This window comes from Colossoma macropomum, unplaced genomic scaffold (assembly GCF_904425465.1).
Source record: "Colossoma macropomum unplaced genomic scaffold, Colossoma_macropomum, whole genome shotgun sequence".
Taxonomy (NCBI): Eukaryota; Metazoa; Chordata; class Actinopteri; order Characiformes; family Serrasalmidae; genus Colossoma; species Colossoma macropomum.
In genome coordinates, this window is record NW_023494796.1 from 7,236,687 (window position 1) to 7,303,737 (window position 67,051).

At 40.4% G+C, this 67,051-nt stretch overlaps 1 protein-coding gene across 3 annotated transcripts; it reads left to right on the top strand.

Moving 5' to 3' along the window:
* Positions 1-2,701: 2,701 nt before the first annotated feature.
* On the top strand, positions 2,702-59,403 carry acsl1a (acyl-CoA synthetase long chain family member 1a). 3 transcript variants are annotated; one of them, XM_036583722.1, is made up of 21 exons: positions 2,702-2,742; positions 29,761-30,001; positions 38,208-38,322; positions 38,410-38,474; positions 39,224-39,325; positions 40,359-40,458; positions 40,857-41,032; positions 43,592-43,624; positions 43,770-43,821; positions 45,131-45,204; positions 48,571-48,648; positions 49,709-49,843; positions 49,945-50,079; positions 51,465-51,560; positions 52,828-52,900; positions 52,987-53,075; positions 55,156-55,272; positions 56,009-56,152; positions 57,288-57,389; positions 57,528-57,599; positions 58,765-59,403. In XM_036583722.1, the coding sequence occupies exons 2-21, from the start codon at positions 29,807-29,809 to the stop codon at positions 58,903-58,905; spliced, it is 2,094 nt and encodes a 697-aa protein (XP_036439615.1). In that variant the 5' UTR covers positions 2,702-2,742; positions 29,761-29,806; the 3' UTR covers positions 58,906-59,403. The 3 variants fall into 3 exon arrangements, with proteins under 3 accessions (XP_036439615.1, XP_036439614.1, XP_036439613.1); XM_036583721.1 differs by lacking the exons at positions 2,702-2,742; positions 48,571-48,648 and adding exons at positions 23,649-23,811; positions 48,457-48,534; XM_036583720.1 differs by lacking the exon at positions 2,702-2,742 and adding an exon at positions 23,649-23,811.
* The last annotated feature ends 7,648 nt before the right edge of the window (positions 59,404-67,051 follow it).

Below are 67,051 nucleotides of genomic sequence, written 5' to 3' on the forward strand. Positions count from 1 at the left end.
CCACTATGTATAAACATATTAATATCTAAGTAACTCAGTGTAAAGCGTGGTTGTGTGTTGTACTGTGTGCTGTTTTGTGTGCTTTAGTAAGTTTTCCGCTGATGTTCAGCAGCATGTCTGTCTCCGGGCGGTCCGTTGTCCTGTGAGATGCAGTGACCCGTGGTGACCCCGAGAGCCGAACAAACGGACACAGTCGCACCAGCACAAGTCTCGTGCAGAAGTAAAGCCGCATCTGAACACTTTTAAAACAAGGCACCACAATGAAACAGGCCACATATTGTAGTAATGAAATAGAAATGCCTGAAATAGACATGTAGATGGATGAATGTAAGTTACTAAAGGGCTGGTATCTGGACAAATATGCTTCTTCTCTATTATCTTTTCATTTAAGTTTTGAAGTCTTTTTTTGTGATGTCACAAAAACACAGCCCATTTCCATACGTCCGCCTATTCAGCCCAGTTTAGCCCCTCCCATTTAGACTAACAAGGATTCCTTTTGTATGAGGCGCAATACAAGGCGGCCAATCAGAGCAGAGCTCATTTACATACATCACTCTTAAAGGCACAGTAACCAAAACAGCCTGTTTAATTTTAATGCTGCGTTAAAAACTCAGAAGTTTTTCTTCTAGCAGAAATTCAGTAAACATCTTACATCACACTTTGAAAAGATGGTTCTTCAAGGGTTCTTTAGTAAAGGGGTTGGTTCTATCTGGAACCAAGAGTTCTGTATAGAACCATGCATGCTTCTCATGATGAAATGGTTCTTCAAACTGATGGAGAATGTGTTGAATGTGGTACTAAATGGTTTTGTATAGCACCAAAAAAGATTCTTCAATTTTGACAAGCTTGACATTGTGACCATAGCAGAACCCTTTAAAAAAAAGGTTCTTTGTAGAACCATATACAATACATTCTCCATCATTTATACACATGACTTATATATATATATATATATATATATATATACACATACATATGTGTGTGTGTGTGTGTGTGGGAAATGAGCTCTTTAAATGAAGGATATATATTTAAAGGATATGGACCCTTTAAATAAAGGATATAAATTGATATGAGCTCTCTAAATAGTCGATTGTACTTTTCCCGTTCAAACCTGCTACTAACCGAAGTTCACGTTTTAACGCAGTGAGTTCACAGATTTATTATTTATATTCTGTTTACTGAAGTCAGCGCTTTACTCTGTTACACTACCCTGTTAGTCTATAGCGGAGCTGTAGTGGTGCTGTTTATCCGCTAGAGCGCGGCAGAGCGCTGTGGAGCCCAGTCTGGTGCTGTTTATCCGCTAGAGGGCTGCAGAGCTCTGTGGAGCTCAGTGTGGTGCTGTTTATCCGCTAGAGGGCGGCAGACCTCTGTGGAGCTCAGTGTGGTGCTGTTTATCCGCTAGAGGGCGGCAGAGCTCTGTGGAGCTCAGTGTGGTGCTGTTTATCCGCTAGAGGGCGGCAGAGCGCTGTGGAGCTCAGAGAAGAGAGAGCGCTTCAATGTAAAAGCAGCTGGTCACTGTGATCTGTGTAATTAATTTACCCAATCACAGACCCCGAACAGAGAGCAGACTCTTCACCATACTCAGATAATAACTCTCAGAAACAGCCCACCGTCCCTTTACTTTCACTGTGGAAAAACTGGGACACAAAAAGGCTTTTTTCAGGGAAAGGAACCGCCTGACCGGTACAGCTCCCTCTTCTGCCTTATATACTTAATATTTGATTTTTACACTTAATTTATATTCATACAAACACTGGCGTTATAGCTGTTTATTGAGTGTGTCGCATATTTACTGTCTATTACACAAATAAATACAATCCGACAGTAATCAGATCGCGCAGCTCGAGCTTGTTAAATTGTCGCTAGGCGGTTGCTATGGTATTCAAGGCGGTTGCTAGGGTGTTGCTAGGAGGCTGCTATGGTTCTCCCGGTGGTTGCTACAGTGTTGCAAGGCAGTTGCTATGTGTGCTAGGTTGCTGCTATGGTATCCCAGAGGGTTGCTAGGGTGTTGCTAGGAGGCTGCTATGGTTCTCCCGGTGGTTGCTACAGTGTTGCAAGGCAGTTGCTATGTGTGCTAGGTTGTTGCTATGGACCCCCAAGTGGCTGCTAGGGTTTTGCTAGACAGTTACTATGGTATCTCATGTGGTTGCTAGGGTACTGCTAGACGGTCGCTATGGTATCTCATGTGGTTGCTTTAGTACTGCTAGGCGGTTGCTATGGTATCACATGGGGTGCCTAGGGTGTTCCAGGTGGTTGCCTGGGGGTTGTTAGGTTGTTGCTATGGTAAATGTGTATGTTTTATTTTCTTCTTTGTACTTTATTTGATATTTTTAAATATTTGATCTTTATACGTGATTTGTATTCATATATACTTTTATGTTATGACTGTTCAGTGAATGCATCACATATTTACTCTGAAATATACTCATTAAAATAATAATAAATAAATAAATCCAGCGTTGATATGAAAACAAGTTCCCTCCTGGTTTGTACGCATGAAAACATCAGGCGCCGGTCATTTACAGAGTTATTACCACCCGTATATAGACTATAAACCCCGCCCCTTAGAGCAACCCCGCCCCTTTGAACCGGAGGCGGGGCTGTTTGAGCCAATCCAGTGGAGCGGGTGGGCGGGGTTTGGCGGAAGACGGGTGGAGAAAGCAGCGCTCTCTCTGTGCGTCTCTCTCTCTCTCTCATTAGTCCGCAGCTGCGCTCGCTGCTCCGTCTCTCCACGCGCCGCAGGTTTGTGCTCTTCATTGTTCATCTTGACGTTGTCTTGGGTTCTGAGGGGGTCTGAGGGGTCTTTGGTCTCAGAGCTCGTTTAGACGAGCTTCAAAGATAAACTGTCTCACTGATGAGCAGCTGTTAGCGCTGCTGCGTGAATCGGTCCAGCTGTGAAACCGCGTTGGTGTGAAATAGACGCCGTTTGATGCGCTCGTGCTCAGGATGTGCAGCTGTGACTGACCGCTGTGTCCTGTTAGTATCACTGACCCCTGATATGGCCAAAGGAGTCTGCTTCACTGATAATACAGAGTTATTAGATGAAAATGAGGCGAATGGGCGGGGCCTAACGACGTGGGGCGGAGGGGCGTGGCTATATGTGATTTGTATTTGGTTTATAATAAAGGGTCGCAGTTCAATGCGGCGAAAGGGTCGGAGACAAACACGATTTGTGTAAAGGGGAGGGGTGTTACATTGAAAGAGGCGGAGACTAGACAGGCTTATAATAAAGGGGGCGTGGTCGGATGCAGCGTGGCAGTGAAAGGGAGGATACAAACACAATTTAGGGGTGGGGCGTGACAGGGGAATCGGAGTGCTTCTAATTAAAGAGGCGGGGTTTGATGAGATCGTGCGCCAAAAGAGGTAGAGGCAAACATGGTTTATGTAAATGGGAGGGAATGAAAAGAGGCGGGGCCCATCCTGGCTCATATGAAAAGGGGCGTGGTCTAATGCTCTGCGGCAGTGAAAGGGACAGACACAAACAAGATTTGTATAAAGGGGCGGGGTGTAACAGGGACAGAGACAGACCCTCGGCTTATAATGAAGGGGGCGTGGCCTGATGCAACCTGGCAATGAAAAGGGTGTGTACAAACTTGATGTGTGCAAAGGGGAGGGGTGTACAAGGGAAAGAGGCGGAGCCCAGCTTGGCTCATAACAAAGGGGCGTGGTCTGATGGCATGTAGCAGTGAAAGGGTCTCAGGCTTAGGCGATTTGTGTAAAGGGGCGGAGTGTGACGGGGAAAGAGGTGGAGTCCGGCAAGGCTTATAAAGAAGACCTGTGATCTGATGCTGTGTGGCACTGAAAGGGGCGGAAACATATGTGTTTTGCATGAAGGGGCGGGGTCAAATGCAGTGAGGCAGAGAAGGAGGCAGAGGCAAATAGCTAGCAGTGTTTGGAAACATGCTGTAAAGGCTGAATGGCTCTATTGTTCATTAATTAGCTAACGTGGAAGCGAATTAGACAGAGGGACAGCGCGGCCTTTGTGACCAGCGTGTCGTAGCATCAGGCCTTCTATTTAACCTCTGATCTGCTGAGGGCCACCGCTAATAAACTGCCTGCTTAATAGGGCACTTTATGTAGCCTGCAAAGCCAGCGGCCTTCCTGCTTTCAGGGGGTGTTGAGAGAAGGCAGGACAACAGCTGCACGCCTCCATTCAAACCAGGCTGACATGGAAAATTCATGTTACGTAAGCAAAGCGAATGTGAAATGCATGACCTCGATAACTGGGAGAGTGGAGGAAACGTGTGGTCAGTCCATTCAGATTCTCTGAGGCTTAGAATGAGCTTCACCACGTGCAACAGGTGCTGCAGATCCCAGGGAAGTAAGACCTTGAAACGGCAGCAGATACAGAGCGTCGCATATTTACTTATAGTGAGCGGTCAGTGGTCAGTCAGCTCAGGAGAGGTATTTTTGTACACCAGCTGAGTCGGCACTGGGGACTACTTCCTATTTCGATTCCTATAAGAAGCAGTGCGACCAGTGTGACAGAAGCGAGTGACCAAAATGTGACTGGTGTCCCATTTTAACTGAGTAACTGATGGCAAAAGGTGCTTATTTTAGATGTAAACATGGTCATTTAGAGCTGCTGCATGTTTCTACACTCTTAAAAATAAAGGTGCTAACAGGGTTTCTCAGGGTCAGTGCTGTAGAAGAACCACATGCTGTAAAGGTTCTACGCCATTTAAAGTGGTATTCTGCCCTAAAAATAGTTAATCATATTGTTAGCTGTGTTATGCAGGATTATAAAGCAAAGCATTGAATCCAGTATATCCAGTAGAGTCCAAGCATGCATTACTCAGATACATTATACTTGTGAATGCCTGTGCTATCAACCAATCGTGAATGCTAGCCTAGCGACTGAAGTATATCGCTGCTGTCCGAACAAAACCTTGTATCTCCATTTTGGCATTTTCCAGTTTGGGACTTAATTTGAAAGTATCCGTGGTCCTTTACATTGTGTGTAAATTTCATGATGACTGGACCAACAGAAATGACCCAAAGTGACTCGGAAAGACGTCTGGTTCCATTGACTTACATTAAAAGTGAAGTATGTTTTTTCCTTCTTCTGTAAAGTTACCATTTTGGAGATACGAGGTTCTGATCCGACAACAGCGATATGCCAATAAATACAACCAAGCTAGCATTAGTGTAACTCTTACCTCGGTCGTCCAACAAAATCTTAAAAAAACAGAAACTCTGTCTTTATTAGAGACACCAGAGTGAGGTTTTTATACTTTCAGCCAAAGAAAAAGATGCTAATCTTAGCTACAATATCTAGCTTCCATGCTAACTACCTTGTTTGTTGGTTTTACCTCATTATCTTCCGCATCTTACTTATGATTTCTGTTCAGTGTTAATTTATTTTCTCTGTTGTAATTAAGATTTGAAGAAACGGCTGCGCAATATTCCTAGCAGTAATGCTAGCTATCAGCCTTCCTTCTGCATTCACCAGCTACCTAAAAAAACAAAAAAAAACAAAGCCTGCCCCCAAAAATCCAGCCCATATTTTAAAAAGTTACTCCCACCTTCAAGATACATCACCAGAAGGCAGTTTTTCTAATCTTCAAACCCGACGGCACCACTTTAGGATGAAAATAAGCATGCTAACGCCAAATGCAAGGCTAAAAGTCCCAGCTAAGAGCTGTTTATGAACTATTTTTTAAGTATATGTGAAAATATCAACGTTCTCACCCACCTAAATTCATTAAGGCTATACTTTACCTAAAATGACTACGTTGCAGACAATGTTTCAACACTAAAATAAATAATGCTACTCATTTCCCATTACCTTTGATTCATTATTAGCCGCATTAGCATTGTTGGACTTTGACTATGATGAGTTAAATGGCAATGCTGTTGCCAGATCATTTCAAAAAGGTTGACGTTTAACCAACATGCACTGATGTGGCCAGACGGATGGATAGCTGTACTGATGGACCGACCACTTCTACTCACATTTTAGTTCTGACTACAGCTTGAAACGTTAGCGTATTTTTGTGGCAGGACTGAAAAACATTCAGTGCTTGACTGGCAGCACTGTTAATCAGATTAGACGCCTCCTGTCTTCAGCTTTCACACAGTATTAATGAGCATTCACACCATGTCCATGGAGATGAAAAGCCATAAAGTCTTAGCTTTAGACAAACAGCCTGGCTCTGTATTCAGATACCACTAAGCTCTTTTTTAACAATCTGCATTGCTGCAAAATACAATATTGTGCAAAATTAAGAGACGACCCACCATTTTCTTTTATTTCCAGTCAAAAAGTTACTCATTTTTAGGAGATATTTCTGAGGAGGTTAGATATGAGATGATCCACTTGCATAATGAAGGAGAGAGTCAAAGAAAAATTTCCAGGAGTTTCCAAAACTGGAGTTCAAAAAATGATTAAAAGCTACAGAGAAAATTTGGCTCCTAACAACCACCTGGAAGACCTGATAAACACCAAAACTGCCCCCATCAGGTAAACAGCACTTAAAGCTTTCATCTCTGAGAGAGAGGAGAAAATCAAGCTGCTTCAGATCTGAAAACATCCACAGGTGTTTCTGTCCATCCTTCCACTGTGAGAAGACGACTCAGCGCTGTGTGTCTGAAAGGATGTGTAGCTGTCAAGAAGAACCTCACTGAGAAAAGGAGACGGACACATCAAACAAAGAAGCTGAATGATGGACTGACCACCCCAGAGTCCAGACCTCAACACCACTGAATGTGTTTGATTACTTCAGAAAATGATCAACCAGCTTCTAAGACTGAACTTTGGAGGTGTGTCTGCAGATTCTTTGAGGAACTTAAAGTGAGTCTCCTGAAAAGAACAGAAGCTGGAATTAAGCCACAGTTTAAGCAGTATAGGAACAGTAAGCAGAGGCTGTGCGTATGTATGTATGTATGTATGTATGTATGTGTGAATCACATGTGGAATGTGTCTAGTGTTAAAACCAGATGCACTCCGGAGTCTGGAATGTCTGGAATTTTGGCTGGTTTGGGATTAGGCTGCCTTTTCATTCTGTTTAACCTATTTTGTTATTTTTTTACATAAGATTGTTTGGGTGCAGAAGAACTAGGTTGCATTATTCTTTTATTCATCTATACGTATTAGGCTTATACTGTGTCTCATTCAACTCATGGTAACATCTGTAATGTGTTCATTAAGCGTTTATTGTTCCGTATGTCTGTATGTTTTCATGCGAAGTTTACAGACATGGCATCAAGATTGTTGGGTGAGCACATAAGGTAACACACTGTAGCCGGAAATTAGGTGCTGCTTGACGCAGGACGCTCAGTTTTTGACCATGTGGTGGGAAATGATGCTGGAATGGAAATCGGTTTTAACAAGCCTTTGGTTTAGAAACTTCATATCATGCCTAGAAGCACATCAACCAGCCTTTTTTAACGTCAAGAAAAAAATACACACAAGCCTCAACCTCTCAACCTCTCCATTCTTTTCTTCTATTACAGCTTCCGTTCTTTTCAGTTTTTCAAAGAAATCTGCAGGGATGTTTTTTCCACTCCTCCAAAGTTCAGTCTTAGAAGTTGGCTGATGATTTTCTGAAGTAATCAAACACAATCGGTGATGTTGAGGTCTGGACTCTGGGGTGGTCAGTCCATTATTCAGAGAACACCAGTAGTTTTGTTTGATTTATCTGTTTTCTTTCATTTCCTTTCTCTACAAATCCTTCCATCAGTCAACTTTCACAGCATTGGATTCTCCAAGATTATGGCTTTGAGATGGTGTACTGAGTACTTGAATTGTGTGTGTGGTAGTATTTATGGCTAATGGATGTCCAATTATGTTTTCTCCATTTGGACTGACACTTTTCTCTTAGGAGTGGTCATCTTTTCCGCATACTGAGCCCTGGTGTTGGTCTAGCTATGGGTGCTTTCTGTACACCAGTGTACTCCCCACAAGGCACATGTGTCAGGCTCCAGTCCTCACGGGCCAAAACACTGCAGACTTCAGCACACAACCTCATTAAACACATCTGATTCAGCTCATCAGCTAATTAGCAAGGCCTTAATTAACTGAATTCAGAGCGCTAGATGAGGGTAAACGCTGATCTCCACATCACTTTGGCCCAGAAGGTCACCAGTTTGACATGCCTGCCATAAGCTGTGTTCATCCTTCTATCATACTGAATCCTGTTCTCATCATTACGTGTTCTTTCTTCAGACTAATGCCTGGGTGGGTTCATCCGGTCTGCCCAGAGATATTTTCTATGCTCTTTTGTCCCTGTTCTCTCCCTGTCTGTCATCCTTTGTTCGTGCGATGCTGCTGTAGATCATGTTGGCTTTCACTGCCAGTCTTTGCCTGTGTTTGTTTGTGCTGTTCGTTGCCTCAGTTACAGAGGTGGACGGAAAAAAGCAGAGCTGACACCTGTTGGCATTTTAAAAAAGCATCATTTTAAATTGGTGATGATCAAAAGAAAAGCTTTGGTTGTTACTTTTATTTCTTTAAGGCGGTAAAAAGGCATGAAAATGCCAGAACTGAGCGCCTTTGGGTTAACTGTTTATTATAAGGGCGCAAAGCGAATTATATTTTGTAACATTTTCATTGGCATCTGAGGAAGAGCAGTCAGAAATCTAAGGGGGTCTATCTTCAAAATTGAGGCGGACTAGGCCCCGAAGCCCCCCCTGTGGCTACGTGCCTGATTGAGATACTTGTTAGGTCAATGAAAAGGAAAATTATGTCACCAAATTCTGATTACTAGCTGTTTGTGTTCGATTGATACTTAGCAATTGTGGCAGGGATGGACCACTGACATTGTTCACTGAAAAAAAATGTGTTGGTTGCTAACCGATAGGGCCTTCTCATTCACTACAGGTGGGCTCAGTGTTATATTTACGAGTTCGGACCACTCCTTCAACATGTGGTGGTAGCAGAGCTTGTTTATGAGGAGTCTGGCCACTTCCTATTTCCCCCGTTATATCAAAAACAGGACTGCAAAACAGCAGAGGGCGCCCACGAGTGAGTCCTCAATGAATGGGAGTAAATGGAGCTAAATGGCTAAAAACAAAAGGTTAAAATAGTTTTTAATCAGTTATACAGAACTTTCTTTTAGTTTTAGAAAGTAGAAGGATTAGTTTCTGTGTTCAGGATATGAATGAATTCTTTTACATTAAAAATGTTTAAGCGTTTATAAACTATGATTTTGCTCGAATGTTCCATATCAACCCATTCATTTGCCCTACAACAGCGCCCTCTAGTGTTTGAGAAACCCAGAAGACATTACAGAGCGGCAGTTCTCCTCTCTACACGTTCTCTGGTGGTAGTATGAGTGGGGACTGACTGAGGGAGGGGAGAGAACTTGGGCTGGAGTTTGCGGCTTCTGCTTGGAGCTGAAGGCTGGAGCTCCATTTTGATCTGTGGTACACACTTAAAAAAGCGTTCTTTAGTGAACAAAATGGTTCTATATAGAACCATGAACACTCAAAGAACCCTTTACATGATTAAAAAAAAGGTTCTTTACATGATGAAATAGTTCTTCAGATTGATGGAGAATATGCTGTAGATGGTTCTACGTAGCAGCATCTACAGCAAAGGGCTCTATGTGGCACCAAAAAAGCTTCTTCTATTATGACAAGCTTGACATCGCAACAATAGAAGAAGCCCCACTTTGGACTGTGGTAGGACTGACATAGGACTGAGGAACCTGGGAGGAGATGGGGTGGTGGAGATTGCAAAAACAAGATGATTACGTAACTTTATGTTCCCTTTTAACAAGCATGAGTGGCATGAAGTGGTTTTCACACTGCGGTTCAGCCAAAAGCACTGCAAAAAGTCACCAACAGTCCTTGTGAGAGTCAGCGGAGTGATCTTAATGTTTACACAGGCAAATTTATCTTGAATATTCTGGCCTGACCTGCATTTTTATAATTGAGGGGACGGTATCAGCCCCATTCCTATTCAACCTGTACACCTCTGACTTGGTGTAAGCTGAACCATCAGTAAGACTAAGGAGATGGTCCTGGACTTTATGTCCAAATCTGCCTCGTCACCAGTCACTATTGATGGAGTTGATGTGGAGGTGTTTGGGACCTACAAGTATCTGGGTGTGCACTTGGACAACAAGCTGGACTGGAGCTGTAACACTCTCGCGGTGTACAAGAGAGGCTGAGCTCTTTTGGTGTGGCACTAAGCTCCTATGGGCTCTACCAGTCTGTTGTAGGGAGTGCTCTATTCAATGCTGTTGTGTTCTGGAGCAGCAGCATCAACAAAAGTGCTCTGAACAAAATAAACAAACTTATTAGGAAGGCTGGCTCTGTTGTAGGAGTCAAGCTGGACTCCCTGGAGGTTGTGGCAGAACAAAGGACGCTCAACAGGCTGTTAGCCATCCTGGACAACACCTCACACCCCCTGCATGCTACACTGGATAAACAGAGAAGCACATTCAGTCAGACTGTCACAGCTGCGCTGTGTTAAAGAGGCTGTGTGAGATCTTTCTTACTCACTGCTATAAGGCTCTACAGCCAGTCTCCTTGCTGCGGAGACGGTACTGATCTCCTGCTGTCTGAACTGTGCTGGACCTCATCACTGTATCACCTCTCCTGTTAATACACATTATTACATATATCACAACTGCTACTGTAATGACTCTCACTGCGCACTTTACACTGTAATATTGCTGCAACTCCTAGTTATGTCTATGCTCATTGTGCTTTTAGATGACCTCATACCACTCAGGGCCTGCTATCATGTAAATAGAATATAAAAATATAAAATATAAAAGTCAACTAAGAATATTTAGATTAGTGCTATTAGTTGGACTAATATCATGTCATTGGGTTGCACGTCACACAGTTATTGATATATTTACCATTAACTTGCTGGACCACATTCTGTTGAAATCACATCACATCTTAGAGTATTCTGGCTGACGATACATCACAGCTGGTGAACCTGAGTGATGTGGGACTTTAAACTTCAAATTAAAATTGAGCCTCAATTTTGGCTTATAAATCAATTATCTAGAATTCCAAGCACCACAGAAGAGCTCGTCCCCTCAGTCATGTGTGAAGGCTGAGGCCATATTTTGAGGTAAAAAACGTTTTTCTGCGATTTTAACTGCAATAATCTATACATGACTATGGAATATATAAATTAAATGACATAAAGAAAACAAATGCCAAATAAATATTATAAAATATATGATGAAAGTTGTTACGTGTCACTGGTGTTACTGCGTAACCCAGAAGACATTACAGAGCGGCAGTTCTCCTCTCTACACGTTCTCTTGTGGTAGTATGAGTGGGGACTGACTGAGGGAGGGGAGAGAACTTGGGCTGGAGTTTGCGGCTTCTGCTTGGAGCTGAAGGCTGGAGCTCCATTTTGATCTGTGGTACACACTTAAAAAAGCGTTCTTTAGTAAACAAAATGGTTCTATATAGAACCATGAACACTCAAAGAACCCTTTACATGATTAAAAAAAAGGTTCTTTACGTGATGAAATAGTTCTTCAGATTGATGGAGAATATGCTGTAGATGGTTCTACGTAGCAGCATCTACAGCAAAGGGCTCTATGTGGCACCAAAAAAGCTTCTTCTATTATGACAAGCTTGACATCGCAACAATAGAAGAAGCCCCACTTTGGACTGTGGTAGGACTGACATAGGACTGAGGAACCTGGGAGGAGATGGGGTGGTGGAGATTGCAAAAACAAGATGATTACGTAACTTTATGTTCCCTTTTAACAAGCATGAGTGGCATGAAGTGGTTTTCACACTGCGGTTCAGCCAAAAGCACTGCAAAAAGTCACCAACAGTCCTTGTGAGAGTCAGCGGAGTGATCTTAATGTTTACACAGGCAAATTCATCTTGAATATTCTGGCCTGACCTGCATTTTTATAATTGAGGGGACGGTATCAGCCCCATTCCTATTCAACCTGTACACCTCTGACTTGGTGTAAGCTGAACCATCAGTAAGACTAAGGAGATGGTCCTGGACTTTATGTCCAAATCTGCCTCGTCACCAGTCACTATTGATGGAGTTGATGTGGAGGTGTTTGGGATCTACAAGTATCTGGGTGTGCGCTTGGACAACAAGCTGGACTGGAGCTGTAACACTCTCGCGGTGTACAAGAGAGGCTGAGCTCTTTTGGTGTGGCACTAAGCTCCTATGGGCTCTACCAGTCTTGTAGGGAGTGCTCTATTCAATGCTGTTGTGTTCTGGAGCAGCAGCATCAACAAAAGTGCTCTGAACAAAATAAACAAACTTATTAGGAAGGCTGGCTCTGTTGTAGGAGTCAAGCTGGACTCTCTGGAGGTTGTGGCAGAACAAAGGACGCTCAACAGGCTGTTAGCCATCTTGGACAACACCTCACACCCCCTGCATGCTACACTGGATAAACAGAGAAGCACATTCAGTCAGACTGTCACAGCTGTGCTGTGTTAAAGAGGCTGTGTGAGATCTTTCTTACTCACTGCTATAAGGCTCTACAGCCAGTCTCCTTACTGCAGAGACGGTACTGATCTCCTGCTGTCTGAACTGTGCTGAACCTCATCACTGTATCATATCTCCTGTTAATACACATTGTGCAATATATCACAACTGCTACTGTAATGACTCTCACTGCGCACTTTACACTGTAATATTGCTGCATCTCCTAGTTATGTCTATACTCATTGGTGAACTTGAGTGATGTGGGACTTTAAACTTCAAATTAGCACTTGTATTTAGCAGCCGTTTCAGTGCAACTTCCTTGCAGTAAATTTGGATTTTTTTTTTTCGCATTTGAAAAGTACGGTGGCCCGCTGAGTCATATCACAACAACATTTACGAAGCAAACAAAAGGTGAGAACACGAATACAAATCAAATACTTATTTGTATTTGCGTTCTCACTTTGTGTTTGTATGTGGGTCATTCTACGGAAACGTCCATTTTAGTGTCCCTAGCGTTTACAGATATATTACACTTGAAAAACATGTTAGGATTACAATTTATTTATATTCTAAAATAAAACAATAAGTTATTTTACCAATTACACCTTCTTGAGCCTCAATTTAGCAATATTGGCTTATAAATCAATTATCTAGAATTCCAAGCACCACAGAAGAGCTCTATGACTATGAAATATATAAATTAAATAACATAAAGAAAACAAATGGCAAATAAATATCATAAAATATATCATGAAAGTTGTTACGTGTCACTGGAGTTACCGTGTAACAAAACATCTCTTATTTTGAAATAAAAGTCACACTGATGACATCACTTGACTTCCTTTTACCTGTTTTCTGAGGATCTATGAAGAAAAGCACATGGTGAGTCCACTGTGTCTTTCAGTTATCAGAGATTTTCTCATTTAGCTCATGATTTCATATGAAGCTTTTAGCCGAAGTCACTGGTGTGACCGACTTTATTCTGAGGTCATTGTGAAAAAATAGAATACAAATGGATTAAATTTCATATTTTAGTGGATATTCCATGATTGACAACATGTGGTTTGATGCTCTGTAGCAGTTATTCTGTAAAATGCATTGTTCATTAAAAATGTCTCTGGTGTTCCATTTATTATGTGTAACACCGATGAGGACCAGTAACACCAGTGACTCCTATGGAGAGATAGGAAAGTGGACGTTTCTGTAGAATGACCCATGCCCACAGTAACGAGCGGTAGTTTCTGGTGGTGTGACAGTTTTCTGACTGTCTGAAGGCACCATTAGTAACGGTGTCAGATTTCCTCCCCATACAAGCTGTTCAACAAACCTGACATGCTATCCTGGAGTGTAGAAGAGACTCAGGAAAGCAGTGTGTTAATTGAATGCAGAAAGTTTTGGGTGCGGTTCAGCTTTTCGAGTGTTAGTTCATGCTCCGGCGTCCGTGTTTCTGGGGTTGGACCAAAAAGAAACCTGAGTAAAAATGTGGAAGTGGTCTTAGGCACTGGAGAGTGTTATCAGATAGAGTGATGGAGGAGGGGAGGACGGAGAGAAATAAAGCAGCAGTTGAATGAATGTAGTTCTTAAAGTGGAAGCACTCATGAATCCACATGTGAGGTAACACATAAACACACACCCATTCATTTTCATGCTCTTTTGACTGCGCTATCAGTTGCAGCGACCCCTGAGGCTGATCACGCTTCTCAAATGCATGTGTTTTCATGGAGGTCATAGTTTATGCAGCTGGTTCACAACCACATGCTCTGAAATCTACAGCTGTAGGGCTGAGTGCTTTAAGCACTACTTCTGATGCCTATATGTCTTATGTGTTACAAATATTGCTCAAAGCGAAGACTTGAGCACAGTAAAGGAACATTTTGAGCCAAATTCACATTCAGTCTTTAACCACAAGTGGAGTAACAAGCCTGCTATTGCAGTCAGCAGGTGAAGAAGGATTGTTTGACTTCATATTTGGAGATTTTATCCATGCATTTACAGCTGGCTTACAATAGATGATTCTCGTTCCATTCTAGCCTGGTTATATATTCTTTTTGAGTTCATGTTGTTGCCTGGATTGCCTTAGGATCACTGTAGCACTTTAATGGTTTGTTTTCTATTTATCAGCAGTTTGATGATGAATGGGGTCAGTTTGTTTACATGGCTGTTCAGAATTGGGGTTCAGTGTTATTTTACCTTAACAGCCTAATATATGAATATCTGATGTGTCCCTGTGCAGTTATAAGTGAGTATATCGTTGTTGTCGGAAGAAAACCTCATATCTCCATTTTTGACGTTTTTCAGTTTTGACATAATTTGAAAAATACCTGTTACCCTTTACATTGTATGTAAATTTCATGATAAATGGACTGAAAGAAACGACCCAAAATGACTGGTTCCATTGACTTACATTAAAAGTAAAGTAGGTTTTTTCCTTTTCCTGTAAAGTTAGCATTTTGGAGGTACAAGGTTTTGTTCCAACAACAGCGATTTGCTTCTATTCTATGAGAACAAGCAAAACAAGCTAGCTAGCGAAATGCTATTGTTAGCTAACAGAACTGCTTTTTTCTTGCAAGAGGTCATTTTTATTTCCGCCACATGTAATGTGCTCTCCGCACACTCGACACACATCGAAATGCTTCTTTAGTTTTTAGTTTTGGGGGGACTTTTCAGCCATGCTTAGTTACGTTAAATCCACAGGTTAATGACAAGCTTGTCGTCCAGTAGACAATAGCAGGACTTCCATTCAAACATTTTGCAAATTTGAAGTAAATTTTCAAAAAGTTGGGAAGAGAAGATGTGAATTGATCAATGAGTGCGTTTACATGCACACCAGTAAGACGATCGTTATCGGATTTCGGCATAGATATGGTCATGTATACAGTTTCCTAGATTGGATTAAGGCTGTTATCGGATTTCTAGAAATGCGATTAACAGTAATCAGTTAATCAGTTTTAGCTCAGTAATTGGGTTTTTAGCACACGTGTAACCTTACTCTGATTTCTTTCATTTTCTCAGTCTGCGCATGTATAGTCTGATAATTTGGCTAGTTTAACTGGATTTTAGTGCAGTTTGTAAAACACTGAATAAAAAGTATTTGAAGTTGAAGTAATTTTATTATATGTGGCACAACAGGTTCTATTTTGGCCAAATCCTATTTCTGCGTTTTTTCCCCTACCCCTTGTTTTCGAGTGTCACCCTAACCTCTTGGAACTGAGTTACAGGGTAGTGGTTGAAATCTTCCCTCTGAAATGGGACCCTCAAATAAAAAGAGCATCACTTCATTAACAGCTACCAGCGCTGCTCTGTAGGCGACCCTGCCAGTCTGCAGTGACAGCAGAGGAGGGTAAAGTTCAGCTCCTCACTGCTGGGCTTTAGTTACATTTAGGGCATCATATGATCTTCAAAGAGGGGGGCAATTATTTATTATCACCCACCCCTAATTCTTCAGTGATATGGAGCTGAAGTCAGATATTCACCAGCTTCTTGTTTGAATTTTCCAGTTCCACCTTAAATGGAGCAGCAGTTACATTCTATTGACACTTCAGGTGTCAGAACTGCTGGACTAACTGAAAGTTAGTTAGCCAGCTACCAAGACATGAACATGCTATTAACGATTTTTATGCTTTTTTATGACATTAAACTAAGATAATACGATGGTTATTGTAATTTTTAATGGACAAAATTCTCACATTTGTGGGTTTCTTTGGTCTCTTGTTCAGCCATTTTGCTGGTTTTTCCTTTTTTCTCATAACTCTCTGTTTGGAGTCTCTGAAAAACCTCCATATGGAAGGTCATGTAGCCCCAACACTTCGCCCTACCCCTCTATCTCTTGAAGTGAAAGGCTGTACAAATGGCTGTAGCCCAAACAGTTCAGAGACGTCGGACAGAGCAGGCAGTGGCCGACTGAATGAGGTCCAACGTCGCTGTCCCACTTCGCCATTGCCCGCTGAACCTCAGTCAGTCCAGACACAGCATTGATGATTGCATTTGCTAGTATGTTATTCGAAAAATCCATTAATGTTTTTGCAATATTTAGGAGATTTTTGGTGCGTTTTCAAACGTTATGTTGATGAGTGCATCGCCCCCTACTTTGCTCCACCTACAGGAGGCTTTGGATTGATTTGGAAATTTCATACTCAGTTTCTTCCCACCTGCATTTAGCCCAACATTTCTCATGGTTGTGCCAAAACATTTGCAATATGAGAGCACATCTGTCCCTGTGAGACTGGGTTAAGAGGAGGCTAACATCTGCCTGGTGTATTCAATCACAAAGACCTCTTGTAACCCTGATATCAGACCTGTGCGAGCGGGGGAGGGGCAGGGAGACAGAGGTTGAAAGATGAATTAAAACGCTGAAAGGAATGGAATGGAATGGCAGACGTTTGCCGAGTGGAGACGTGGCTGAATGAACGTATCAGGCTCACACACTCAAACACACACACACACACACACACACCGCAGCTGTCAGCCGACGTCACGTTCTAGATTCTTCCATTGCTGCTGGTCACTTGCTTCTCTGGACAGTCTTTCCACTTGTTACCTGTCTGTTGTGAGTGGTATGTGGTGTTTAATCTGACTGTGTGTCATACTTTGGCAGCACAGCAACCAACTATAGCAAATATCAGTGCGCTAGCAACACTGTTTCCCCTGCCCATTAAAAAACAAGAAACAGGAACCAATAGAACTTACGGTTCTAGCTCTAGTTCACTTTATAGCTGCTTGAGAGACAGCTAGAACCGTCGCCATAACTGCAATTCATGATTTATCTGTCGTTTCGCTCATTTTGTGTCCGCATCCACTTTGGCTAATCAGCTCCTTTGCTTGCTAGTTAGCTTAACTTATTGTCTGACAGGAAATGATATTCAGCACACATTCTCACGAAAATGTCTACAGCTATGCAGAATCACGCATAGAGTCAAGCCAAGCTGTTTTCTCTGCAAAAACAAGAGCAAAAACACTTGTTCTGTGGAGTTTAGCTCAAAGGCTAATGGCGTTAGCTGGCTAGCTAGCTTGTGTCACCTTAGTGAGCTCTTTACAAAGTGTTAATTCCAAAAATAGCAGTCAACACTTCAAAATACAGTTCCAGTTTATTTTCTCTCGCTCTTATTGGTGATGTAACAGTGCTCGGTGGCTTTATCTCAACCCAGAAAAGTGAAAATATCGCTAATTTGTTGGTAGCTTCTGGTGTAGGTGTTACCAAAACAGAGGAGAACACATTAAAGTATCATGAGGTCCTGCTGGTATCTTGATCAGGTACCATAAAACCATAAAACTGGACCCTTCAGTACAGGCCAGTGGAAAAAGCCAGGTCCATGTTTTTGGTGCTAAAGGTTATGCGGTGGAAAAATGCCCTTTGTTTCCCTTTAGACACACCAGATAGCAGACGGTTCTGGACTGATCCTGACTTTCTCCCCGAGTTGACTTGGCAGATACTTGGCATGTGAGTCAGAATAGGGCCAGCTGCCGTACAGCTGCATAAGGTTTTACCTTGTGTCTATAACTGTGGGCCAACTAGCATGAACCTTGTGGGCCTGTAATGAAGTTGGGCCAGCTCTGGGCCGTGGAACCAGCCGTATACTGGGCCAGAACAAAACATGTGGCCCACAAGTGGGCCAGACAAATTTAGCTAACTGGGTACACATCTAACCCCTTTTACCATGTTTCCTGTTTCCAGATCTTTATATAAGATATTCATATAAACTGGAGTGGAAATTAGAGCTCAAGCATATCAGACAATAATTTTTCTCTTATAAATAATAACAGGAATATAATTGTCGTTGGTGTAATATTGGAATTATACGTTATAATTACAATTAATATCTCACTTCTTAGCTTGTGCTCATGCTGATGCTCTAATACTCATGTTCTTTTTGACTCACTCAAATGGAGCACAGGGGAAAACACCACTAACTGTCACAGGAAGGACTGACGATAGAATTCCACCGATTTTTCACATTTTTACAAAATTTAATGAATTGCATAATTCATAATGTAAACAAAGTAATTCAGAGTGATCTGATGTGAAATGATTCAATGTTGAGAAACTTATTGACACACAGTTTTGATGATAAAAATATATTTATTTTATTTACTGTCCAGAACCACCAGTGAATTTACACATGCCATGAGTTTTATATCGCTGCTGTTGGAACAAAATCTCATACCTCCATTTTTGACGTTTTTCAGTTTTTGACATAATTTGAAAATACCTGTTACCCTTGTGCAAATTTCATGAAGAATGGACCGAAAGAAACGGCTCAAAATTACTTCGAAAAAACTCTGGTTCCATTGACTTACATTTAAAGTAAAGTAGGTTTTTTCCTTCTCCTGTAAAGTTACCATTTTGGAGATACAAGGTTTTGTTTTGACAACAGTGACATGTTGATGATGGTAAAATAGTGGTAGTTTTGGGGACTGTTTTGCCTCACAACACCATGTATGTATCCCTCCACCATGAATGATAACAGGTTTTTAAGCCAAAAGCTATTAAAACTACTGAAAAAACAGTGTCTCAGACATGATGGCAGCGTATCCACGATCATTTCATGTAATAACATTCTCTGAGAAACAGCTTTGGGCCGATATTATTGAGATGATATTCTGCAAATATAGTCTTGTAATAATGTAGATGTTTACAGTGTCATGGCTATGTATAATAAATCAATAGTAAACTCTTTAGCATTACAGTCACTGCACATCCAGTGTCTATTATATAAGAGTGGCCGCAACAACATGTTCTTTATTGGTTCTCATATCAGCCCAGAATTTCAGTGCAACCCTAATGTACAGGATGAAGCCGTCTAGCCAAGCGTGCTAAGCTAAATGCTAACTGCTTAACTGGTGTAATGTGCCACTAAGAGGATCTGAGTGTTGGATTAGAAGGTTTTAAGGAACCAAGATGATAATCTTGCTAAGTCTCTCCTGCTTGAGAGTGAACTTCACCTAGTAACAGAATGTGTGTGTGTGTGTGTGTGAGTGTGTGTGTGTGTGTGTGTGTGTGTGTGTGTGTGAGCTACAGGCTAATGTAAGGCCTTAAGGGCAACAGATTTGTATGAGGTTCATGTTGGAGGGATTTACACTGAGAATGAAGTACTTGAACTTATTGGCCATTTTGACTAATTAACTTGAACTGTACTTAAAGAATCAAATTGAATTGAACTACACTAAAAGAATCAAATTGAACTGCACTAAAAGAATCAAATTGAACTGCACAAAAGGAATCAATTTGACCCGAACTGTTCTAAAAGAATCAATTTGGACCGAACTGTACTAAAAGAATCATGTTACATTAACCTGTACTAAAAGAATCAAATTGAACTGTACATTAAATAAACGGATGATCTTTTAATATCTCAGTATGTAATAATTTTGTGTAAAAATAATATGTCCCATATTTATTAGGTACCAATATGTAAAAAAAAAATAAATAATTGGTTTTGCTTTTTAGTCTCTTCTTCCTTCTCTCTCCCCCCGCCCCTCTCTCTCTCTCTCTCTCTCTCTCTCTCTCTCTCTCTCTCTGTTGATTGTAAGTGCAGCTCTATCATTGGCTAATATTTCTTACAAGCCAAGTATGGAGGCAGGTTGGCTTTCACTGAGAACTCTCTCTCTCTCTCTCTCTCTCTCTCTCTCTCTCTCTCTCTCTCTCTCTCTCTCTCAGTGCCACACAACCATGTGACCAGCGTGGCATTTCACATTTGTGAACCACACACACACACACACACACACACACACACACACACTGTACACAGCAGCGGCGTAGCCAGAATTTCATATTAGCCGACGTAGTGTAACATTGCAGTTCATGGCTGACGCAGCTGTGTAAACATCACCATGGTAACAGCGGCTGATGAAAATTGGTGATGATGAAAGGAGAGCTTCGGCGGACACTTCTGTTCGTTGTTAGTTTAAGATGACGTATGGGGAAGATATATGGACGTGTATCTTTATATATTCTGAAATACATTCCAAACATTAAAACGTATTTCAGAATATGTTACCAAATTAACCGAATATATTTAAAAATACATTTATTAAATAAATATTACACATAGAAATGTACCGTACAAAAATAAATGTGTGTAAATGTTTATCAAATCCATTTAAAAATGTATGAAAACAGCCAAAATACTGTCTGATCCACTGTTTACTGTCTGATACCTTTAGAAATGAGTTTGTGTTCCAGTATCTTCATTTTAAATATGATCAAATGATCCTTTAACAGGACAGAAGCGAGTGTTGTAGGTATTGATACTCTACTATTATTGATGATATTGAAATGCAGTTATGATCTGATATCTTGTTTATGTGAAGTATTGTGTGTGAGAGTCTGACTGCAGACGTACATGGTTAAAGTACAGTGCAGATCACAGAAGTCAGTACCGTTCATTCAGCTCATGGATATTCAGTTCTATCTGTAAACATTATTAAAACTGCATACAACTGAAAAAATATAACAACAAATATAAATAAGGGCATTTTACAAATATATTTAATTTAAATTTTTTTGGCTATTTTTATACATTCCAAAAAGTATATTTGATAAATACATTTGGAGTATTTTTTTCCACATGGAACAAACTAACCACCTCCTGAAATACAAGAGCATTTCAATAGGCAGGTCTTTTGAGCTGTCATGTTTGCGTCAGTCAGAAAAACCAGAATATCTAGAAAACAGTGCAGTTTTTGGACATGGCTTGTGGTTGCATTGTTGTCAAACTCAATGAACTAAATAACTCCACAGTAATTACTTGTGTGGTTTAATCTTACCAGAATTAATTTTCTTGTGAAAATCTCTAAAATTTTCTCCTAGGAACGATGCCACTGGAACCCTAACCTGCTACAGAGGGCTGGTTTCCATGCAGGGGTGGGCGATACGCCAAAAATATTATATCACGATACTTCAGGACATTTTCATGATACACAATCATTCCAGTATCATGATCATTTTTCTAAGATTTAATAAGCTGGAACAGACTTATAGAGCCTGTAGTGCCACCTACAAAAATACAATAATAATAATAATAATAGTAATAATAATAAACCTACAACTACAAGCTTTTTATTCAGAGTTTTACAAACTGCACTGCTCTAAATCCAGTTAAACAGGCCGAATTGGCGTGCATTCCGTTGTAAGTGCGCTGGTGCAATATGGCTGCTGCTCGTTTTTTCATTTGTTTTGTTTTGTATTGTTTGAGTGTGTGTTTTGATGTTTCCCTGCTGGCTGAGGAGTTTGCCATCATATCCACCGAGATAACGGCTGAGAGTTTTTCCAACCGTGGGGTAGCGCTGCACCGCAGCTGTGATGCGGTCCGGACCGGCTGCTTGAGTGACGCTGTATTGTGGTTATGAGGCTGCCTGGACTGGCTGCTTGGGTGACGCTATACTGCAGCTATGGGACTGTCTGGATCGGTAGTGTTCGGCTGTGTGAGCTGCGCTACACCGCGGCTAGGAGGCCTCTTGGGCCAGCTGCCTAAGTGATGCTACATGGCAGCTACGTGGCTGCCTGGGCTGCCGCTTGGGTGATGCTGCACTGCAGCTATGAGGCTGCCTGGACTGGTAGTGTTTGGCCGCGTGAGCAGCACTACGCTGCGGCTATGAGGCCTCACGGGCCGGCTGCCTAAGTGACGGTACATCACAGCTGTGGTGGGCCGACTGAGGCTGCTTGGGCTGACTGCTTGGGTGATGCTGCCTTGCAGCTATGAGCCTGTCTGGACTAGACTGTTGGTGTTTGGCAGGAAAACGCTTGGTGGCTAAGGACATTTTCGGCCTTCGAGGCTTCCTGGGCTGACCGCCTGTGTGACGTATCATAGTTGTGGAGTGAGACTTTCCCTGCAGCTAAGGACTCTTTCCAGGCTCGCTAAGTGTCTCTATACTGTGGTCATTGTAACCCCCCCTTGCTAGCTGCTGGAAATGTAGAGTTGTGTGTGTGTGTGTGTGTGTGTGTGCGTGTGTGTGTGTGTGTGTTTTTGTGTAGTTGTGTTTGTTGTTGTTCATGTATTTTGTAACTTTCTGATCTCTTTGTAAAGCGTCTTTCGGTTTGAGAAAGGCTCTTTATAAATTGAATTTATTATTATTATTATTATTGTTGTTAATTGTGCTCACTTTGTAAAGAAACATGCAGTTGGTCAGTTGTTCTTTAAGTACTGATGATATCCACGATATGTTCAGAAAAGCATATTGTGACACAGTTTGCGTCAGTGAAGGCCTGGATGTGCTGCTGACTAACTTTCCTACAAACGGAGAATTCATTCCTTATATTGTGTGTGTGTTTGTGTGTGTGTGTGTGTGTGTGTGTGTGTGTTTGTGTGTGTGTGTGTGTGTGTGTGTGTGTTTGTGTGTGTGTGTGAGAGATCAGCACTATGTCAATATCTCCCACTTGGCTCTTCCCTCATTAGAGCTTCATCTGCTCACACTACTATCAGCTACACCTCACTCTGCTGGTATTCACACACACACACACACACACACACACAGCGGTGCTTTGACGGGCGGGGTCTGTGTGTGTGTGAGGGGGGGGGGTTAGATAAGAAAAGGAACTCTGTTTGAGGAACACCAGGATCACTCAGATCTTTAAAAACATATCAGACACACACACACACACACACACACTTACACAGATTGATACTCATATGGGATCATATTGATTCAGCCTCAGCTGAACACACACTCAGCTGAGTGGGGGAGGGGGGGTAAACAGATATAGAGAGGGAGAGAGTGAAGAAGAAGCAAAAGAGAGAGAGAAGAAAAAGGAGAGAGAGAGAAGAAAAGAGGGAGAGAGAGAGGAAGAAGAAGCAGAAGAGAGGGAGAGAGAGCGAGAGAGGGAGAAGAAAAAAGAGAGAGAGGAAGAAGCAAAAGAGGGAGAGAGAGAGAGAGGAAGAAGCAAAAGAGGAAGAGAGGTAGATAAAGAGAAAAAAGAGAGAAGAAGAAGCAGAAAAGGGAGAGAGAGAGAAGAAGAAGCAAAAGAGAGAGAGAGAAAGGGAGAGAGAGAGAGAAGAAGCAAAATATAGAGGGAGAGACAGAAGAGGAAAAACAAGGAGAGAACGTGGGGAGAGAGAGAAGAAAAAGAAAAGGAGAGAGAGAAAGTGGGGGAGAGAGAGAAGAAAAAGAAAAGGAGAAAGAGAGGGGAGAGAGAGAGGAAAAAGAAAAGGAGAAAGAGCGAGAGGGGGGAGAGAGAGAGAGAAGAAAAAGAAAGGGAGAGATAGAGAGAGGGGAGAGCGAGAGAGAAGAAAAAGAAAAGGAGAGATAGAGAGAGAGAAGTGTGTTGTTTGAGTGGGTGTTGCTCTGCTATTCTTAGGAACTCTGCTCTAAGTCCTACCACTGCTGTTCAGGTCTCACAGCCCCACAGACCCTCAGACAGGCGCCCTCCTCCTCCTGAACGGCCTCGCGCCGGACAGCCTGTCCTTCCTCTCTTCTCTCGCTCTGCGCTGTTTCTGACACGGCCTGTAAGTACTGAGACCAGCCCAGTGTGACTGCGGCTTCATTCCATCCTCTAATACAGCTGAACTCTATCTTTAGCTGAGTCACGAGTGTGTGTGTGTGGGGGGGGTGTGTAGGGGTGTGTGTGTGCGTGTGTGCTGGGTCAGGTGAAGGGCAGGGTCACCACAGAGCGTGTGTGTGTGTGTGTGTGTGTGTACAGGTGCAGTAAAGTACTCTGATAAAGATCAGCACTTTTTGAGGCAGTGTTTGCAACACACATCGCTGCTGTCTGAACAACACCTAGTTTTTTTGTCGTTTTTCAGATTTTGACATAATCTCAAAACTTGCTCTTTATGCTGTGTGTAAATTTCATGATGAATGGACCAAAAGAAACGGCCCAAAAGGACTTGAAAAAAAGTCTGGTTCCATTGACTTACATTAAAAGTAGAGTATGTTTTTTTCTTCTCCTGTAAAGTTACCATTTTGGAGATACAAGGTTTTGTTCCGAGAGCAGCGATATACTACTCGCTGGAGAGATTGTTTATGGAGAACAAGTATGGTTAAATTTGTTGGAGAAAAAAACTCGTATCTCCAAAATGGTAACTTTACAGGAGAAGGAAAAAACATAGTCTACTTTTAATGTAAGTCAATGGAACCAGACTTTTTTAGTAATTTCTTTTGATCCATTCATCATGAAATTCAAACACAACGTAAAGGAAAACAAGCACTTTCACATTATGTCAAAAACTGAAAAAGAGCAAAAATGGAGGTATGAGGTTTTGTTCAGACAGCAGCGATACGCTATTTTCTCTTGCAGCTTTTTTTTTATCTTTTCTTTTTTCCATAAAAGGCCTTTTATGATGTTTGTGTGTTTTTTATGTAGTATCTGGTGTGTTTTGTCACTTAACGTGGCCAAGAACTGCCTACTTTGACAGGAAGGGGCTGTTTGAGTGTCATGCAAATAACCAATCCTGGAGGCTGTTCTTGTAGCATAACTTGTAGGCAATTTCCAAAAAGGGGCAAATAAGAAAAATAAACCTGTGGGAAACACATTGGCATGCGTCGGCAAACACATGAGGGTATCTCACTTAAAAGTGCTTCAAAGAAAGCTTTTAATAATGTACTGTTACAAGATACGTTCATATGAAAGATTGTTCATGTGTATCACTGTCGGAAGAAAACCTTGTATCTCCATTTTTGACGTTTTTCAGTTTTTGAGAAAATTAGAAAAAACCTGTTGCTCTTTACATTGTATCAAAATTTCATGATGAATGGACCAAAAGAAATGACCCAAGATTACTTGGAAAAACGTCTGGTTCCATTGACTTACATTAAAAGTAAAGTATGTTTTTTCCTTCACCTGTAAAGTTACCATTTTGGAGATTTGGAGGTTTTCTTACGACAACAGCGATATCAACATTCAAAGTGAGCGGTTAAATGGAGTATATGCTATTTTTTCTTTTTTACCTGAAGTCCTTTTATGATGTTTGTGTATTTTTTTATGTAGTATCTGATGTGTTTTGTCACTTAACATGGGCAAGAACAGCCTACTTTGACAGCAAGGGGCCGTTTGATTGACATGCATGTAGGCAATTTGAGAACGGGGCTACAAGAAGAAACAAACTCATGGGAAAAACATGCAATGGCTAACATGCAAGGCATCCTCGCTTTGAAGCAGCTAAATGCTTCAAACAAAACTATTAAAGACACATTTAGGTAAAAGTTTCCCATTGAACTGATAAAACCCTCTGCATGGAAGTGCGTTCACACAGACGGGTGAGTAGCCAATTAGAATGGAACTGACAAAATTCCTGCAGTCGTGGTTAGCTTAGCTTGCAAACGATGTACACGGGTTGGCGCGTCTGAGGCTGAGACTCGTTTTTTGTAAGCAAAACAGTTTTAGTTTAATTCTATGACTATTTTCCAACATCTTAGAGCTAAACTGGCTAATCGATGCTGTCGGGACAAAACCTTGTATCTCAGTTTTTCGGTTTTTGAAATAATTTGAAAAAGCCTGTTGTTCTTTACATTGTATGTAAATTTCATGATGAATGGACCAAAAGAAACGGCCCAAAAGGACTTGAAAAAAAGTCTGGTTCCATTGACTTACATTAAAAGTAAAGTAGATTTTTTCCTTTTCCTGTAAAGTTACCATTTTGGAGATACGAGGTTTTGTTCCGACAGCAGCGATATGTAAACGAAATGGTCCCTTTAAATACAAATCACGAAAGAGCTACTGTAGGTACTCATGTGCACACAGCATTCTCATTTCTGGAGTTGACTTGTTTATTCGGACGGTTACCAAGAGTATGAGTGAGGTCATGCAGGTCATCTAGACCGGTGGTGGGTTATTTACAGAAGCCTCTGAAACTGCAGAGGGAAAAGCCCAACATTAGTCAGCACCTCTAGGCTCTTTTTATATCCCATCTTTCAGCATTAGTGCTAATACTGAATTTCACAAAGCAGTTTTTCTTAGCTGGACAATCTAAACAATAAATGATGGCTAATGGCGTTTGGCCTAAGGTTGTGTTCAGACTGCATTTTTTGCATAGAAAAAGTGTTTCTGTGAGAGCTTTTAGTGCTGATATGGAAAAGCAGTACATTACAGTGTTGTTAGCATGGCGTTCTGCCTTGCATTCAATTGGAATGGCTAATTAGCTAGTTTAGCTACCCATTCAGTATGATTTCTTACTCTGCTTTGGCCTCGGAGGCAAAAAATGAAGAGCAGAAGATCTGACATATCAGGGCCTGTATTCACAAAGCGTTCAGGGGCCGTATTACGGAAAGTCTGAAATCTTATCTGTTTAGTTACCATGATAACTTTAGTTAGGACTGAATTTGGGACAGTAGCTATTCCAGAATAACAGTTCCTAAGTTCATAATCTCATCATCAACTCCAGATAAGAAAACAGCATCACACAAACATCCTAACTAGACTGAACCTCCTAAATCCTGTCCTAACTTTAGGATGAACCCCAACAGGGTCCTCACTTCTGTTTAAGGTCCGCTTCTATGGTTTTTAGGCAGCTGAGTCAGCAGCATAGTTCACTACCAGCATAATGAGCTCCATTTATTTCTACTGTAAAACGCTGCTTTCACTGTGAGATGATTTTCTTTTCTAACTCTGCGTTTTAAAGATCTCAGACGCTGCAGACTCGATCTCCACCGCCCCTCTGATCACCTTCGTGTGTTAATGTTGATGATGAAATATTACAGTGATGGTGGTGAATAATGAGGAGACAGAGCTGAACGTGTGTCTGTTTATTAGGAGGAGTAACGTTAGCGCGCCCGGCTAAAGCGTTTGGAAATGGAGACTGAAACTGGGGAGCTGTTCTAGTTTGACCTTTTTTACCTCAGTTACAGCAGCTAAAGTTATCTCTCTGGCTAACTAGCTTGATTATGTGTTTACGTTTCGGCTGCGCTCGTCTGCTCGGTTGCTAGGTAACAGACGACAGTTGATTGTCGACTGACTGAGTTAAGACTTCTTAACTTGAGATAAGATGCTGTAAGATAAGATTTCTAAATTAAGGTCAGATTTGCTTCTGTAATACGAATTTGTGAAAAATCGTATCTTGACGTGTCGGATCTTAAGTTAAGACAAAAAAAGAGGAAGTTTCTGTAATACGGCCTCTAAAAAAACACTGTTGTAATGGCCACATGCCCACTTTCCACTGAACTACATGTAAAATATGCACCAGCAGTTGAGAAAAACACACTCAGTATGAGCGGCTCTTTCCCTGACCAAGACATTTCTGTCTAAGATCTCCAATAAGCCATAAAGGAAACTCCTCCTGGATCAGCATCGATCTCTGTCTTCTATAAGTGCAGGTGCTGGTCTTGCTGTGCTGCTCTTTGTCATTGACAAGAGAGAAACCACTGCATATGTGTTTCCCCTCAAGGCCTGCGAGCTCCCACACTCCCTCATGTTTCTCCTGCTTTAACACACCAGATTGAACTCATTAGTTAGTGCAGGGAACACACAATAACAGGGTTAGCCGTGAGCGAGGGCTGGAGATCAGCGTGGTCCACAGTGGAGTAAACCGTGGTATCACTTACAACTCATCTCCAGAGCACCACTGTCCACTACTCCCACGTACTTTTCTTAGTCACGTCCCATGTGACATTAAACACGACACCACCTGGCAGGCCAGCTGGATACTTCACACAGCAGTCGGATTACTCAACCAGGGGATCACTTTTTAAACCAGGTCTTTAAACCAGTAGGAATGGCTCTTTTGTTGCTGTAGGTTGTGCCTTAAAGGGGAATTCCATAGACTTCTTAACATAAATGAGTGGTTGAGATATAAACAAAGTGATTCAGAGTGGTTTGATGTGAAATGGTAGAAAATGAATGAAATGTAGAAAAATGTACTAACTCTATACAGTGGTGGTGATAGGAACCGGAGGTCGTCATGACTACAACACAAATATAGCCATTTTATTTACTATCCAAGACCACCAGTGAACCTACACGAGTCTTCTGAGTTTATATGGGGTGTTGATGATGGAAAATAGTCATAAATCTGAAAAACTAAGTTTTCTTTGGGGACTATTTTGCCTCACAACACCCTGCATGTATCCCTCCACCATGAATGGATTCTGAAAATACATTTTAGGCCAAAATCATCTCAAAACTATCATAAAACAGTGTCTCAGTCATCAGGCAGAATTCATAACCGTTTCATGTAGTAACTTTCTGTGAGGGAGCTTTTAGAGGTGGACGTCTGGTTCCTATCACCACCACTATGACTCGGTAAGTCTAGAACGGGGTGTTTCACACCAAACCACTCTGAATGACTCTGTTTACATCTCAGCCATTAAATTATGCAAACTTTTTTAAAAATCAGTGGAGTTCCCTTTTAAGTCATATGATAAACTGCCTCTTCCTGCTGCAAAATCTGAAAAAAAGCCTCTCAACAAGAGTAGCTCTGCAAGGCCGCAAAGACCCTTTCTAGTAGGCACAATAGGCAGGTGTACCATTCTGTCTCTTGTAGTAAGCAGATTAATGTGAGCTAGTAAAAGACCAAGTGCTGCCTCAGAAATATATGGTGTATAGACTTAATTAGATGACAGAAGCTTGGGGGTGAAACGTGGTCCAGCTTGCCTCAGAGTTGTTATCTTTAAATGTACGAAACGAATCCTAAAGATTATGATCCATGACTTCAAATCACTTCCTTTTTGACCAGGGCTTAATATTGTGTTAAAGGGCCCGTATCGTGATGGCTGAGTTTTCCTTGCTTTTTTGGAATGAAAAAGTTTGATATAGTATCTTTTACAATGTACCACTCTCTCCCCAGTCCATGCGGTCCATTAATGGAAGCTAAGCTGCAAAAAAAGCTGATTTTAATGAATTCAATTCATACATTAACATGCATATTCAACCTACAGACGCTTAGCTGTATAAGGAGCGTTTCAGCTCGGACTGCTTTTTGAATTAGGCACAGTGTAAGAGCAGCCAATCAGAACAGGGCTCATTTACATTTACCTCGTATCTCCATTTTTGTCGTTTTTCAGTTTTTGACATAGTTTTAAATCGTCGCCCTTTACACTGTGTGTAAATTTCATGATGAATGGACCAAAAGAAATGGCCCAAAATGACTTGGAAAAAAGTCTGGTTCCATTGACTTACATTAGAAGTAGAGTATGTTTTTTCCTTCCTTTTACCATTTTGGAGATATATGGTTTCTTCTGACAACAGTGATATATTAGTCTTAAATGCACAGCTTAGTTCATTCTAAGGGATAAAGAGAGGTAATGTACCAGTGAATTATGACTGTTTTTAGTACAGAAGTCGAATTCAGGGAGAAAAATAAAATTCAAGAGAAAATGTAAGATACAGGCTGTTTAATCGGTGAGACCGGTCAACATAAAAGGGCCTTTGATGACCCTTGTGTCTTGTGACTCGTCACTGTATGTCCCTCTTTTTGCAGTTGTCTGAAAAACATCCCCCACTCTTTGCTCTCTCCGTTCTCCAGACTCCTGTGTCTTTTCCCGTGAAGAGCTCCCCCTGGCAGCTGAGCGATGCAGGCGCAGGATCTGATCCGGCAGTTCCGGGTGCCCGACCTGGGCGACATGAGGCAGTACGTGCGAAGTTTGCCCACCAACATACTCATGGGCATGGGGGGGTTCGCTGCCATCACCACCTACTGGTACGCAACCAGGCCCAAAGCACTCAAGCCGCCCTGTGACCTCGCCATGCAGTCCGTGGAGATTGAGGTAAGCACACATGCAGTTATTTGCGTGAAAGTTTCAGCATTTTCCCATCACAGAGTTACAGTCGGATGCAAAAGTTTGTATACCCCTGGTTCACTGACATGTTTTGTTCATTTTCTAAGTGAAAATAAGTTAACATGTTTTTTTCTGTAGATTTTGTATTTATTTGCTGAGTAAAAATGTGCTTTAACTTGTGCACCGGCCACATTTTCTGTTTTGTTCATTGTTTCCAATATTTTAAATTCAGCAAATGAACAGAAATTGTGCATTTAAGAGTGCAGAAGTATGTTCTGTGTTAACTTACGTTCTCCTAGAAAATTAACAAAGCATGTAATGTGACCTTGTATGCCCAAACTTTTACTATGACTGTTTGTGTGAAGACATTGTAAAATTCCCAGTAGACTGAAGTGGGATTTTCCTATCTGAGGGTTTCAGTCTCGTGATTTTTCTTTCGTGGCCGCCATATTTGGGACCGAATTTCTGGCTTCACTGCTCCCTATGAACGTAACTTGAGGTGAAAGGTGGCTAAAATTACTCGCCTTACTTTGAAAGAGTAAAAACGTTCCTCTACACAGTCGATAAAACAGGCTGAGATCCTTATAGTTTCCCCCTGAACTCCTGGTGCCACTTAAACTGGTAGAAAAGCTACCAGATTTGTGTTTTCCTGATGTTTATATTGATCTCATACTCAGCCCCTCTCCCTATTCTGGAGGGTCTCTCAGAGCATTTAAAAGCACAGAAGCCCACCGGCTCTTCACGTCAGGGTGGGTAAAGGATCCCATGGTGTTCATAAAGAGGAGAAAGAACTCTGTGATCATAGGAGGGTAACGACATCAGCTAATTAACACAGATGAGATCAGTGCTGGCCTTTAGATAACTTTAGCTGATGTAAAGTAAAGTTAATCCAGCAATGTTCCAGATTTCCTCTAAAAAGCCTGAAAGCTCCATTCCAAGGGGAACCTGGGAATTTTGCTTGTGTGCACAAGCTTTGGATGGATGGTTAAAGAGACACTTCGGCCAAAATGAGAAAGAAACCCTTCCAACATCTGCTGTAAACATTATAACTTGTCTCCTACAGCAGTCTGGCAGTAGCCACTACACTCTCAGAAATAAAGGTACTGAACTGTCACTGGGTCAGTGCCCCTCTTGTCACTGGGGTGGTTCCCTCAATGGTCCATCTCAGTACCTTTAGTCAGGGAACATAACTGAACCATAATCCACTGAAATGATATGTTCTAAGCTGTACTGACTCCACACACCCCGTCTCGTCTCCAGGCTTTTATTTTACTGTTCTGTTTAAAACATTCGGTTATGAAAAGGTACAAATACAAACTTTTCACCTGGAAACACTTATTTAAGGTTCATAATCAGACCTACGAGAAATGTACCTCCACAGAACCTTTATTTCTAACAGTGCAGGGTGAGATTTTCCAGGTTAAAGACTAGAAAACCTCCCTTCTGGTGAGATATCCTGAATGTGCGAGGAACTTTTGAACTGCTTTTGGGTTCATTTTTGAAGGTTCTGAATGTTTTCGCATTGTTTAGCTGGTGAAAGCAGAAGGAATGTGAAGGTGAAGCCATTTCTGTAATCCATTCTCCTCACTGCAGCCATATAACTGTAGTAAATGTAGTAACTGTCTTCAAATCATCATTACAGTGGAGAGAGTGGATTAGAGAATGGACAGAAATGACTTGTTAAATGAGGAGGACAACAAGCTAAAAGCTAACAAGGCAGCTACCTGGCTATCTAGACATCTTACCTCAGTTTGGCGTCTTTTCAGTGGCTGAAAGGATAAGAAACTTGTCTCCTGCTTCCAGTTTGTGCTAAATAAAGATAGAATTGCTGAGGTCAGAGTTACACTGATGCTAGCTTGGTTGTATTTATTAGCTTGTAGCTCATGGCTAGGCTAGCAGTACGACTGACATCACAGAGATTCCCAATAGTAGTGTAATGTATGCTGGGTATTGTAGTGAGAGAACATTGTAGAACAAAAACATGAAAATGATATAAAATTGTGAAGTTTGACTAATATAGTGTCCAAAAAGGGATTTAATGCTACGCTATGGAATATGGCCTAAAGTTTTAGGCCTAAATGGCGAATGGTGTCCCCGAATGAAACCAAAGCAATTCACTGTTCTGAAAGCGCAGATTAAAGCATTAAAACAGATTTTTTATATGTGTTTATTTAACAAATAGTGTGTTTGGCTATTTTCATAGTTCTCCTGTGGTCTTGTTCTTGTTTCTTATGGTTTAGCCAGATTTCAGTTCCAGTGGTGTTGCTTGTTTCCAAGACATTATCATTAGCCTGGGACAGTGGAGTCAAGGACAAATTGATATTGAGGAGATTTCTTGGTGCTCATTCAGTTTATTCAGGCTTTTTTGACCTGAAGGAATAATACATATTCAAATTTAAACATCTACCAACTCACCCCAAATGTAGTTGATCATATACTGTATGTGTGGTGTTTGAAGAAGCTTCAAAAAACAGGCAAAAGTACAGACAGATTTTACCCTTTATTGCATGAATTATTACTCAGACATGATGTGCTTTATTATTTATATATAATTATATGTTATTATTTGTTATTTAAAATTGCTTAAATAATGGAAATATTTGAAAAAAAAAATTAAGGGGGGTAGTTGGTAAATTGTTGCCATATGGCAACAATGTGCAATCGTGGAAAGCACCATAACATTTTCTCTAAAAACATCCGTTTATTGAAAACAAGACTAAACAAATCCAACTTATACTTAGTGAAATGTACAACCCAATATTTACAAATATTGGAAAGTAGTAAAATTTCAATTGGTATTTGGAAGGTATGGTAATCATAACATTATAATAAGATTTCCTGGTCAGGTGATGTACTGAAGTATTTGTCCTTTGAAAGTAAAAGACCCTTTTTCTACTATTAAATAGCAAAACACAGATTATTATTACTGCCTTTTAGTAAAATTGAGATAAAGTAATTGTTGCCATATGGTAACACTGCAATTGAGGGTTAAGCAACAGCTATATTTTCAGGTGTTGACCTGATTGGAATACATTTTCTTGGCTGTGGATAAACAGATCAGGCAAACACATGTGTACCAGTTATATTGAAAGTATGATGCGAGCGCTGGGGAGCAGCACAACTTCTGCTTTCTCACTTACAGCAAGAGCTAAAAACGAGGAAACACTGATGTAAATAAGTCAGTTTAGAAACAAATGATAGTGGAGCTCTTACAGCATAGATGAGCCACAGCTGGACTGATGCCATTCCTTTTGCACTCTTGGCTTCATAATGTTTAATAAATCTGCTTGATGATAGCCAATATCTCTGTCAACTGACTTTACCTGCTTTTGTCTGACTGGTCAACTGACTTTTACCTGCTCTTGTCTGACTGGTCAACTGACATTTACCTGCTCTTGTCTGACTGGTCAACTGACTTTTACCTGCTTTTTTTGACTGGTCGACTGACTTTTACCTGCTTTTGTTTGATGACTGGTCAACTGACCTTTACCTGCTCTTGTCTGACTGGTCAACTGACTTTTACCTGCTCTTGTCTGATTGGTCAACTAACTTTTACCTGCTTTTGTTTGATGACTGGTCAACTGACGTTTACCTGCTTTTGTTTGACTGGTCAACTGACTTTTATCTGCTTTTGTTTGATGACTGGTCAACTGACTTTTACCTGCTTTTGTTTGACTGGTCAACTGACTTTTACCTGCTTTTGTTTGACTGGTTAACTGACTTTTACCTGCTTTTGTTTGACTGGTTAGCTGTCTTTTACCTGCTTTTGTTTGATGACTGGTAAACTGACCTTTACCTGCTTTTGTTTGACTGGTCAACTGACTTTTACCTGCTTTTGTTTGACTGGTCAACCGACTTTTATCTGCTTTTGTTTGACTGGTCAACAGACTTTTACTCGATTTTGTCTGATTGGTTAGCTGTCTTTTACCTGCTTTTGTTTGATGATTGTTTGATTTTATAATGAGGAAAACATTTTGTGTGTGTTTTTACAACAGTTTAAGGTATTTACATTGTATTAAAGTCAAAAGGGCTCCTTTAAACACCCACTACAAACTGATACAGATGCTGCAGCAAGTCCTCCCACCATTTGGGTCTGGATGGAATAGAAATTATGCAGTGCTGTTTTGGGATTTTCACATGTTGAAGTGCTTAGTTAGCTCACTTTTACACACGATCTCCACGGACCTGTGAAAACGGAAAGCGGACAGAAGCAGTCGTGCCTGTGAGTGGGGGAGAAACAGAGAGCTGGTCACAGTGTATACAGTGAAGACCCAGAGCTGGATGTCTGAATGTTACCTCCACTGCAGAGCGTCAGATGATCTGACTTTAAGTGCTGAATGCTCATATTCACAGAGCAGCGCTGTGGCTTTGATAATGTCCCATGGCTCCGTTTCCTGTCTTTGGAACAAAGGGAGTGTTTATGTGGACGTACGTGTGCATGTCTGTGTCCGTGCTGGAGACGGATGTCCCTCATGCAGCTGTTTCTGTCATAGAATGTGACCTAATTCTCCTCCTCCCTCCTGCATTCCAGTCCTGTCTGTTATTTCTGTTCCTCTGAACGTGAGAGAGAGAGAGAGAGAGAGAGAGATAGTGAGAGAGAGAGAGAGAGCTTGAGTGTGGTGTGTCCAAACAAAGCCTACAGAATCCTTCTAGTTTTCTTTTTATAATCCTGATATGCCTTAAATAGTGTAGCAGCTCTATTCAGCCTTTAGGTGCCCCAGTGCTCCAGTGTAGTGACGTGTCCTTCGTGAACGAGTCGGCTCTTTTAGGTGAACATCGAGATGCGACTCGCATTAAGAAGCTTTTTAAGCAGATCTAATGGACTCTGATCTTAGCTTTAGCAGGCATGTCAAAGCAGGTACTAAATCAGCTTAAGAACATCAAGGTCGGAGATTTTCTGACTGAATCATCCCATGCCTTTATTCCAAGCAGGATTGATTACTGTAATGGTCTCCTAACTGGACCAAAAAAGACAATCCAACAGCTTCAGATGATGCAAAATGCAGCTGCCAGAGTCTCACTAGGAGTGAAAGAAGGGAACCCTCGTTCTTAAGTCCTTACACTGGCTGCCAATCTGTCACTGAATAGACTTTAAGGTGGTGTTACCGGTTTATAGGGTCTCTTTTCCACTGTCCAAATTTTTTTTTCACTGAGCTGAACGGTTCTCAGTTCCGCGCTAGTCCGGACTGGTGAGACCGGTTACGGTTTCTTTTTCTGTCTGTTGTGCTGCTACATCAGAACCAGGAAATACTGAAGAAAACTACACAAACAAGTGTCTAACAGCTAACAGGCTAATAGCTACATACACACCACCCACGACAACAGGTTGAATTTGGTCTGCCACTCCAACTCCAGTCTGTTGGTGCACTCTCAGATTCTTTTTCCCCTAAACGGGTGTGATCCGTTACTGAAACAGCCTGCCCCGGGGTGGATTTCACCTGTAGCCGGCTAATTACACTAGCATCAGCATCGCCAGGCAGTGGCTAGCTAAGCTAACACTAACCAGCTACTTGAGGTCTAGTCTGGTTTATGCTGGTCTGGTGCTGGTTTAGCTGGTCACCCAGCTTGGTCAAGGTTGACCAGCATACCGGCATCCAAAACACAACATATCATCGCTCCCCAAAACAACCCATATATCTCCATTTTTGTGCATTTTTATCTTTCTACACCATTTAAATTTGGCAGCTGTCCTTTACATTGTGTTAAAATTTCATATGGCAGACTTTTACCTGCTTTTGTCTGACTGGTCAGCTGACTTTTACCTGCTTTTGTCTGACTGGTCAACTGACTTTTACCTGCCTTTGTCTGACTGGCCAACTGACTTTTACCTGCCTTTGTCTGACTGGCCAACTGACTTTTACCTGCCTTTGTCTGACTGGTCAACTGACTTTTACCTGCTTTTGTCTGACTGGCCATCTGACTTTTACCTGCCTTTGTCTGACTGACCAACTGACTTTTACCTGAAAATTTAAAATGGTGCATCGGAATAATACGCCCCTCGCTCTCTGTATAGTGCTCCAATGTAGGGAACAGTGATTAAGGACCGTTTCTGTTCCCTATAACAGTGTTCTATATAGTGCTCCTGATTTTCTAATGTAGGGCTATACATAATAGTGTTCTAAATAATGATTAGGAGCCATTTATGTTATATATACGGTGCTGTTGCCTGTTGTAGTGTTTTACATGGTGTTCCCTATATGGTGTTTCACTATATATCCCTGTGGTGTCCTATATGGTGTTTTATATAGTATTTCTGATTTTGTTTTGTGAGCAGTAGCACTTAGGGAACGCTTTTGAACAAAGCTACAGCGCTCTAGTTATCATAGTGATATTACAACCACACACATACAAGAGGAGACGAGGAGAAGCTCTTGGCAACGCCTTTGCCTGCATAGTTGCCATGGCGACACCAGAGAAAGTCTTGGCAACCGCCAGTCTGTCTAAATTTACCACAACACCTCAGGCCCCCCTCTCTCTCTCAGAACCGGTCCACTCCACTGATCCCCTGCAATTTCCTGATTGCCTTCTAAGAATTCGGAATTCTGTTACTGTGTGCGAACCTTTACTGTCTGATCATAGAAGACAAGGCTTCTCAACTCTATGCAAAGGAAATATATTTACATACATCTCTGACATATATGTACATATTAGAAATAGACGTCTTATATTTAATCTACCAACATATATCTGCTTTCCAACAAAGGGACTGTTTATGTTCTTTTATTGTTGTTTGTTAGTTAAAGATATGTGGGTTAATGTGTTTTGTGTGTGTGTGACCCCCTCCCCCCCTCAAGTTCAGTGTTTTGTATGTGCTTTTCTGTTGGTGTGGTGGTGTGTTAGGCTCCTTTTACCCTGTTCTTCAATGGTCGGGACCCCCACAGACCACCACGGAGCATGTATTATGTGAGTGCTGTCCACTTGCACCTGCACAACACACAATAACACACCATCACCACCACGTCAGTGTCACTGTAATGCTGAGAATGACCCACCACCCTAATGATACCTGCTCTGTGAGGGTCCATGGGGGTCCTGACCACTGAAGAACAGGGTAAAAGGGGGCTAACAAAGTATGCAGAGAAACAGATGGACTACAGTCTGTAATTGTAGAACTACAAAGTGCACCTATAGAGTAAGTGGAGCTGATAAAATGGACAATGAGCGTAGAAACAAGGAGGTGTACTTAATAAAGTGGTCGGTTGGTGTTGTATATTTGGTGATTTTCTGCGAATGTGTCTCTTCTGGTGATTCTCTCCTGAATGTGAGGCCCCTTCGGACCGATCTAATGCACCTCTTTTGCCCTGTATTTTCCTTGGCTGTCTTTTTCTGCTTCATTGACGCGCTGTCACTGTATTTTTGATTCAGTTATGCCTTTTTCATTTTGGTATCATTTTCATTTTTGTCTTCAAAGGGTTGTTTCTATATTTGCAGCCCCAAAAAAAGGTTTGAAAGCAGTCGGCAGCAAACTACACGCACAAGGACATACACAGCCATTCGTTTAGGCTGAAATGTACAATGCGTTCTACGAACTTATTTTCACTTACAAAATAAAAAAATGTCCAGGGGTGCAACTTTTGTATACAGTTACAATCATGATGTATACAAGTTTGTAAGCATGGTTTTAATTCATTGTGTTATGTGCTTGTTAGTGATTAATGAATGTGTTTAATGAATCACTACGTAACTGTAACCTCACAGCTAGAAGGGCCTGGGTTCGGTTCCCCGCCCGGGTAACCAGGGTCCTCTCTGTGTGGATTTTGCATGTTCTCCTCAGGTCTGTGTGGGTTTCCTCCCACAGTCCTCAGACATGCAGTCAGGCTGACTGGACATGCTAAATTGCTCCTAGGTATGCATGTGCATGTGATTGTATATGTCTGTATGTCTGCCCTGTGATGGACTGGCGGCCTGTCCAGGGTGTTTCCTGCCATCCAAACAATGACTGCTCCAGCACCCCCTGCGACCCAGAAGGATAAGTGGCTTAGAAGATGAATGAATGAATGAATGAATGCTTCATGTTCATGTAGTTACTGTAAAATATCACCCAGTCTTTTTACAGACTTGTATCTGCAGATTAAATAACCTGTTATTCCCTTCCTTCCTCTTTTATTTGCTTTAAGCATTTCAAGATTTTATTAAAGATGATTTAATTTCTCAGAGATTCCAGAAAGTCTGTGTTTTGTTTTTGTCTCTTTAGGGTGGGGAGTACGCTCGGCGCTCCATCCTGCTGGACGATAACAAGCTCATGACTCATTTCTACGACGATGCACGAACGATGTACGAGGCTTTTTTACGGGGACTAAGAGTTTCCAGTAAGTGTCTGTTGAAGAGACAGTAGTTTGGGATAAAAAGGTCAAAATAACAATAATAGTAATTTTTTTTATCGTTTACCTGCACAGACAACGGGCCTTGTTTAGGATCGAGACAACCCAAGAAGCCATACGAGTGGCTCTCGTATAAAGAGGTAAGTGGTCTTGTGGTATTGCAGCGTATTCAGGCTATAAGAGTCAAGAACCTCAAAAACAGGCACATCAGATTTTGATCCTTACAGATAATGTTGCACTCCCTTGTGTTCAAAAATTCTAAGGCTTAATATTCAATAACTGTCTCAGAACAATGAATTCACTATTATTAAGATCTAAAAATGAGGAATAGAAATGTTGGGCTACGAGTTTAGATCGTTCAGGATCTGCAAAATCTTTTACTCGTTCTGAACAGCAACTGTATGTTTTACATACTGTTAAAAACAATGGTAATAGTATATACTGATACATATTGCAAATATATATTATGCTTATACAGCAGTATACGACACTGTACTGAAACATACTCATAAAGTGTGTTAATTTAGAAGTGTTATTAATTATCTGCTTATAAACATTATTCTTGTCTTCACTCAGACGTTTTATTGTCTACCTATAAACTTTACATTTGTATTGATCCAGAAGTGTTATTGATTATCTAATTACTAACTTTACATTTGAGTTAACCCAGAGATGTTATTGATTATCTACTCATTTACTCAGTTTGTGTTCATCCAGAAATAGTATAGATCATAAATTTTATGCTTGTGTTAATCGAGAACTTTATTGATTATCTGTTAATAAACTTTACACTTTGGTTAATCCAGAAGTGGTATTGATTGTCTATTTATAAACTGTACATTTGTTTTACTCCAGATGTTGTGTGTTTACATTTACCGTGTGTGTGCAGGTTGCAGACAGAGCTGAACTGATCGGCTCAGCGTTGCTTCACAGAGGCCACAGTCAAACAGGAGACAAATACATCGGCATCTTCGCCCAGAACAGACCTGAGGTACACACACCTACTGTACATACCTACTGAACCCACACCTACTGTACATGCACACATACTGTACACACACATTCTGTACACAGACACTGTACACATACATACACACACTCAGGCATAAAGAAAATCAAGAAAGGGTAGAATTAATGGAAAATTACAAACAACTATTAAGTTCATTTTAAGCTATATACGTCTCCTAAAGCCTTTTACAATTAATGCAAAACTTTAAGTCTTCATTATTTTGCAAACGGTCTGTTCCAGATGCTTTAAGTGGTGGTAGAAACATCTGTATCTGCTGCAGTTTCAATAAACCATGAGAGGCTCTGTGTTAATTATTTTACCAGGGTTGTAGGATGTTGTTGGGCACAATGTGAAGCAGAGTAAAGCTCCATAACTGTGGTAAAATCATCTGTAACATGTGGCCTTAAGTGGCTTATTGCTTTTGTAAATGGTGACAAAATATATTACAATAAATAATTAATTTTCTAACTACTTTTCAACATATTTAATTTACAATAAATAGTAATCACAGTAAACTATTCTTTCTCCCTGCAGTGTAGTTTTTAACAGTGGGACATGCTTGCTAATGCTTAAAGATTATTCATTGAACAGACAGTTTATAATGATTTGACACATCACTGTAGGATTCACTTGATGTGTGTGGTTGTATGTATGTACAAACCCAATTCCAAAAAAGTTGGGACAGTGGGTGAAATGCAAATTAAAACAGAAAGCAGTGATTTGTAATTTGACCGACAGTACAAAGACATGACGTTTAATGTTTTATCTTATCAACATCATTGTTTTTTGTAAATGTACACTCATTCTGAAATTCATGAACATGTTCCACCAAAGTTGGGAAAGGAGCACTTTTAGACTAGGAATGTTGTTAATCACTTTCTGTTTTAATTGGAATTTCACACACTGTCCCACACTGTATATTGAGTATTTCACAGCAGCTTTGAGTGAGGCTTAGATTTTAGAAGCTGTTTTGTAAAAGTCAGTATTAAATTATTTTACTGTGGTGTGGTTACAGTGGACCATTTCAGAGCTGGGCTGCTACACCTACTCGCTGGTGGCCGTTCCCCTGTATGACACACTGGGCACTGAGGCCATCAGATACATTATAGACAAAGGTGAGAATGTAATACACTGTCACAAAACTCAATTACACATATAAAAGCACTGTAATGTACCATGTTTAAAGATTCAGGGGATCCAGCAAAGGGTTTGTAATGGCCTTCAGGTGGGTTAGGACCATGTGTTCAAAGACCTTCATTACTACAGAGGTCAGGGCCACTGGTCTGTAATCATTTAGTCCAGTAATGTTCATTTTTTGGAGGGGGGTTGGAATGATGGTTGAAGTTTAAAGCATGTGGGAACAGAGCAAAGTTCCAGTGATGTGTTCGAAGATGCACAGCAGTGCTTTAGGGTGGATGGAGAGGAATTATGCTAAATAACAAAAACAAAAGCATCTGAATACTTACTTTCGCACACTTAATGTTAGTGTAATAATATCTCTCTTCTTCTTCAGCCCTGATCTCAACAGTGATCTGTGACGTGGTGGAAAAGGCACGGACGGTTCTAGACTGTGTGTTGGGCCAAGAGCACAGCGTTAAGACCATTGTTCTAATGGAGGAGTTTGACAGTAAGCTTACAGCACGAGCGCAGCAGCAGGGCATCCAGATCATCAGCCTGAAAGAACTGGAGGTCAGCACGAACACACAAACATGTGTAGATGTACTGTACGGTCATATGCAGAGGTTTGTGCGCCCCTGGTCAAATGATGTTTTGTTGATTTTCTATGTGAAAGTAAGTTAAAACACCCTCTGCAGAGAAAATGTATGCATTTAAATGCACGGTTGAAATTTATTTGCTGAATTTAGCTCAAACTGGGGGACAACATATAATGTGATGGTACGAAAGTTAAAGCACATTTTATGTTATGGCACATTTAAACTGCACACATTTAAACTGCACACAGTATTTAAACTGCAGTGTGCTTAAACTGCTCAGTGTTTAAACTGCTCACAGTGTTCAAACTGCTGTGTTTAAACTGCTCAATGTTTAAACTACACACAGTATTTAAACTGCAGTGTTCAAACTGCACACAGTGTTTAAACTGCTCAGTGTTTAAAGTGCGGTGTTTAAACTGCTCCCAGTGTTTAAACTGCTCCCAGTGTTTATACTGCAGTGTTTAAAATGCACAGTGTTTAAACTGCTCCCAGTGTTTAAACTGCTCCCAGTGTTTATACTGCAGTGTTTAAAATGCACAGTGTTTAAACTGCTCAGTGTTTTAACTGCACACGGTTGTTTAAACTGTGTTTAGGGTTCCATTTTTAACTCCCTGTGAACCTTAAGATTATTATTCAGTTATTAATCTTTAAGGGCCCATATTATAAAAAACAAATCTCCTTTTTTTTCAAAATAAGAGTCTAATGTAATGTGTAAATATTATTGTTTAAAATGTACCGTTCACTCCCTGGTACCTGAAGTCCATATATTGTCGCTGTCCAAAGAAAATCATGCATCTCCATTTTTGTCGATTTTTATTTTTCTACATCATTTCAACACACCAGCTCTCCTTTATGTTGTGTGAAAATTTCATTAACATTTGATAAACGGACCAGTAGAAATGCACGGTTGAAATTTATTTGCTGAATTTAGCTCACTGGGGGAAAAACATATAATGTGATGGTGCGAAAGTTAAAGCACATTTTATGTTATGGCACATTTAATCATTTATGTAATTTTACTGGGGTGTTCAAACTATATACATTTATATATATATATATATATATATATATATATATATATATATATATATATATATATATATATATATATACATTTATACATATATATATATATATATATATATATTTTCAGACCAGACCAGGCCCAACTGGTACTGCTAAATCTGAAAACCAAACCCTACCATACCCTGCTTGTACACACTAAGAATAATGGATTATTTCAGACATGGTTTTACAGTGATTTGCTGGGATTAAGTGGTATTTTTTTTTTGTGAAATTGCCATTAAGAGAACAGCATCTATCTTTGTCTGATCATCTGTTATCCTCACTGCGCTAAAATTCCTTTTAGAGATGGAGACTCAAGTCATACTCGATTTGCATGTCTAGTGACTTGTGACTTGAATCAGACTCGCCCTAAAATGACTTGTGACTTACCTCGGACTTGCGACTCAAAACGAACAACTGATTAAACTGGGATCGCCAACCTTAATGGGGTGAACAAATAAAACCTTTCTTTTTCATTCCTGCTTGTGTGATGTTCTCTGCCAGTTTTGCTACAGTCGCGCAGTCATTACTGCAGTGCTGTTCTTCCGCAGTTCGCACCTGCAGTGGGTTTGATATGGACTAAATAATGAGCTTTTCATTACAGCAAAAAAAAAAAAACTTCAATCTGGACAAAACAAAGTGCTTCATGCAGAACGTTACAGATTCTTTGAGAGGTTCGCTAAAACATCAGATAGATACCTGCCAACTTCAGCCATAATAGCTATTGTGCTGGCTGCTATGTTTGTTACCCGAACTACACGCTATCAAACTGTTTCAGGTTGTTTTTTTCTGAAAAACTGCCTAGTGGACGTTCTGGAACAGAAATCGACTTGGCAGATGTTTTTATTGAATATGAAGCAAAATATATCAACAAAATATAATTAAAATTTAAATTAATATTTTTAAAATTTCAAAAATTCTAAAACTTCTAATTTTAAATCACAAAAGACTAGAGACTTGACTCAGGCTAGCACCCAAAAGATTCGAGACTTGACTCAGGCTAGCGTCTAAAAGACTAGAGACCTGAGTCAGACTCGCAGCCAAATGACTTAAGACTCAACTCATACTTGCGGCCAAAAAACTCGAGACTTGACTGACTCATGACCAAATAACTTGAGACTCGATTCAGACTCTCGGCCAAATGACTCATGCCTCAATTCAGACTCGCGGCCAAAAGACTAGAGACTCAACTCAGACTCAAGGCCAAATAACTCAAGACTCGAATCAGACTTGTGGCCAAATGACTTGGGATTTGACTCAGACTTCACACATCCAGCAAACTTAACAAGCAAAGGGGAAAAAGATCTGTTCTGATCTTTCCACCAACCAAACACTTCCCTCTCATCATCCCTGGTTTCACTCAGGGCCACATTCAACAGCTCCTGTCAGGTTGATCAAAAGACCTGTACCACAGTCCCCCAGTCCTCTACACGTATTTACAAGCATGAACCCAATCTGTGTCTTGCAGGCTATAGGCAAAGCCAACTACAAGAGGCCAATGGTAAGTAGACCCAGTAACGATGATCTGATTCTGAATGAAATAAACCCAGATTGTTTAGTTCAGTAAATGTAAACTGATGCTTATTGCTCTGCTGTGGTTTTGTTTCTGTATTGTATTATTGACTATTGTGTGGAATCTGCTGTAGCCTCCGAAACCAGAAGACCTCGCTCTGATCTGCTTCACCAGCGGAACTACTGGTAGGTGTGTGTGTGCGTGCGTGTTTTTGTAGGGTTGTTTAACAGTTCTACCCTTCATATTTCTGTGTGTATATATTCCATCCATCCATCCATCCATCCATCATCTAAACCGCTTATCCTTCTGGGTCGCGGTGGGGTGCTGGAGCCTATCCCAGCTGTCACTGGGCGGAAGGCAGGATACACCCTGGACAGGTCGCCAGTCCATCGCAGGGCAGACAGACAGACACATTCACACACACACACATTCACACCTAGGGGCAATTCAGCATGTCCAATCAGCCTGACTGCATGTTTTTGGACTGTGGGAGGAAACCGGAGTACCCAGAGGAAACCCACGCAGACACGGGGAGAACAGGCAAACTCCACACAGAAATGACCCTGGTCGAACCCAGGCCCTTCTTGCTGTGAGGCGACAGCGCTACCCACTGCGCCACCGTGCCGCCCGTGAATATATTCCATGAATCTGTAAATCATGATTTCTCTTCCATTTTCCGTGCGACACTATCAGGAATAGAAATGAAATGACAATAGAAATGAAAAGTTCAGAGAGCAGAGGCTGCGGATCTCAGACCGCTGTGTTTATAATTAATCTGAGGAATTCGTTTGAGTTCATTTTTTCTATTGTTGCGTCACCACATAATAGCTGATTTGCGTGAAGTTAAGAAAATTTCAGCTTGTCTTGTCGCTTGTCACCCTGCCGCCGTGTTGCTTACAGCTTGTCGCTAAATTGCGTACCTCCATGGGATATAATGGTTTTGAAATGGAAAACTTTATAATAGTAATTATTATAATAGTTACAGTTCACAATGACATAAATAGTAAATAGTACACTTTACTGTAGGTACAGTTCATAAGGCTACATGATACCTACATAAGTTTGTCAACTGACATAACCTGTCAGAAATGTTTAGAAATGCTTAAATACACTATGAAAGCCACATGTGCCAATTTTGATCAAAGTTAGTTAAAGTAGCCTTTATGACAGATGACACATATTAAAATAAGCATTTATAAACATTTATGTGGGGTTATGTCAGCTGTTGTGACAAGCATATGTACATGTCATGTAGACTTTTGTACCCTACAGTGAAGTATTACTAAGTAAATGTAGGGAAAGCCCTTGAGTACGAGTAGCTGTGTCCTAATGACTGACTGATTTTGTATTGCCAGTTTCTTTCTCTCTCTCTCTCTCTCTCTCTCTCTCTCTCTCACTCTCTCTCACTCTCTCTCTCTCTCTCTCTCTCTCTCTCTCTCTCAGATCTTGTGCCTTTCTGAAGGAAAATAAACATCATCTCTTTCTTTCTTTCAGGAAATCCGAAGGGAGCGATGCTCACACACGGCAACGTTATCTCCAACTGTGCCGGCTTCATCAGAATAACTGAGGTAAAGATGAATGATTCAGGAAATCGCGTCAAAGGGCAGTGTTTAAACTGCACACAGTGTTTAAACTGCACACAGTGTTTAAACTGAACACAGTGTTTAAACTCAACACAGTGTTTAAACTCAACACAGTGTTTAAACTGCACAGTGTTTAAACTGCACACATTGTTTAAACTGTACACAGTGTTTAAACTCAACACAGTGTTTAAACTGCACAGTGTTTAAACTGCACACAGTGTTTAAACTGAACACAGTGTTTAAACTGCACATTGTTTAAACTGCAGTGTTTAAACTGCACACAGTGTTTAAACTGAACACAGTGTTTAAACTGCACACAGTGTTTAAACTGCACATTGTTTAAACTGCACACAGTGTTTAAACTGCACACAATGTTTAAACTGCACACAGTGTTTAAACTGCAGTGTGTTTAAACTGCACAGTGTGTTTAAACTGCAGTGTTTAAACTGCTCAGTGTGTTTAAACTGCACAGTGTGTTTAAACTGCACAGTGTGTTTAAACTGCAGTGTTTAAACTGCTCAGTGTGTTTAAACTGCAGTGTTTAAACTGCTCAGTGTTTAAACTACACACAGTATTTAAACTGCAGTGTGCTTAAACTGCTGTGTTTAAACTGCTCAGTGTTTAAAGTACTCAGTGTTCAAACTGCTGTGTTTAAACTGCTCAGTGTTCAAACTGCTGTGTTTAAACTGCTCAGTGTTTAAACTACACACAGTATTTAAACTGCGGTGTTCAAACTGCAGTGTTCAAACTGCACACAGTGTTTAAACTGCTCAGTGTTTAAAGTGCGGTGTTTAAACTGTGGTGTTTAAACTGCAGTGTTTAAACTGTAGTGTTTAAACTGCTCCCAGTGTTTATACTGCAGTGTTTAAAATGCACAGTGTTTAAACTGCAGACAGTATTTAAACTGTTCAGTGTTTAAACTGCTCACAGTGTTTAAATTGCACAGTGTTTTAACTGCACACTGTTTAAACTGCTCAGTGTTTAAACTGCACACGGTTGTTTAAACTGTGTTTAGGGTTCCATTTTTAACTCCCTGTGAACCTTAAGATTATTATTCAGTTATTAATCTTTAAGGGCCCATATTATAAAAAACAAATCTCCTTTTTTTTCAAAATAAGAGTCTAATGTAATGTGTAAATATTATTGTTTAAAATGTACCGTTCACTCCCTGGTACCTGAAGTCCATATATTGTCGCTGTCCAAAGAAAATCATGCATCTCCATTTTTGTCGATTTTTATTTTTCTACATCATTTCAACACACCAGCTCTCCTTTATGTTGTGTGAAAATTTCATTAACATTTGATAAACGGACCAGTAGAAATGCTCTAAAATCACTTGGAATAAAACCTCTTCACATTAACTTACACTGAAAGGCAAGAGTGTTAAAGTTACTATTTTGGAGATGCTTTTCTTTGGACAGCGATGATATGAAAACACAACAACAGCCTGTTTTGAATTCACTGTTTTTATGATGTCAGAAAGGCCAATGCATTTACCTGCAGCTGCCAGTTTAGCCTACTGCAGTTCAGCTCTGTCTATTTAGGCTAAAGTTATAAGGAGTGTTTCAGCCCCAACAACACAGAGCAACCAATCAGAACAGAGCTCTTTTACATATATTAGTCTTGAAGGCACAGTAATGAAAATTGGTTCATTTTTAATTGGCCAAGTTTGTCCACGCATTGCAAAGGACACTCAGGACGTGACTGAGAAGGCAAATGTAGCATTGCTAACTAGGCTAACTACTCTAGCTGATGTTAGCCAGATCCAGAAACAGTGCAAATAAATTTCTCTGACAAACCAGTCCTCATTAGCATCCAGTGTTGTAGCAGTTAGCTGTGTTTTTTTAAAAATATAACGTTTTTAAGTGTGTTCCTTTTTTGTGCTGCTTGCTGTTTTTAGCTTATAAGAGTAATCCTCCAGCTCCAGACCTACGTTATTTTTCAGCTGATATACCTTGTTTTCCCCTTACTGGCAGTTTTCTGTTCATTGACTCTTGGGTCATTCTACAGAAACGTCCACTCTCTCCATAGGAGTCACTGGTGTTACTGATCCTCACTGGTTACTCATAATAAAGGAACACCAGAGACATTTTAATGAACAATGCATTTTACAGAATAACTGCTACAGAGCATCAAACCACATGTCGTCAATCATGGAATATCCACTAAAATATGTAATTTAATCCATTTGTGTTCTATTCTTTTACAATGACCTCAGAATAAAGTCGGTCACACCAGTGACTTCAGCTAAAAGCTTCATATGAAATCATGAGCTAAATGAGAAAATCTCTGATAACTGAAAGACACAGTGGACTCACCATGAGCTTTTCTTCATAGATCCTCAGAGAACAGGTAAAAGGAAGTCAAGTGATGTCATCAGTGTGACTTTTATTTCACGCAGTATCACCAGTGACACGACTCCTGGGGACAACAACTTTCATTATATATTGTATAATATTTATTTGCCATTTGTTTTCTTTATGACATTTAATTTATATATTTCATAGTCATGTAGAGATTATTGTAGTTAAAATAGCAGAAAAACATGTTTTTACCTCAAAATATGCCCTCAGCCTTCACACACGACTGTGAGGACGAGCTCTTCTGTGGTGCTTGGAATTCTAGATAATTGAGTTAAAAACCAATATTGCTAAATTGAGGCTCAAGAAGGTTTAGTTGTTAAAATAACTTTTTATTTTAAAATATAATAAATTGTAACCCTAACATGTTTTTAAAGTGTAATATGTCTGTAAACGCCAGGGACACAAAACGTTTCCATAGAATGACTTCCTTGCAGATTGTCGAATGTCAAAGTAAATCATGATGCACATCCCTAGTGTTCACTCGATCCCTCACTACTCTGAGGGCTCATCTAATAAACTTCACTGGAGTTAATAAAGTAAAGAAACAGCCCTTAAGATGCCACCGGGATTCCCCCCCGAGGTGAAATGGTGGGGCCAAGCGGTCGAGGGCACATAAACCAGTACTGAAACATTGATCTTAGTAATGTTGCGTCCCTAAAATAGATACTTCTGATCTGATCAGTGACTGTTTGTGTTTGACCTGGAGAAAGCAGCAGTTTTGGGCAGCAGTGGGACTGAAGCAGATGGGCTTTTCCTCCTCCTTCATTCATCTTTCTCTCACTCACTCCCACTTGTCTGTGGTTTTAAGTCTCTCACTTCCTCTGTGTGTTGTCTGCCTTCTGTTTCCTTCCTGTGTCCGTGTGTCTGTCATTAGGGGAAGTTGCGGCCGAATCGTCACGACACCCTCATCTCCTTCTTGCCTCTGGCGCACATGTTTGAGAGAGTGGTGGAGGTACGGTGTGATTTAACCTGCCTGTCTGTTTTACAGATTCACTGCATGCTCAACCATGACGACACTCACATATCATACCTTCCCCTCGCTCACATGTTCGAGAGGGTGGTGGAGGTACGTATAATATAGTGACCTCAGATTATTTAGTGTTTTCACTGCTCTAACAAACCTTATTCACCTCACCGGTAAACGTCTGCACTCTTAATGTGCTGAATCAGGCGTAGAAGAGCAGGAGAAACAAGCTGTGCAGCACAGGAATCACTGTGAGCCTGGACTGGCTAGCACTGCATTACACAGTTTCCCTCTTACCTAAAGCTGAGTTAATCAGCCGAGAGATGTGTGGTGTATCTCTCTGCTGTCAGAACAAAACCTTGAATCTCAATTTTTGCCATTTTCTTTTTTTTGACATTATCTGAAAATACCAACTGGCCTTTACACTGTGTGAACATGTCATGATGAACGGACCAACAAAAATGGTCCAAAATTGTGTGAAATGAAACATATTAAACATATTAAAAGGAAGGTAATAGAAAAAAAACATTTTTATATAAAATACAAGGTTTTGTGTGTATATATATATATATATATGTATACACACACACATCCTCTACAGAGAACTTAAATATATGCACATTTTAGTGCTCAATTTCTTTGCTAAGTTTAACATGGAAAAAAATATAAATATAAAATACTGTATTATACGTAAAATATACATATTTTATACATTTTTTGCATATAAACAGTAACAGTGTAATAAAATGTGCAGAAGTGTGTTCTCCATAGATGTGTGTAAATTATTCTAACTTAGAAAATTGACAAAACCTCGTATCTCCAAAATGGTAACTTTACAGGAGAAGCAAAAAACATACTTTACGTTCAATGTAAGTCAATGGAACCAGACTTTTTTCCAAGTCATTTTGAGCCGTTTCTTTTGGTCCATTCATCATGACATGTACAAACAATATAAAGGCCAACAGGCACTTTCAAATTATGTCAAAAATCTGAAGAAAAAAAAAAATTGAGATTTGATTCCTTCAGAGTCTGATTGCTTTGTTATTCATATATACGTGTATGATGCCCTCTAGTGGCTGCATGCTGTATATGCAATGACAGTGAATCAACTGAATGATAAGTGTTGTGGTCCTTACCTCTGTCTGTGTGTGTATATGTGAAGTGTGTGATTCTGGTCCACGGAGCGAGGATAGGTTACTTCCAGGGTGATATCCGTTTGCTGATGGACGATCTGAAGACCCTGAAGCCCACTGTGTTTCCTGTCGTCCCCAGACTGCTCAACCGGATGTTCGACAAGGTAAGAAACACTTAAAACTGCACATCCACATATAATTCCTCATATTCATAACCGCACTCACCTTCATCTACTCAGACACACTCTCTCACCTTTGCTCTCAGATCTTCGGGCAGGCGAACACCCCGCTGAAGCGCTGGCTGCTGGACTTCGCTACGAGGAGGAAGGAGTCGGAGCTTCGCAGTGGTGTTGTGAGGAAAGACAGCATGTGGGACAAACTGATCTTCAGCAAAGTCCAGGTAACGTCCAAGGTTGTATTTCTGCTTACTTCTACCGAAGTACTGTTCTAGGTGAGGGTCACTCATTTCCCTTTAGCCCGTTATTTTAGTCTGATATGTTTGACAGCATCTGGACTGACTTACTGTTGCTAAAACTTCTCATTTTTTGGACTTTATCATTTTATGTTTGACCAAAATGAGATGAGTAGAGTTCAATCACTCAGATCTCAGGCTAATTACATACTGAGGCACGTTTCACATGTACTTTCAACTTCTTTTTAATTATTTGTTTTTTCTTAAACATTTGTTGCTTTGCATGTCACTTTACTACAAGGACAGTAAATTACTCATAAATATCATTCGACTGACTCTTAGTGTGGTGGTGTGCCTTAGTGTCAAAGCACTTAATGACCAAAGGGGTAAAGCGAGGTCATTTTTATTTGGGCTGTCCAGAAATGAGGCATCTTACTGAAAATCATATATTTTTTTTTTTAATAAAAAATGAGAACTTTTATTTTGAAGACTGCATCTTAAAATTACATAATATTAATATCATGTAAAACATACTTTATTAATGTAACTTTGAACCTTTGCACGCTTAAGTGGTTCTTTGCACGGTGAAATGGTTCTTCGGATTTATAGAGAATGTGCTGAATATGGTTCTATTTAGAACCTTTTTGGAAAGGGTTCTATATTGCACCAAAAAGGGTTCTGCTATTGTTACAAGCTTCACGTTGTAACAACAGAAGAACCCTTTCTGGTGTGATACAGAACCAGTTCACCATGCAAAGAACGCTTCAATCATTCAAAGGCTTTTTGAGTGTCCATGGTTCTACACAGAACCATTTTCTTTACTAAAGAACCCTTGAAGAACCATCTTTTTTTTTTAAGAGTGTGGTCTTTAAACCAGAGTGCCCCTTTAAGTAGATTTGGGACCTTTTGACCTTTTTAAGTTTTATTTTTATTTTTTTTAAATCAAGTAGGTTTTTGGTCACTACTTGTCATCGAGTCATCCTAACATCTAAATTACAATATTTCATCCTATATTTAAGAGACATTTAATCTGAAGAATTGTTTTAAATGTTTTGCATGTGGTCAGTTACAACATTAACGAGTAGCACTTCACCTAAAACAGCTACTCATGCTTTTTCAAATTAACGTGCTGGTTGCTTTCATTTAATAATTACAGCAGTTTGTTAAGACTGTAGGCAGCCTCAGAGGCAGAAAGAGAAAGGAATAGTGAGAGACTGAAAAATGATCCTAATAAAGCCTAATAAATGAGGATTTTGGGTTCAGACCCCAAGTAGGCTGCAGATATAGTTACTGAATGTATTAAAATGAGAAGAGAACAAAGGAAATTAAAAAAGGAAAAAAATGGGATTTCTGCTCCGTGTCTCCCCCTGCAGGCCAGTCTGGGTGGGTGTGTGAGGCTGATGATCACCGGAGCTGCTCCAGTTTCCCCCACTGTCCTCACATTCCTAAGGGCTGCTCTGGGTTGCCAGGTACACTGATGAACTATTACACCTACTCCAAATTTCACGTTTCATTCCAGAACTCAGCACCACTTAGATAAAATATCCCTTTACAATCAGATTTATTACCATCTACATTTAGCTTAATGATCAGTTTTGTCCACAATAAGAGACAGTGAATACTGTCCACACTTGAATTAAATTGCAATATGCATTCACATTAAATTACAATATACATTAAAATTAAATTACCAAATATACACAGATTAAGGTCCTATGTACACTCCGGCTAGATGACCATTTTAACCGTGGGTGAAAACTCCAGGCCTTAGATTACTACCACTATGATTAGGGTCCTGATAGACTTAAGTTACCACTAAATTAAATGGAATATATTATTATACACTAGGGCAGGGGCCGGCAACCCAAACGTTAAGAAGAGCCATTTTTTCTGTAAAAACCAAACCACCTTCTGAGCCACAACATTTTATGTCCATTTTACCATCTTGGCTGTAAATATGTGTTAGTACGTGCTAATGTCATATAGGCAAAATATAAACGGAATATAAAAAATAGAATATAAACGAAAATGCAGACTTACTTTGCTCTGCTTTAAGCTTTAGCTGAGCTACAGCTGCTTTTCTCACATCTCCAGCAGGAAACTTTTCTTTTCTTGTAAAATGTTTCTCAACTTTGGACTTTTTACAAGGCTGAATTCAGCTTCTCATTCACCACCTCCTTGTTCAGATTTTCCCATTCCACCTTAAATGGTGCCTGAGGCACCAAAATATAGCTATTGAACCATCTAAGGTGGAATGGGAAAATCTGAACAAGAAGCTGGTGAATGAGAAACTGACTTTAGCTTTGCGACTTTTTAGTGTTTGACAGTTTCTGGTTGCAGATGAATTAATTAATCTTAAATCTTTGCTGTTTCTTTAGCTACTAACTAGGTGAGATTCTTTTCAGTGTTACTACGGTGACCAGCAGTCTGTGCTGATCTTCAGGGTTAAAGGGTGAATTAGCAGTTCTACATTAACTCCAGCATTTAAGACCATTTATTGTTAAACTGTGTTGAACGATCAGCAGAGCTTTATTTTACTGTAAAGGAGGATTATTTTATTTTCACCTACAAATCTGATTCAGCTGTGGAGCCACAACAGGGCAGTAAAAGAGCCACTTGTGCTGCACGTTGCCGACCCCTGCACAAGGTTTAGGCTGTTATCATATCTAATTAGGTCACTGCTACACTCATCTACATTGCTGGTCTCCTGATGGTGCGTGTATGTGTGTTACTCAGTTTTATGAAGGCTATGGACAGACTGAATGCACCGCGGGATGTTCCATGTCTCTGCCAGGAGACTGGACGGCAGGTAATACATACTTATAATCGCATCCAACATATTATAATACTATGCAAAAACATATCCACACAGCTCTATTGTGTCTGTGTGTTTAGGCCATGTGGGAGCTCCACTGCCGTGTAACTACGTTAAGCTGTTGGACGTTTCTGAGATGGACTACCGTGCTGCAAACGGGGAGGGAGAGGTCAGTCACTGTAGATTTTAAAGGGCTTAGTCCTGACTTAGGACTAGAAACCGGGTGATAACTTTACTGGAGAAGCCTTTGTACACGATTTTGTAAAGTGAAATTTAGAACAATAAGTACCCAATTTCGTCCATTTTATAGCAATTAAATAGGAATATTTTATAGCAGTACGTTTCACTAAGGCTCAACTTTATTTCTTATTTTTACTCCTACCCCTTGTTTTTGAGTGTCTCTTTGCCCCTTGGAACTGAGTTACAGGGTAGTGGTTGAAATCTTCCCTCTGAAATGGGACCCTCAAATAAAAAGAGCATCACTTCATTAACAGCTACCAGCGCTGCTCTGTAGGCGACCCTGCCAGTCTGCAGTGACAGCAGAGGAGGGTAAAGTTCAGCTCCTCACTGCTGGGCTTTAGTTACATTAAGGGCATCATATGCCTTCAAAGAGGGGGGCAATAATTTATTATCATCCACCCCTAATTCTTCAGTGATATGAAGCTGAAGTATTTTCCCATTCCACCTTAAATGGAGCACCAGTTACATTCTGGCACTTGAGGTGTCTGGTGAACTGCTATCATTTAAGGTGGAACGGGAAAGTTAGCTAGCTACCGAGACATTAGCATGCTATTAGCGATTTTTGTGCTTGTTATGAATAAAAGGATCATAATACACTGAAACAACATTAAACTAAGATAAAACAGTGGTTATCAGAATTTTTTTAATGGAGAAAATTCTCACATTTGTGGGTTTCTTTGGTCTCTTGTTCAGCCGTCTTACAGGTTTTTCTTTTTTTCTCATATCTCTCTGTTTGGAGTCTCTGAAAAACCTCCGTTTGGAGGGTCATGTAGCCCCAACACTTCACCCTACCCCTCTATCTCAACAAGAATCGGGACACCCTACCCCTAGACGTGAACACGCAAAACAGAGGGGTAGGGCTGAGTGGTAGGGGGGAGGGGGGAAATGGGACTTGGCCTTAATCAGAATCTGCATAAGCTTCACTATTTCAAAACTGTTTAATCACTTTAAAGGGCTCATTTACGGAAACCTAGACGTTTTATGCAGTTTGTAAGCAGTGTTAAAGTTTCAAAGCATGCTGCTCACCATGCAATCTATATATGGGTACTAAGCTGCAAAACAGCTCATTTTGACTTGTTTTTGTGATGTCACAAAAATCACATATACACATTTATGTACATCTGCCTGTCCAGCCTACAGCAGGTTAGCCCACCCATTCACACTGAAGGTACAAGTAGTGTTTCAGCCCGGACTGCTTTATGAGTGAGGCACAATATAGGTCAGCCAATCAGAACAGAGCTCATTTACATATCATCCAATCGGAACAAAACCTGGTATCTCCAGAAAGTGAACTCTACAGGAGAAGAGAAAAAAGGCCTCAATTTTCAGTGGAAGTTAATGAAGAAATGATTTATTCCATTTCACACCATTTATCATGAAGTTTGAAGTAACGATGTAAAGAGCAGCTGGCAATTTCAAATCATGTCATCAAATAAATAAATAAATAAACAAAATGGAGATGAGGTTTGGTCCTGGCTGAAACAATATGTCAGTCTTAAAGGTACAGTAACAGTCTGTTTATGTCTAAGAGATCCAAAAAATATGTGGCATATGGGCCCTTTAAAGTACACTCTTGAAAAAAGCTGTTTCTTCAAAGGTTCTTTGACAAAGAAAATGGTTCTATGTAGAACCATGAACACTCTTGCATGATTAAAGGGTTGGTGAAAGAGTTGTTCAGATTGCACAGAGTGCTGAAGAAGGTTCTATATAGGCTTCTACATAGCACCCAAAAGGGTTCTGCTATTGTTACGATCTCAAGCCTGTAACAGTACGAGAACCCTTTTCAAAAAGGTTCTATGTAGCACCATCTACAACACATTCTCCATCAATCTGAAGCAGGCTTTCACGATGCAAAGAACCATTTAAACATGGAAAGGGTTCTTTGAGTCTTCATGGTTCTATATAGAACCATTTTCTTCACTAAAGAACCCTTGAAGAACCAGCTTTCTTAAGTGTGTACGTGTCTTGTAGCTGGCAGACTAGACCTTTAACGTGTGTGTGTCCTTTAGGTGTGCGTGAAAGGACCAAACGTGTTCCAGGGCTACCTGAAGGATCCAGAGAAGACAGCCGAGGCCATCGATAAGGACGGCTGGCTGCACACGGGAGATATTGGAAAGTGGCTTCCGGTAAACTGAACACCCAACATGCTCCACCCAAACACTTCAGCTACAGCAGCTGCACTGAAGAAAGTTTAAACACAGTCATACACCGATCAGGCATAACATTATGGGCACCTCCTTGTTGACTGCAGCACTGCTGTGTCTGATCCACTCAGACCAGCACAACACACACTAACACACCTCAGTCTGACATCATTTTAAAGTCCTTAAAAACACAAGCACTGCTCACTGCTGCTCGTCTCACTCTGACTGGACTCACGTGTTGCTGGTTGTCATGGTAACGTCCACACCAAGTGGTTTTCCACGCATGCGCAAAATTTTGGATCTGATTACTTGTAGTGAGCATGAAAACGGAGATTTAGAGATTTTCATCAGATTGTTGAGTAGAGTGAGATATAAACACCTCAGTCTTAATCTGTAGTCAGAATAAATTCAGTCGGATTGGCAAAAATCTTTGCATGTAAACAGAAACTGATCTACAGGCTAATAAATGCAAACAAGCCTGCGTTAGTCTAACTCTTACCTCAGTTTCTGAACATAAATATGAAGAAAACCGATTCAGCTTTAAATGGACACCAGAGACATTTATTAATACATGGTATCAGTTTGTATAAGTGCTACAGCTGAATTAACTTAGTTGAACATCTCAGAATTTACGCTGTTCTTCTGTTTCATAATGACACACAAATTCTTCTGTATATTCCATAATAATTCCTATAACTTTGACCTGTGTGTGTTTCAGAACGGCACTCTGAAGATCATAGACAGGAAGAAGCACATTTTCAAGCTTGCGCAGGGCGAATACATCGCTCCAGAGAAGATTGAGAACGTCTACATTCAGAGCGATCCTGTAGCCCAGATCTTTGTGCATGGAGAGAGTCTGCAGGTGAGGGGGAGGGTGTGGAGGTCAGTCTCCAGAGTGACCGTATCAGACTCGCTTAATATTTTCAGGAAATGCCTTTATGCCCAACAGGCAATGTGCACACTTTTAACTATCTTCATTAGTTCTTCTTTAGAAGTTTGTTTTTTGTTAATTTAGAGGCCTTTAAAAGTGGGCGTGGCCTCTTTCTTTGCCTTACAAAAGGGCCCATGTCATGGAAAGAACAAAAAGTATTCACTTTCTGATGAGTTTGATGTGTTTATAGTTTAAAACACTGTAAAAGTTTCAGAATGTACTATTCATCCCCCAAATAATGCAGTCAATATATGGAAATTAAGCTGCAAAATACCCCATTTTAATTTAATCGTTTTTGTGATGTCATGAAAACCTACACATTTGCAAATACGCCTACTCAGTCTACAGCAGTTTAGCTCCGCCCATTCACACCACGTTATACAGAGTGTTTCAACCTGGATTGCTTTTTAAATGAGGCACAATATAACAGCCAATCAGAGAAGAGCTCTTTTTCACATATCAGTCTTAAAGGCAAGTAACAAGAACGTCCTGTTTAATTCTAAGAAATAAAGAAAGGCTAGAAAAATAGAAAATGGTCAGGTAAAAATTATAAGTGGACCCTGGTTAACAAAATAAAGTGCAATAAAAATCTAAGATATGGGCCCTTTAAAACTAGTGCTGTGGAAAAAAGGAAAAGGTCCATCACTTTTGAACAACTGATGGAAATTTTCTGTTTTTTTTTTTTGTTTTAAGTTGCGTTTAACTACCAAAACAGATTGATATTTGCAATTTTAGAGCTCAATGAGAATCTGGAAAAAGAATTCCATCTTTTGTAAAATGAAATGCATTTGACACTTTAATAAATATAAGCATGTATATGAAACCATAATACGAGAAATAACAAAGTCCAGACTGCGTTTCAGTGTGGATACAAGTTGCTCCAGTGCATTTTTTATGAAAGATATAAGATGCCACACATGCATTTCTGATAGTTAAACACCATATTTAAACACGCACTAATTCAAATAATAATACAGAAATAGCAATAATAGTTCAGAAGATGGTGGCTTATTTTACTTTACCTGCCTCTGTTTGTGAGCTTCACTCATGTTCTGCTGGCTTGTAGGCGTGTTTGGTGGGGATTGTGGTGCCAGATCCCGACTTCCTCCCAGGATGGGCAAAGAAAAGAGGCCTGGAAGGCTCCTACACAGAGCTCTGCAAGAGCAAGGTAACATACACATCCACACAGGTCAATGCAGCTCAGAGCACATCAGAAGCACCTTATTTACCACAACTGTTCTATTTTAAAGGTATCAGTGCAGAATGAAACTGAACGCTGTTGTCTTTGTGTTTATCTGCTTGACAGGAACTGAAAAATGCCATTCTGGAGGATATTGTACGGCTGGGGAGAGAAGCCGGCCTGAAGTCCTTTGAGCAGGTCAGATGAAGTCCAGCTCTGTGGTCAGAGAAACTTCCACAGTCTTCTCTTTAGGGCATGAGGCAATAATGAAGGAGCCCAGAGAGAAGAGAAGATAGTGTGACAGAAGGGAACAATGAAAAGCTGCTAAACTAATACAGATCAGATATCTTACACTTTGTGTAACTACAGCTGGTCACACATTTAAAATGCTTTAAATCTCCTCTTGCAAAGACGGCTGTAGGCTTCATAATCGTCCATCTCAGAGCTCTCACTCGTCCGCTCTTTACTTAGAGGTGTTTTTGAAAGAGGAGTTCACATCTTCACGTACATTATTATATCATACACTGATCAGGCATAACATTATGACCACCTCCTTGTTTCTACACTCATTGTCCATTTTATCAGCTCCACTTACTATATAGGTGCACTTTGTAGTTCTACAGTTACAGACTGTAGTCCATCTGTTTCTCTGATACTTTGTTAGCCCCCTTTTACCCTGTTCTTCAGTGGTCAGGACCCCCATGGACCCTCACAGAGCAGGTACTATTTGGGTGGTGGATCATTCTCAGCACTGCAGTAACACTGACGTGGTGGTGGTGTGTTAGTGTGTGTTGCGCTGGTCTGAGTGGATCAGACACAGCAGTGCTGCTGGAGTTTTTAAACACCTCAGTGTCGCTGCTGGACTGAGAATAGTCCACCAACCAAAAATATCCAGCCAACTGAGTCCTGTGGGCAGCGTCCTGTGACCACTGATGAAGGACTAGAGGATGACCAACACAGACTGTGCAGCAGCAGATGAGCTATCGTCTCTGACTTTACATCTACAAGGTGGGCCGACAAGGTAGGAGTGTCTAATAGAGTGGACAGTGAGTGGACACAGTGTTTAAAAACTCCAACAAGTACACCTATATAGTAAGTGGAGCTGATAAAATGGACAGTGAGTGTAGAAACAAGGAGGTGGTCATAATGTTATGCCTGATCGGTCTAACTCTTCTGATGGATGTACAGTAATAGCAGAATGATATCTGTGCATGTAAAAAGGGCTCTGAGTAACTAAGAGTAACTGTCAATGAGATCATAAAATTATTTATTTTACTGAACTATTTGGGTAATTTTGGTTAAAAAAACATGTAATTCTAACTATGTTAAACGTGTTTACCTGTATGTTTGTGTGTCCCTTCAGGTCCGAGACATCGTCCTGCACCCAGAAATGTTCTCCGTCCAGAACGGCCTTTTGACGCCCACTCTGAAAGCTAAGAGAACTGAGCTGAGGAACCACTTCAGAGAACACATCGACCAGCTGTACGCCAGGATCAAGATGTGAAGGATCTCAGAGACAAAGAGAACAGGAAAGACAGAGGACGGGAGAACAGATGGACACGGAAGGAGAGAGAAGATGGGAGGACATCTCTCTTCCTCTTTGCCCATCTTTTTCTCCTTCTCCCTACAGTGGACACACAGGTGGGCAGTAAAGCCTCCACAGACCCTCACACACAGGACATTCATCACTGTGGTGAAGCCTTGGTGAGCTCCCAGTTATGAAGTGCGATTATTACGATCACCACAAGGTGGCGCCGCTCTCGCGTTGCAACAGGGGTTCAGTATGAACAAGTACTTTGGCCACTTCATTCTCTATATTATATTTTTAAAAATGACACATAAGTCTGATTGAAGGCCTTAAGGCCAGTAAACGCCTTCATTCAATCTGAATCATATTCATTTGTTCGGTAACACTTTACTGTAGGGTGCTGTTCATAAGGCTACATGACACTTACATAAGCTTGTCGGTAACACTTTCTATTAATATTTCATTGTTTAAACACTCCAGCAGCACTGCTGTGTCAATTCATAACATGTTATAATGCATTCATAAATTCATAATTTATGCTCTCCAAGCTGGGACTGACTTCTTTGGCAATGGCAGTATAACATGTTATTAACACTACTTATAATGTATTATATTAACAATTCATAATGTATAATAAACATGGCTATAAAGTGTAATTCAATATTTATAACCATGTTTATAATGCATTATGAATGCATTATAACGTGTTATAAATGTGTTTATAGATGCTTACAAATATGACATTCATAGAAAGTGTAACCAAGGCTACTTTACTCAAAATTTATAAGTGTAACCTTTATAGCAAATGACGATTATTGGAACAAGCATTTATAAACAGTTATGCAGGGTTATGTCTGTTGTCATGACAACCTTATGTAGGTGTCATGTTGCCTTATGAACAGAACTCGTCAGTAAAGTGTTACTATTTGTTCTTATTGATTGATTGGTATTAATCTTATGTCATTGATGTTTTAAATTTAATTGCTTTTCCCAATTTAACCAAGTATCTCAAACGGCTGTCCTGCCTCGGTCAAACTGAAGTGTACAGAGACGTCTGGCGGCCATGAACAGCAACATCACCAGTGAAAGATGGAGACGTTTAATGATTTTTTAATTATTTAAGCAAAATTGTAATTATTTGTAATTTCAGTTGTGAGCTTTGACTGAACTCTGGCATCCACAGCTAATCCGAGTCTGTTTCCTGCCTCGACTCTCCATCAAGTGCATGTGTAATATAAATTGCTGACCTTTTAATGTTCAACGCTAAAATCTTCTCACTTTGTTGGTTTAATAAAAGCACTATTGGCCAAAGCTCAGAGTTTAACCAGTCCTGAGATGCTTTGCCACAATCCTCAGGATACTTTAGCAGGAGACTGTCCAGATCAGTGTGGTCACTAATTACTGTCTTCTGTATTATGAATTACAGCTATGAAAGAAAACATTAGATTTATAACGATTTTAATGAGAAATTTATATACGTCTGAAATTTGAAGTAAATAATGACGCAGTGCGCTGCAGGTTTATCTCGACCAACAGTGCAGGAAATCTCCATCCAGGTCACCAGTGCCTCCTCTATGCTCTTAAACATGCATTCTGTACATAATTGATCTGTTTTAAATGTGTATTTTATGTATTGAAAACTGTGCTGTAATTTACAGTGTGTGTGCAAACGAATAAAATGAGCAACTGCCTTTTACATGACTGTAAGTATTATTTATGAGGATTTATACAACATTTATATATCACTGCTGTTGGAATCGTATCTCCATTTTTGTCGTTTTTCAGTTTTTGACATAGTTTGAAAGTACCTGTTGCTCTTTACATTGTATGTAAATTTCATGATGAATGGACTAAAAGAAACGGACCAAAATTACTTGGAGAAAAGTCTGGTTCCATTGACTTACATTAAATGTAAAGTATGTTTTTTCCTTCTCCTGTAAAGTTACCATTTTGGAGATACGAGGTTTTCTTCCGACAACAGCGAAATGTAGTTGGTTGAAAAGTGTTTAACCCTTGTGGTTTTATAGTGCTGTGCAAAAATTAGAGACCACCCTTTATACTCAAAACAACAAGTTAAATATGTGACTCACTATAAACAATAAAATGGGGAAAAATATAAAAAAAAAAAAACTCATTTTGCTAAAAGAAAGGACAGTCATTTTGGATAACTGGAGTCATTTCTTTCCTGAGCGCAATTTTTATCATTTTTATCATCATTACCCCACAACACCACCAAAGACGGGGCTAAAAGGGATTTTACCACACAGGTGCACTGTTGGGTAACAGGTAGAGAAGCTAAGCGTACTCAGAAAATTAATACAATGTCCAATTATGAATGTGGTGACCACGTTTTCTGCACAAATGAACCTAAAACTGTATGTTGCTGCTGTCGGAACAAAACATCATATCTCCAAAATGGTAACTTTACAGGAGAAGGAAAAAAAATATTTTAATGTAAGTCAATGGAACCAGACGTCTTGCCAAGTAATTCTGGGATGTTTCTTTTGGTCCATTCATCATAAAATTTAAACACAATGTAAAGGACAACAGGCATTTTCACATCACGTCAAAAACTGAAAAATGACAAAAACGGAGATACGATATGTTTAAACCTGTAAATATACATGAAGAAATGTTGGACCCACCAGTAACTTCCTGGACCACCTCTTCGCACGAAGCTGAAGCTTCTTATCTGAATTTTCCATTCCACCTTAAATGGTGCTTCAACCTCGTCCTCCTCGATCCAGATGGCGTGACAGTTAATGAGCAGAAGGAAGATGGAGAAAGAGTGTTCACTTCAGATTCACTTCCTAGAGGTGTCGTCTGTAAAAACGTACTTTGCATGATACCTTTACGTCTCTCATGTTGGCTTGTGGTTCTTTGCCAAAAGCCACTGTTTACATGTGTCTCTGCATCAGTATGAAATTGTAGGATAAGTACCAGACTGTCCAGGTTATGTTCTTCTGTTTCTGCAAAATGGAATCACAACACTTCACTGCAACCAGGCGCTACAGCCTCCCGGGTTCTGAAGGAGCAGTACCAGAAAGCAGGACGTTTCAGGGACGATAATGTATCTGAACAAGAAGCTGGTGAATGAGAAGCGACTTCAGCCTCGTATAAAGTTGAACGCTGAGAGACATTTTACAAGAAACTCTTCTACTTTTGTTTTCTGGAGATGTGAGAAAAGCGGCTATAGCCGAGATAAAGCTTAAAGCAAAGTAAGTGCGTTTGTGTTGATATTATATTTTTTATCCTATGCTAGGACATCAGCACATACTGAGACATATTTACAGCCAAGATGGTAGAACAGACATAAAATGTTGTGGCTTCCAAGACTTTACAAGACTTTACAAGATTTTTTGTTGAAAGGACAAAATGGCTCTTCTTAATATTTGGGTTGCCGACCCCTGATCTAGTCCATACGTGATGCCTGGTTTGCTGAAAAGAAAAAAAAACTTTCACCCAAGTGGAAATATTACAATTAAATCAGACGGACCAGACGGTATATATGTTGGTTTGATTTTTCAAGTTCAGATGTTTTGCGCTAACTGTTAATATGTTTGGCCAGACTTTTATTTTGAACCAGTGAGAGTTTTTTTTTTTTTCTGCCAACCTATGATCGTGTTACCACACGCTCCAGGAATTTGGCCAGAAAGAGCAGAGAGAACGAACGCATGAAGATCTCAGTGCCTCTTTTTCTTGACCTGTATATGAAGAATACACCAGAATTACTGAAGATCCTGGATTAGATTCAGCTCACAGTACCTCATCTTGCTTTGTGCTTTTCCAAGGTTGAGCTGCTCATCATGGGGGGAAGTTATTCTAAGGAAGAAGAGGAGCTTTTCATGGCTAAACTGTTCAGCTTGGCTCTGGAATCTGGTCTGATGCCTGATATTGACATTGACGACTCCTTGACAAGGTATTCGGGATTGAATTCAACAGCTGTCCTGGAAGACTACTCTTCCCAACTGCTGACGGACGTGGTCGGCAAAGCTCCAGACTATGTGGCAAGTCTCGGTGCAGCTATAGCTGATTTCAAAGGGGTACCAAATGCAGTGGGATTAGGTGCACTCATCATTTCCTTCATCCTGGATCTCGCACTGCTATCTTCAGCCATGGACAGCGGTGACAACACTCTGAACATGATGCGTCGCGTGTTCGCCGAGGAAAAGGCTTCGGGTGTGAGAGACATCATGGACGAGTACATGAAGCGTCTCAGGATGCATATGTGGGAACCGCTGAAGGCGCTGGAGGAGACGGAGCGTCTGGAGAAACAGCTGAGTGACCAGCTGACCCGTCTGAGGAACTCCATGCTCCACGACGACCAAATGAGCACCCGGTCCATGAAGCACTGGATCAACGGCGCCGCCTTCCATTCGCAGATGCTCGTTCATGCAGCCCGGCTGAAGGTGGCAGGAAGTGCCTCGATTCAGAAAGACCTTAAAGTCCGCGTGACCTCCATCAGCACCGTGATTGACATTTATCAGAAGGACTTACAGGACCTGTTAGACAAGTACAAGAAGCACAAACGTTCCTCCATCAGACTTCAAAAAGCAAGAGGACGGTGTTTTAGAGGAGGTTGTGTAAAGTTTGGATGCAGTGTTCATGACTCTGAGGTTGGACGCCAGACTCCAGGTACCCGTGAGGATGAATACTGCGAAAACTCTTTGGACGCCTATCTGGACTACATGTTCAACAACTGGAACCTGATAAAAAAGCTGAATGACTATTTCTCTGTCCTTAAGGGGAACCTAAGGGAACTTATACTACAGCGCCAAGCTTTCAATGTGCAAAACATCTCACCTGACTCAAGCACTGCTATGGACTAACCAAGACTGAACATGCTCTCGAATGAACTTGAATGCAGTTATTAACAATCATTAACACAATTACTAAACAAAAGTGCAACACAGGCAGAAGGCTTGAGCTAATCATTTGCAGATATCACAGCCCTGTTGATATGCAGATATCAGAAATGTATTGTAAACATATGTTCATCATATCACATTAATAATATCATGTACACACATTATGTGAAAAAGTTGTCATGTAAAAAGAATTATTGTGCTGATATTTGTTCAACTTTGTGGTCAGAAATAAAGCTTTTGACAGCTTCTTTTCAGTAATATTTATTTGGATTAATACAATTTTATGCATTTAGATTGGAAAAGTACAACACGGAATTAATTGTGTTTTGCACTGATTAACCAGACGTTTAGCAACCATTATAACTAGAGGGTTAAGGGCTGAACAATATGCAACAGCAGTTTAGTTTAGTTTCTTTCCCATAACTTCATGATCCTGAGGCCCCACAGAAGGTCCTGTTTATCCCTACAATGTTTAACCCAAAGTTACGCCCATGGAAGAATGAATGAGAGTTTGTTATATAACCATACTGTTCCAACATGTTCCAGGAATTTGGCCCGTAAGAGCAGAAAGAACAGACGTAGAAAGATCTCAGTGCCTTTTTTCTCTCGATCTGCATGTGAAGTATAACAGAGTTCCTGGATGTGGGTTATCACACATCACCGGATATTGTTTTATTTCTTAATGTATCGGTGCAGAATGAAACTGAACCCCACGCAAATCCACATTCACACTGAAAAACTACTGATCAGCCTGCATGGAGTCTGGCATGCATGATAAATTTTGTAATGGATGTAATGGATTGACAAGTGTTCAACCCGTGTGGTAATATAGTGCTGTGCAAAAATTAGAGACCACCCTTTCCACTAATTATGTTATATACATGACTCACTATAAACAATAAAATGGGGAAAAATATTTAAAAAATAAACCTATTTTGCTAAAAGAAAGGACAGTCATTTTGGATAACTGGAGTCATTTCTTTCCTGAGCACAATTTTTATCATACCATGCAACACCACCAAAGACGGGGCTAAAAGGGATTTTACAACACATGCGCACTGTTGGCTACCACAGATAGACAAGCTATGTGTACTCAGAAAATCAATACAATGCCCAATTATGAATCTGGGCATTCTTAATCTGTTAAATAGAAGAATAATATCTGTGTAAATGCCTGTATCTGATTACGTTCCCTATCTGAAAGTTTAAGTCCGTTCTGATCATGTTCGTCGCGTCATAGTGAGAGTTTATACCGTTCAACATGGCGGAGCAGAAACTGGTCTGCAGAGGAGTCGAAGTTTATGCTCTGGTCTTTAAAAGACGGCGGGGGGACGGACGTCCAGCTTATGTGTCTCAGAACACGACGTCTTCCTCTCTGTCTTCTTTAATAAGGACATGTGAAGGACGTTTTCCTGAGTCTGACATCATTTTAAAGAGATTAAAAACACAAGCGCTGCTCACTGCTGCTCATCTCACTCTGACTGGACTCACGTGATGCTGGTTGTCATGGTAATGGTTACACTAAGTGGTACTCCACTCATGCGTGTCATTTTGGACCGGATTACTTGTAGTGAGCATGTAAACAGAGATTTTCCATCAGATTGTTGAGCAGAGTGAGAATAAACTCCTCAGTCTTCATCTGTAATCGGAACGTGTTCAATCGGACTGGCAAAAATCTTTGCATGGAAACACATTTAAGTCATTTAATATTACTGGGTTTCAGTTGTCAGGAAAAAAAAAATTATCTTGTAAACACTAAAAAAAAAAACTTTCATCCAAGTGTTTTGGTTTGATTTTTCAAGTTTAGATGTTTTGACAAGTTTGGCCAGACTTTTATTTTGGACCACTGAGAGTTTTTGTTGTTTTTTTTTCTGCCAACCTATGATCGTGTTACCACATGCTCCAGGAATTTGCCCAGAAAGAGCAGAGAGAACGAACACATGAAGATCTCAGTACCTTTTTTCTCTTGACCTGTATATGAAGAATACACCAGAATTACTGGAGATCCTGGATTAGATTCAGCTCACAGTACCTCATCTTGCTCTGTGCTTTTCCAAGGTTGAGCTGCTCATCATAGGGGGAAGTTATTCTAAGGAAGAAGAGGAGCTCTTCATGGCTGATCTGTTCAGCTTGGCTCTGGAATCTGGTCTGATGCCTGACATTGACATCGACGACTCCTTGACAAGGTATTCGGGATTGAATTCAACAGCTGTCCTGGAAGACTACTCTTCCCAACTGCTGACGGACGTGGTCGGCAAAGCTCTAGACTATGTGGCAAGTCTGGGTGCAACTATAGCCAGTTTCAAAGGGGTACCAAATTTTTAAACAAAAATGTCTGAAAACACGCCGCCCATGGCTTAAAAAAATTCTTGCCATCATTTTTTGTTTAACAAGTTTTTGTGTAAAGCTCGTCTATTTCCTGAATTAGCCCTGATATGTTATCAGACCATGGAACCTTCTGTAGCAGCGCAAAGTAGATCCTTTTTTTTCTTATCTATGGTTGTCCTTGTTGAACTGATAAAGCCGTGCCGCAGCCTTCCACACGTAGAATGTTCACCAATCAAGTACAGAGGTTTGAAAGATTTTTATGCTGTTATTAAAACCAAACAAGACAATGCATAGCCACAGTAACAGTAGCCTTTAGGTCTTTTTAGTATTTTAACAACAAGTGAGTTATAGGCTGTACGATGTGATTTATTAAATCTATGGGAAAAACTACCAAACCATAGCCAGAACTACCAAACCACACCAAAGAACAATGAAATCATGCAAAAAAGTACAAAACCATAATATGAACTCTCAAAAAGCTACCAAAACACAGCAAGAACTACCAAACCATACCAAAAACTACTAAACCACAGCATGAACTACTAAACTATATCAAAAATCAGGGTAAATTGGACAACTTCTTTTATGACTAGCAGCACTAGTCATTTTAAAACAAATACAGTTTTAATCTTTCAAGTTTTAACTTGCAGAATTCCCAGTATCTGGAAGGCAGCTCATGTTCTTCCGCTACACAAGGGAGGGGAGGCATCAGATCTCGATAATTATAGAGCTATATCTAAATTCTCATGTTTATCCAAGATCATAAATGATCAAAGCAAGTCATTCCTCTGTGCAAACTCTATCCTATGCAGATATCAATCAGGATTTAAAGGAAAACACAGCATCATACCTGCTGTCACACTTGTTTTAAATGGCCTGGTTGTGCTGCCCTTTTAATTCATCTTTCCAAAGCCTTTGACACAGCT

What these genes read in the sequence shown, in the direction of transcription:
- acsl1a (XM_036583722.1), top strand. Translation starts at nt 29,807, where the DNA reads ATGCAGGCGCAGGATCTGATCCGGCAGTTCCGGGTGCCCGACCTGGGC. An exon ending in TCGCCCAGAACAGACCTGAG is followed by an intron (nt 39,326 to 40,358) that starts GTACACACACCT and finishes GTGTGGTTACAG; the next exon opens with TGGACCATTTCAGAGCTGGG. An exon ending in CAGATACATTATAGACAAAG is followed by an intron (nt 40,459 to 40,856) that starts GTGAGAATGTAA and finishes CTTCTTCTTCAG; the next exon opens with CCCTGATCTCAACAGTGATC.